At 37.6% G+C, this 72,089-nt stretch overlaps 1 pseudogene; it reads left to right on the forward strand.

The window, feature by feature from the left end:
• The first annotated feature begins 43,368 nt into the window (after positions 1 to 43,368).
• Positions 43,369 to 43,978, forward strand: LOC110217657 (josephin-1 pseudogene; annotated as a pseudogene).
• Positions 43,979 to 72,089: the final 28,111 nt, after the last annotated feature.

Genomic DNA, 72,089 nt, shown 5'->3' on the forward strand with positions numbered 1-72,089 from the left:
ATAGTTAGCAAACTAAGACCATCTTTGCTGCAAAGGAAGTGTTGCAAATCAACAATTGCCCTGGTTTCACTCACCACCCACGTGACATCCCTGATCAAAACTCCTCTCCTTGCCCCTACTTCCCTATCTTGTGTGTGTTATTTTTCTCAGTTAGAACATAAGGTACTAGAATGTAAAGTCCAATGTAAGACTTGACTTGATTTTTTGTATTTGTATAGCAAACATTTAGTATCATGCTTGGCACGTGGTAAGCATTCAATAAATTCTTTTTTATTCATTCTTCCTCCTCCCTAACCTCAGCAGAATGTAAGCTCCTGAGGACAAAGAATATTTTTCCTACTATTCACATCTCTTCCCTTCCCCTGAACACCTAGAAAAATTCCTTAAATACATTGTTGTTATTCAGTTGTTCCAGTCATATCCAATTCTTTGTGACCCCATTTGGGGTTTTTTTTTCTTTTTTGGGGGGATGAGGCAATCAGGGTCAAGTGACTTGCCCAAGGTTACACAGCTAATAAGTGTCAAGTGTCTGAGGCAAGATTTGAACTCAGGTCCTCCTGACTCCAAGGTGCCACCTAGCTGCCCCCATTTGGGGTTTTCTTGATAAAGATACTAGAGTGGTTTGCCATTTTCTTCTCCAGTTCATTTTACAGAAGAGGAACTGAGGCAAATAGGGTTGAGTGACTTGCCTTAGGGTCACACAGCTAGTAAGTATTTGAACCCAGATTTGAACTCAGGAAGATGAATCCTCCTGACTCCAGGTTTGACACTTTTCCACCGAGCCACCTCGCTGCCTAAGCTACCCTGAGTATTTAATAAATAAATAAAGCACTGGACCTGGTGTCAGAAAGAGACAGGTCCTACCGATAACTGTTAGGTATATCGTTTCAAAGTATCTATCAAATCAAAGTGAGAGATAGAGTGCCTAATGGCCAGAGCACTGGTCTTAGAGCCAGGAAGACCTAGATTCAAATCCTGCTTCAGACACTTATTAATTGCATGAACATGGGCAAGTCATTTAGTCTTGCAAGGCCTCAGTTTTCTTATCTATATAATGGAGATACTAGTATCACCTATCTCACAAAGTGGTTCTGAGAATAAAAAGAGATAATGTACACAGAATGTCCTGCAAACTTTAATGTGCTATATAAATAACATTGAGATAGTGATCCTATCATGGCAACTTGGCAGAAAGTTAATTGTCTAAGTGTGTAGAGACAATTATTATTTTACAGAATTATAAAATTTTCAGTTAGGAAAGGTACTGAGAGATCATCTTCTTATCCCAGGTAGAATTCTCCTTCATGAAATCCCTAACATGAAATCATCTAAACTCCTCTTGGGTACCTCTAGTGACAGGGAATTCACTAGTTTGTGAGACAACCCATTTCACTGAAGGCAAGCTTTATGACTAGAAATATCTTCCTTAAGTTGAGAGAACAGCCCTCTGGAACCACAAAGAATAAATTTCCTACTTCTTCCTCACATGTGACATTGCATCTCCCACATCCATGCCTTTTTATGGTCTGTCCCCCATGTCTGAAATACCCTTTCTTCTTACATCTGTCTTGCAGCTTCCTTCAAGGCTCAGTTTAAGCACCACTTCCTACGTGAGTACTATCCTGATCTTCCAATTAACTAGTGCCCTCTCCCTCAAAGGAATTGGTTTTTACTTACATTATTAATATTATGTATTTATTTAGCTGTGCATATGATCCCCTTCCCCATGAATATAAGCTCCTTGAGGGCAAGCTCAGATTAGTCTGATCAGCCAAAGTCAGACAGCCACTATGTTGACCCCAATGTAGTGATGCCATTTTGGTCCTCTTTAATTACAAAGAACAGTAACCAAGCCATGTTTGTTCTGCTTTTTCCCCAATCTCAAGATTAGTCTTGCTGGAAAAGTTGGCAGCAGTAGGAAGTAACTATAGAACCACCCAATTTTAGTTGGAAGGAACCTCAGAAGTCATCTAATCCAACCAATACCCTAACATGAATTCTGTCCATAACAAGCCTAACAAGCTGGCATCTAACAAAGGCTAAAAGACCTACAGCAATACAGAATTCATTAACACCTGGGGCAGCTACTTTTGAATAGCTTTAATTTTTATGTTTTCTTCCCATATGCCTAGCTAAAATCTAAATGTAACTTCAGTCTACTGATTCCATTTCTTTCCTCTATGGTGATTTACCTAAGGTCACATATGTAATAACTGACAGATGTGAGATTTGATCCCAAGTCCTTTGGCTACAGAAACAAAGTTCCTTCCACTGTCCTATCCAGCATTCATTTGATCTCCACACAGCCTTGGAGAATCTCATTGAACCTGCATTCCACTAAAACTCCCCAGATTTGTTTATAACAATCTAGCAGAAAATGAAACTGAGGTGATACTATGTAAGACAATACTATGTAAGAAAAATATCAATGAGTTGGTTAAAAAGGGGGGAGCTTATAATTATCTCTAAGGTTTTTCTACCATTAAGTCAATGACAATTATGATAATTAATTTTATTTTCAATGTTATTGCTTAGAAAAAGAAAAATAGTTTATAAGATTTCCATGGTATTTTATAATGTTTTGCTCCTGAGATTGTATCAAATATGACACATTTTAGTTTGAGATCATGTATACACAGAACGATTGTTTCCAATCAATCTGGACAAAAGAGTCAAATAACTAATTTTACTTTGTCTTAAAAACTAAACTTTAAAAGTTGTTTGAAACCAGGTAGAAAAATCATAAGAAAAACTGTAAAATATACCAACTTCAAAAGACCACTTTTCTTATTTTAGTGATCATATTTTCCAAACCATGTTCTATGTATCACCTGCACACATACTACTAAATATGTAGTTCCAATCATACAAAACATTTTGCAAATTTAAAATCATGTATTTTATGATTTGCCTTAAAGCCCGTGCCTTAAATGCAGGGAAGATTTCATTTTTGTCTTTGTCTTTGCATATCCTCAGTACATAACAATGCTTGGCACACAGTAGGTACCGAGTAGATGGTTGCTGAGTTGAATTGAATGGATCATGAAGTTTCTTCAAGCCTGAAATTTTTCACCTTTTTGGGGCTTTCACTTCATTTTAGTATATGTATTTTTTATTGTAATGTCTATTGACTTGATTCATTCAATTACTCTAAGATATTCAAGGGATTATTAGAACAATATGCATGAGTATTTGAATTATGGCTATTAAAAAAATCATTGTATACTAAAAAAAACTATGATATTTTCATTTTCTCCTTCAAACACAGTCATGTTGATTAATTACTTTTAAAAGATCTGGCAGTTTTAGTAGAATCCAGGCCCATTGTGAGTTAATATGATGATATGGCCATCAAAAAAAGGCTATGTGATTTTAAGTTGCACTAAGAGAGGTTCCTTCCACATTGTGGGGATTAGGGGCATGGCACCTAGATCCTCCCTTCATACAAGAGAATAAGTCTGAATTATTATGCTATTAAAATATACAATAATATACATATATTTTATGCATTTCTGAGTTTCTAAACTTTTTCTGTGTCTTCTGCAAACCTTTGCATGTTGTCTGCAGCATCCACAAAACTCTCCAAAAATTCATGTTTAATTGTTTATGCTGACCAGTGATTTATTGAAACCACAATGGGGAAATCATGATGTGGAAGGGATAACTGTATAATGTCCAGAATTAAGGAGGTGATAGTCTTACTGTATACTCTGCTCTAATCAGGTCACATCTGAAGAATTTTACTCAATCCTTGGTATCACATTTTAGGAAATACATAGGTAACCTAGAGAACATACAGAGGAAAGTGAATGCAAGTTCAATCAGATTCTACAGTGTTGCAAAGAGATCAAAAGAAAGCTATATAGGTGAAAGAGCTTAGACTTTATAGCCACAGGACCTGGGATCACATCATGCATCTGACAGTATCTACATATCTAACCTTGGGCGAGTCATTTAAACTAACCACACCTCATCTGTGCAATGATGAAGCTGATCCTGTGAAAATAATGTATCATTCATTGACACATAGTTTCCTCAAAGAGTAAAACTATACTGCTTCTATCCTCTGAACTATCCATGATACCCCTGGAATATTATATTCTGTTCTAGGTGCCACATTTAGGAAAGATTGGAGTATATGAAAAGCTCCAAGAAGATGAAGGAACTGGAAACCTTGTTGTACAAGAATTAATTGAAGTAACTAAGTATGTTTCACCTGGGAATGAGAAGACTTGAGCAGACATGATAGCTTAGTCTTCAAATATATGAAGGATGGTCCTGTGGAAGAGGGGTTGTTTAACCACAGAGGAAAGAAATAGAATCAGTGAACGGAAGTAATGAGTCATGTAGATTTCAGCTAGGCATACAGAAAAATGATACTTGAGGCAGTCACTTCTGAACAGCTATAATTGAAAGTCCCTGAGATCATTCTACATGAGGGTCAGCCAAAAGAACTGTGGGTGCTTAGCCTAGAGAAAAGAAGGCTTAAGAGAATATTACAGTTGTCTTCAAGTCAAGTCAAGCCAATAAGCCTTGATTAAGCGCTCACTATCTACAAAATATTATGCTAAGTGATGGCAATACAAAAAAAAAGACAAAAATATGGTCTGTACTTCCAAAGAGCTCACATTCTAATGGGGGATACAACAAGAAAATAATTATGCCCATCCACAGTCTATACAGGAAGTTTAGATCTTTAGAATGGGTAGTAATCTTGGAAGGAAGGAGCTAGCGATGACAGGCAACCCAGAGAAGATTGGGACTCAATCTGAACCTTGAGGAAATCAGGAAAGGCAGAAGGCAGAGGAGAAGAGAAAGAATACTCCAGGCATGGAGCAGCCAATGAAGAGGCGCAAAGTTGGAAGATGGAGTGCCACGTATGAAGAAGAACAAGAGTGCTAACGTTGCTTTTTGGTAGAATGTGTGGAGGGGAAAAAAGTGTAAGAAAACTGGAAAGGTAGAAAGGACCCAGGTTGTGAGGGGCTTTAAAAGCCAGAGAGATTTTACATTTGATTCTGAAGGTAACAGAAAGCCACTGTACCTTATTGAATGAGTGACATAGTCAGACCTGCACTTCAGGAAAATCACTTTGACATCTAAATGTCAAGTGTCTGATAGACTTGTTGACTCATTCTGCCTGGCAAAACAAGAAATAATGGTTGGAAGTTTCAGAGAGGCAGATTCAGGCTTTATGTGTTGAGAAATTTTCTAATTGGAATTATTCAACAGTTGCCTCCTGCTGCCTCAGGAGGTAATAAATTTCCCCTTGCTGGGGGTCTTCAGGGAAAGGATGGGTCCATTTATTGGGTGTATTGTAGAAGGGATTTCTTACAAGTTGTGCAACTCTAAAAAAGACATTTAATCTCTATCTGCCTCAGCCTCACCCACTGTGAAGAATTAGATTCTTTTGTTAATTTACTAAGTCATACTTGCACTCTTTATGTTAGAGAAATTTCCCATTTTGGGCTGGGAGTTCTCCATACTACTGAAATCACAGGTCCTTCATATATTGCTTGAAATTTTAATGAAACTACTATTTACATGATTATTTTCAGTATCACTCGATATTTTGAAGTATTTAATCAATATTGTAACTGTAATTCTGTGATTCTAGACATACTAAAAAGAATTTTTAAGGTGAGAAGAGCCCTTCAAAACAATGGCTGAAGGAAAATAAAGTTCAGACAATATTCAAACAATAGGTAGAACCTTTTCATTTTTTAGTAAGATCAACTGAGACAGTTTAAAGAATTTGTTTGGGGATTGGAGAGGACCTTCATTCATTCAATAAATATGTGCAGTGTTTACAATACATACAGCACAGTTCTAGGTTCTGTGCCAAGGACAAAAATGTATAGAAAACCTCAGGAAGCCATAATTGGTCGTCTCCAATAAGATCATAAAATCATAAATTAAAATATGACAACAATATCACTTTATGTCTAATTGGTTTAAATACTGGTAACCTAAGCTTATATATATAGGCAGAACCAACTTAGAAAAGTATGCTTAAGAATGTTCCTTACCAAATCTTAATCAGAAGCATGTGTCACACTAGACATTTACTTCCAAGAACATGTCATAGAACATCGAAGTGGTAAATTTTCATAGGCATTTTTATGTTGGGACTCTAAATTATCTTGAGATTTTGCAAGTCCCATCTGGCTTTAATCTCAAATTGTGTTTACAGTAACCATATTTTTTCACACCTAGATTTTTTTTTTAGGTAAATGAAGGTGAATCATAAATACTGATAGGCCTAAGTAAGACTTGTTTTCCTAATAGTACTCTGACAAATGTCCATAAATATTTACCCAGAAGTATTATGTCTATTCTTCTTACATTTCTACCTAATAGCTACCACAATGGCCATAGAGTTGTAAAGAGCCATTAATATCAGGATTAAGTACACAGTAGAAGTGATTGGACAATTTTGAGAAGAGTAATTAACATGTTCAGAGGTGAACATTAGCAACATTAATTTGGCATCTGTGAGTAGGATAGATGGTGAGAACAGTGGGATTGGGACTGGAGCTGTGACTTCATTGATATAAAAAACTTGAAGATTAGGAAACTCCCTCTGCCAATGAAGTTTAACACCTTCTCTGAGACTCATCATGTTAGGAAAGTCTCCTGGAGTTCTGGGTCACATGGCCAGGATGTGTCCAAGGGATGACTTGAACTCAGGCTTTGCTAGCCCCAAAGCCAACTTTCTATCTACCTTGCCACATCATCGTGAGTTGAACTTTAGAGGTGATTGCAACAGTCCAAATAAAAAAAAAATAAAGTCCTAAACTAGAGAGAAGGTTTTGTTGCTATGTCGTCATTTCATTTGCGTCTGACTCTTCGTGAGCTCATTTGAGGTTTCCTTGGCAAAAACACTGGAGTAGTTTGCCATATCCTTCTCCAACTCATTTTACAGATGAGGAACTTAGGCAAACAGGGTTAAGTGACTTGCCCAGGATCACGCAGCTAAGAAGTGTCTGAGGCCAGATTTTTACTCAGGATGAGTCTTCCTGACTCCAAGCCCAGCCCTCCAGCCACTGCATCCCCTAGCTGCCCAGGAAAGAAGCAATAGGAATGAAAAGAAGGTTATCATAGAACATTATAATTGGAAGGAATATTTGAAGTCATCCAGTCCAAGCCCTACATAAACCCTCTCCTCAGCATAGTATCCATCTAGCCTTTCTTTAAATACCGTCAATAATAGGAAACTCCCTATTAGCAGAAGGCAGCTAATTTCATTTTTCATCAACTCCAATTGTTAGGAAATTCTCATATTGAATAGGAGTTTTCCTCTCTTTAACTTCCACTCATTAGTACCATTTCTGCCTTCTAAAGCTACAAAAATAAATTCAGTGGATAAAAGATAGATTACAGATATTCATCTGACCATATCCCTAATTTTTCCCTGCACTGATTTTCTCATTATATTTACGTAGCCATCTTCCCTCCCTCCAGGAAGCCTCAAGTTACCATGGCTCAGCATAGCCTGAAGCTATGCCTTTACTGCCAACAACATATGTAGTTGATTCAGCTAAACAACTGGTCAATTCAGTGGGGGAGGAGGAGATAGGAATCAGTCATCCTGACTAACTAAAAAATCTAATTCTCCACACTGGGTGGGAATTCCCTAGGCTTCACTCACTCTCATATCAGAGGGAAGACAGATTTTTGTTGTTCTGATGCCATAACTATTGCTTGTGGATCATATGTAATAATATCTCCTCGCATTTGTAAAGCAATTTTAACTTTTCAAGGAGCATTCCCATTGATTACTTTACACGATACAAGCACCCTAACATATATGAAGGGTAGGTGGGACATGTATTATTGTCCCCATTTTTTCAGATAGATAAACAACAGCTGGAACTAGAATACAGGTTTCCTGATGCCAAGCTTGGCATTCTTTCCACTATACCATATGCCTCCCATTATTGAAGTATGGACATTTTAATAATGAGAAAATGCTGAAGGATCAAACACTGAGGTCTTTGCAACCTCAAAGGCTTCTTATGAAGTTAACTTGCAATTCATCAATGCCTAAAAATGTTTATTCATCATTCTAATTTAGACAACACCAATAAAAAAGATTATATAAATTATTATTTGATCTCTGACATCTTCATGGTATCTTTCTCTCTCCCCATGAAAGTCACATGAAGAACATAATATATTTGAATGTATATTATGTCCAACAAAAGATAAGAAAAGCAAAAATCACAATCCCAATTTATCACCCTGTGAATCCCATCCATTTATATGCTATTACTAGAAATGTTGTCTGGGGTATTGAACTTCAGAACTACTGGATTATAATAAGTTGCATGAAATGAAGAACTGTATCTCTTTCCAACACCTAGCTCAGAGCCTTGCATACAGTAGGCACTTAAATGATTGTTGGATTGAATCAGGATTCAGAATTCAGGATGTGAATTCTAAAGACACCAGTACTGCTTTCTGTCATAGCTGCAGGAGGTATCCTGGTTCTAGTCCAGATATCATCCACCAGGGTCAGAGGCAAAGTCTGAGTTCCTTTTGGAAGATTATGAAGAGGAGATTGTATGGTTTGGAAAGAGCCAAGTTATACTCTGAAGTATAGTGTCTTCTAGGTGAATAAGCACTTCATGGGAAATAGAAATTTCAATACTGTAAAAAAAAAATGTTTAAAGTACCCTGAAACACATAGCACAGAAAAGTTCATACTTTCCCTATGATAAGCAGGTGAATCTTTTGATGTCTGAATCATCCCTCTCCCAGTTAGACACATGGGACATATTACATAAGGTTATATTGGATTATGTGTCTCCTATTGTGTAAGAGTTCTCATGTGTGTGATTATAGACATTCTTTTTCTAATCCCATCTGAATCAAAGTCTGGACTGTGTCATCAGTGACATATCTCAGAATTAGGTCCAGATGGAAGCTGAAACATTTGCTCTCCTAGTTTAGGAAATGCCACAGGAGAAATATATTTAGTATGTGAAGGATGGGAGATTCCCTTCACACTAAACCAAGCTTAAAAATGCCTTCAAAATGTGTGCCATCTTTAGAGCTATTGTCAGATTCCCAGTTCTGCAGTTCAGAGTTCCTGTCGTGGCAGAGTTCTTTGAGCATCACCTTTTCTTCTACAGGCTTCATGGGAAATGGAAATAATACAGGAGGTGGATACTGCTCAGTGCTGCCTGACAAGGCTGACATTCAAATTTGAATATGAACACCAGACCACTGATAATTGGGCATCCACAAATCATGTAGGATAAAACTTTAGAAACATAAAAGAAACTTGAATTCTTATTGAATTTATGTCAACACTTTTTAAAAAACCAACTTCAGCAAAAAAAATCTTCTATTAGATTTGTTTTTTTTTCTTTTGTACAATTCTTCAATGAATTGGAAATTCACATGGATTTTAATTGGCAATCCAAAATATTGCAGTAATCCATAAAAAAAAAAGGCACCTGAGATACATAGGATGAAGGACACAGTAAAGTATAGCCAAGTACTCAACAAAGTTAATGAACTATATAAGTGAAGTTTAATTTCATTTTTCTTGAAACAGGAGATCTCTTCCAGCGTTTCAAAAATTGGCAACATAGTGTAACCAACATATACTGTTAGCTTCAGGATCTCATTCCCCTTGTGGCCACCCTCTATCACATCCTGGAGATTGCAAGTCTTACAGACTTGTATAATCCATATCACAGATGTAGAACTGGTGGGGCAACCAGTATACTTCATCAACAGCACTAGAAATTCCTCAGCGGCATAGAAACAACTGGACTAAAATCCAGTAAGCAAGAAGAAATAGCTAACATAGGAAGCTCCAGGAGCTTTTTCCCTACCATGGACATAACCTATTTATTCTAGGCCTAGCTACTTCCACTGGTTTTACCAAATAGTGTCCTTTCAGTGTCTGGGAGTTCCTCTACCTGGGAGTATGCTGATAAATGTTTAACAACTATCTCTTTGAGAGGAGTGACACAATATACTTTTAAGTTTAATCTGTATTATTTAACATTTTCATTATCATTTTCTCATGTCTAGGATAATCCACAAAAAAAAAAATCAGTCCTTGATTTATAGCACGAGGTATAAATGCTTACACTGGAAATTTAACAGCCAGCTCTCTCTCAAGGTAGTTTGAGCTGACTTTAGCATAACTTACCCCAGATTTCATCTTACTTGCCTTGGGAGCACAACATTACTTGTTCCAGCTCTGCATAGACACCAAGCAAAATTGAGACTTTTTTTTATTCTTGATAGCTCTGTCAAGCTACAATGGGAATCAAGCTTGCTATACGAAGGCCACCCAATTCTCCTCTTCTCCCAAGTCACATAGCACGTGGTATTCCTCAGCCTTACTTGTCTCAGCTGAACTGCTCAGGCATTGGTCTACCTTGGCCTGACCTGCCAAGTCCCATTTCCCCCTTTTCCTTAAAGACACCCTTTTGTTGTTGCTTAATCTCCTTATATAGTTATTAATATTCATCAGCCTTGCCCTTCTTATCTGCCAGAAGCTGAGCACTGCAGAAATGCTTATTGAACTTTTGAACAAAGAAATGCTCTAACTGTTACATTATGAATGAGGACTATAGAGGTCAAAAAAAGTTCCCAAAGCTATAAAATTAGTAAAAATGGGACTTTTCCCCTGCCTGCACTTACACCTGATCTTCTGTCTTCTACTAAATATTCTGTGCATTGGACCACATGGTCAGATATCTTCATGGCACCAGAAGTTAATACAAGTTAATTCGACCATTTGTTGAATTAGTTGGGCAGCTGGATGGCTCAGCACTGAGCCAGAGTCAGGAGGGCCTCAGTTCAAATCTGACCTCAGACACTTACCAGCTGTGTGACCTGGACAAGTCACTTAACCCTTGTTTGCCTCAGTTTCCTCATCTGTAAAATGGGGTAATAATAGCTCCTACCTCCCAGAATTGTGAGGATGAAATGAGATAAAAATTGTAGATCCCTTAGCACAGTGCCTGGCACACAATAAGTGTTAGCTATTATTATTACTATTAAGAATTTTATGAATCAGTCACTGTGCAAGGCTTGGGGATTTACAGACCAAAAAAAAAAAATAGTTGTTACCCTACAGGAACTTCCATTCAACTAGTTTAAAGAAATCAAGTAATGATTTTTCATAGAATATATTATATACATATGTACATATACATATGCATGTATATATGTATATGTATATACACAGAAATACATTGTTCAATACTTTTTCAGTCATCTGACTCTTCATGACCACATTTGGAGCTTTCCTGGCAAGAATACTGCAGGAGTTTGCTATTTGCTTCTCTAGTTCATTTTATAGATGGAAAAACTGATAGATACGGGGTAAAGTGACTTGCCGAAGGGCACACAGCCAGTAAGAGTCTGAAGCCAGATTTGAACTCAGGAAGATAAGCCTTCCTGACTCCAGGTCCAGCACTCTATCCACTGAGTCATCTAGTAGATAGATAGATAGATAGATAGATAGATAGATAGATAGATAGATAGATAGATAAATAGATAGATAGATAGATGTGTGCACATACCAATTAAACTATATATTTACATATGTATGCATGTAGTTTAATTAATATACACACACTCATTTGCAGTTTCTTACAGAAAAAAATGGAGCGCTCAATATTTAAGGGATTAATTTTCTTTGTGAAATGAAAATTATCTTACATCTTTGGGGCTCAAGCTTGCAACTTGAAAGGCAGCTTAAAGAAAAGATTTGAGGTTTAAGAGGGGACAAGGGGAGGGATTTCCAGAAGTTTTGAGTACTTTGGAAGAAAAAGACTTTATAAATCCAATAGTAAATGAATCTATAAATCAGGCCTGCAATGATGTCCTTCTTGTGGAATGCCAGATTAAGGAAAAAATATTTATTCAATAGACTTTGCTTAAGAGGTGGAAAATTGGGACACATGCTTATGGACTTGGGTTTTTACTTTTCTGTCCAGAAGTCCATGAGCACCAGAAACTGCTGTGACTGTATGATCACACTCAGTAATTCTTGCTCACCCATACTCATTCCCATCTAGAACTGGGCCAAGGGAGCTGTCATGTAAATGCTATCCCTTTCCTTTCAGAGAATGACTGGGGATTTTTTCATATCTGCATGATTTTCCTGTATTTCACATTAGATTAGGAATAAGGGCTGATCACTTTAGACCAGTGCAGACAATAACTTAAATTTAAGAAGCATGATCTCCAGTTTTAAGCTGTCAACAAGGAATCTGTAGGTCTACCTTCTAATTCACTTAAGTCAGTACATAAGATTGAGTCTGTCTTTTAACCTACCAGGTGCTGGGAGAAGTCTCAGAGTTACTGAGCCCAACCCCATCATTTCACAATTGAAGAAACTGAGGTCCAGAGAATTTAATTGAATTCTACAGAACCAGAAAGCTATGAAAGACCTAAGGCAGGATTCAAACCCAGGTCTTGCTGACTCCAAATCTAGCTCTTTTTCCACTGTACCTTGTTGCCTCTCAATTTTGAGGATATCAGTTCCTCAGGGGAAAAAATGGCATCAGGTCCTATCTGAAAGGAAATTTTTTTTTTGCTAGAAAAGGGTATTCATTTTAGTAAAGTCTTTTCAATTCTTTGAGGATCAGGTTTCAATGAAGGTACTGAAAAAAACCTATTTGGTAAAATATTTGCTTATGAGTTCATGGCTAATCAAAGGAAAATCAAGAAAACTAGCCTTACTTTAGAGTCCTCCCTGATTTCTCATGCCCCTTTCATCAAACTTTTCCATTGTCTCTATTATTTCTTTCTTACTCCATTTTCTTTCTTCTGTTCCTTCCTTATTATACTTCTTGCTTTCACCAAAAATGCTTGTCATAGCTTTCCTAATATTTAAAAAGGAAAGACCAGTGGGAGTAGCTGCTAACAGCAAATTCTCTTGAAGTTATTAGGGCATGTTTCTAATTATACATAAATACAGTAGGGGAAGGGGAAAAGGGTCTCCCTTTTCTAATCAAAGATACCATTCTTGGCAGCACTACTTCTGTGGGTATATGGCTAAAAAGTCCAATGTGTGACCAGCAGTCGTTCTCCCAAATTATCGGTCAGGCAGCACAGTCTGTTTTAAAACCCCCCAATAAATCCATTTAAAGCAGTTAGTATTTTATGATAATAAAAAATATGTTCTGAATCACAGGGTTGAGACTCAACTATGTGTGGCTTGGATTGTTTTTAAGTTAGCCTGTTTATTTAACACTCTTTTCTGGGGTTTAAAAAAATATTTTAATTAATGAAGTTTTGAGAAAAGAATATCTATTTTTTAAAATACACTTTGGTTCCCATAAGAGGGAGATATGGGAAGCCTGGTTCTATTTCTGCTGAAGAACCTCTCTGCACTGTAATGAGAGAGTGGAAGGAAACAGTAAGAGCCGAAGGACTTAGGTTGGTACCACAGTGCTGGCAATAAAAAGCAATGGTACTGAGACTGCTACTGTCTCTTCCAACAAAGGGTAGTGAAATGTGGCAATCATAGAAAGATTTGTTCTAATTACTCTCATGGTATAAATTTCAAAGAGACAGTAATAGATAATTCATAAGGTACAGGGGAGGTAAGTGCCTTAACACAAGGAGCATAGATTTAGAGCTGAAGGAGACATTCAAGGGAATTGGTCTGAGCCCTTCATTTTAGTTCACTCAAATACTAAGCAGCTAAATCAAAACTTAAACCCAGGGTCTCTGACTTCAAATCCTTTAATGTTTCCAAAGGGCAACTGTGCCATTTGCTTCTAATAGTTGGAAAAATACATGAAGGTATTTACCAAATGACATTAAATTCTTCTACACACAAAAAAAATCTATCTGTGATATAACAAGAAACTTTTAACTGGAAGAGAGTGTTTCATTACTTAAATAAATTTCATTCTTCCCAAAACCTGGCCAGAAATTGTTTTAGTTCTCAAAACATGCACACAATTCAGAAAGGATATATATAACACATATGTATGGATGCAGGCATAGGCATGCATGTGTATAATTAATGTTGTATGCATGATTATAACTATATATGATATTCCTGGGTATAGATGTGTAATATCTTTAAATGTGTATATAACATATGCATACGTGTTTATAAAAGAATGTATACAAACATTTGTGGAGGGGGGGAATTGTCTACTTGAGAAAATTGGAAAGTCCCAGGGCATCAGAAAATCAGAAGTAGGAATTCACTGCATATTTTCTTGCTCTAAACCCCAAATCTCATACTTGAGAACCAGGCATCTCGAATATACCCATGGATTTCTCATCCAACCTCAAAGTCTCATGTGTCTTTACCTCATTTAATCACACTGGGATAGTTTTTGTCACTCCCCAAAACTATGTTACCTCTATAACCTTGACCTCTGAATTTCTGCCAATGGGTTATAGTCCCTATCCTTCCATTTGTCTGTGTTTCACTCCTCTTAAAACTATTTTTTATTGTGACAATCAGTCCTTGTAACCCTACTTTTTCTCCCAATTTACCATCACATCTCTGGTCTCATTTTTCTCCCTTCTCAGTCCAGATCCTATTTTTGATCCTTAGAATATCATCTCCCCCATCAAATTTCTTATTCCCTTGTCCTATCAATGTCCACACTTGTCAAACCCCACCTGCTGGTTATTTCCACTATTTGCCTTCTCTAGTGTTACTTGGAAACTGCTTACTCTATTGGAAAAAGAAAAGCAATCATTTGAACTGGGGCCAATTTAAATTTGCATTATCTAATATCAACTACATTCTCAGTGGTTCATGGAATTTTTTTCTTCTTATTCTTCCTGGATTGACTGTCACTTTTCCCATGGCAGCTATTCCAAATTGTCTCCCCTGTAGTTTCCTACATCTTCTCTCCCTCTCCAAAGTTGAGATTATCGACCATGAGTCCCACTTCTCCCTTACTTCACATCTCCAAGCATCCCTCTCATTCTCTCTTCTTTTGTTCAAGTCTCTGATGATGAGATGGTCCTCCTCCTGGAGAAGACTGAATGTGCTAAATGTTTCTTTGATCCTAGTATTTCTGGTCACCCCCAAGAAGCCTTGGCCTTTTCTCATCTTCAAACTCTACAATATTCTAAGACCAGTGTTTCATGATGCCTCTGCTAAAGGATGGACAGGTTTTCTCCAACCAGGAAAAAAATGTCAGCAGATTTTCCAATAATAAAGAGATACATTAGGAAAAAATAAAGATATAACTTAAGAATAATCGGAAAAATTCAAAAAGCTTAAAAACTTAAACCAAATTGCATATTTATGAATGATAACAGTTTGGGAACAAAAGCCTAGAAAAAGGAAAATGACTGGAGGTAATTATTGATGGAGCAGAAGCTATATTTAGATAGATGGATAGAAACTTAAATACATAGACAGAGATTCATTAAGTGTTCACTATGTTCCGGGCACTGTGTTAAGTTAATTTTTTAAACAAAAATTAACACTATACCATGTGTATCTACTACTCATTGTATATTACTAATTGATGTGTATCACTAATTAATATTGCATAAGAATTTGTTCCTGTAAATTTATATCAAGTCATCATATGTTGGACCTAATCTATCAATTATCTACTAAATTACAAATGCAGTGTCAGTAGAAGAGTAAGAATTTTAATCAAGTATTCATTGAAATTACCAAAATCTGATATTCAGTTGGTTTTGACTCATTTATGAAGAACGTTATGAGCATTTAAAAAATATCCCAACCAATGCAAACTGGTTTAAAATTAAAATTTAAAAATTCATAGGGGAATTTCATATTTTAAAGGTTTGTTTCCAATATTATCTATGAGTTATAAAAAACTGAATAATACTTTAAGCCAGCACAGAAATATGACTTTTAATTTTATTTCATACAAATTTCATAAACTCATACTGATAATAGAAATAAGACTGATGAGTATAAGTTGACCATTAGAATGTTGTCTCAATACAAAGAAGAAATTCCTCACAATAAGAACTGTCCCAAATTGGAATGGTTGCTTTCTGAAATCATGAATTTCCTATTACTTAGGCATTTTCAACCTAAGTGTGGAATGACAATTTGCTGGGAATGTGAGAAGGAAGATTTATACATTCAGTAAGCGGTTGAATTAGATAATCTCTATGGTTCCTTCCAATTCTTTGATATTAAGAGTCTATGCTTATTTAATAAACAGAAGTCAGTAACATTTTGATTATCATTCCCAATGGTCACTATCTAAATAGATCCAGCTTTTGTAAACATATTTAGAGGAATGCAGATAAATTGAAACAGACTTGAGCAGTAAAGGCCAAGATGCTTCCTATCTCTACAAAGAACAAATCTACAGAGCACAGTGTTTCATTTTCATAGAAATGTAGCAAAGAGGTCATAATACCTTCATTTCCAGCTTTCTGCCCACTATTTCAACCTGATATCTGACCATCACATAAAGATTGATAGTGGATTCTATTTACAAAAACTTGATTCATGAATGTAGGACTTTTCAGGAGGCTCCTCTCACATTCATTTCCCAGCACATTGCATTCCTCTGGACTTTTTAATCAAGCATAACACTGGTACCTTGTTTCCCACCACCACCCCATCACCCAACCACCACCAACTTTTTAGTTTCCTTTTTTACATTATCTAATCCTTAGAATGTAAGTTCCTTATTGGCAAGGGCTTTTTGTTTAGTTTACATTTGTGTTCCCAGGGCTTAACTGTGCCTGTCACATACTAAGCCCCTAATAAATGTTTGTTAACTAATGAACTAACAGGTATTGCACATGCTTACTCATAGTTCATAGGATTTAAAACAAGCTCTGATAGAGCTAGGTTTGTACTTAAAACTGTAAGAACTTAGAAGCAGCTAGGTGGCACAGTGGATAGAGCGCAGGTCCTGGAGTCAAGAGGACCTAAGTTCAAATCCAGTCTCAGACACTTGACACTTAACTAGCTGTGTGACAGTGGGCAAGTCACTTAACCCCGATGCCTTACCAAAAAACAAACAAATAAATAAATAAGAACTTTGAGTTATTTCCTATTGAAATAGTGTAGATTCAAGTTAGATTAGTTCAGGCATCTTATTTATCAGATAAGTTATACTCATTCTATACCATATTCATTCAACACACTGCTGTTGCTGTTGTTTGCCCTTCATCGTCAAAGAGGACCATGACATCAGGAAAGTGATGCCATGACTTGCAAGTGAATTGGATGTAAGTGAGGGAGGGCTGTGCAAAGTCACCAGCCTTGCTTTCTCCTCCAGAGCCACCCGGGTCCAGTGGAAAGATATAGATCAGGATGACTGGGGATGGCCCAAGAAGCAATGGGAGACCTTGGCCTTTTTAAGCCAAGGTCTTTCCCAGGTTTCAGTTTGACTGACGCAATGCCCATTCAGTGATTAAGGCAAGGTAAGAATTGAGGTAAAAGATGGTCTACTTTGCCTTCACAAAAGAATTAGTCAGGAAAGGGAAGACCCTCATAGTTTCTAGTCAAAACAAATAATTGCTATTTACACTCATTCTGAGCAGTCAAAACCCAAACAGTGAGAAAGTGAGGCTTAAACTGGGACCTATTATGGCCAATCAGTGAGAGCCAGAGTGATTTGGGTTTAAAGGCATAGCTAAGTTACTCCATTTGAATCCCAGTTGGCTTTATCAAAGTCTAGTTTTCCAGAGCTATATTTCAAGAAATCATAAATGAATACTACATGAGACCAAAAAAAAGTTAATTGTGCCAGTTTTTTTTAAGTTGATAGAATAAATAAGTAAGGGATGAAAAAATCTAGCCCCTAAAACCCAAGATACCTTGTGAAATATAAACAATCAAAATTTATATTCCTTTGGACAGAGAGCCCACATGTAAGGGTGTGACTCTCCACATGGACAGAGGAAAGAGAAAGAGAAGGAGGAGGAGGAAAAAATGACAGCACTGCCTAAATGGAACTGACCTATTGGGTTCCTCAGGGGGGCAGCTACTACTACTCCCAAATTATTGTTCATTCTTCATTCTCAGAGAATATCAATGACATCAGGAGTCTTGACTTGCAAGTGAAGTGGATTTAAGTGAGGCAGAGCTTTACAAAGTCATCAACCTCACTCTCTCCTCCAGCATCATGGGAGTTCGGCGGCAAGGCATAGGTCAGGATAACTGGCGATGACCCAGGATGCAGCTGGCTTTTTTAAATCAAGGTCTTTCCCAGGTCTCAGTGTGCCTGAGGCAATGCCATTCAGTAGTTAAAGACTAGATGAGAACTGAGGTAAAAGATGGTCTACCTTGTCTTCACAAAAGAATCAGTCAGGGACAGGAGAAAGAGAAGGAAATATAAGGCATGAGAAGACTGGAAAGTAGAAGAGGGGCAGGTTATAAATGGATGAATGCCAAAGAAAATATTTTACACTTGATTCTGGAGGTAATAGGAAGCCACTATAGTTTATTGAGTAGGGGAGTGACATAGTCAGATCTGTGCATTAGGAAAATCATTCTCACAGCTGATGTTGCACATTATGTCATACCTATCCTGCCAATGGTTATAAAAGTTTTGTCCAGCCTGGATCGTGAGTGACATGCACCCCACATATACTTTTTCACTTTATTTCACATGATTGCCCTTCACATATTCCATTTCAGTCAAGCAGGCCTCTTCACAGGTCCCTATACATGACATTCTATCTCTTGCCTCCATACCTTTGCATGGAGGGTTCCTCCATGTCAAGAATCCATTTTTTCTACTTTCTTGCCTCTTAAAATCTCTAGATTCCTGTCAGCTAAGGTGCTACTTCCTACATACGACCTATCCCCGACATCTGCTCCCCAGCTAAGTGCTTTCTCCCTATTGAAATTACTTTGCATATACTTTGTATTTACTTAGGTACATGTCGTTTCTCTCCAGTAGGATATAAGCAACTTAACAGCAGTGACCTGACCGACTCACTCTGGACTTGGCCTACCCAATTTGCTACCTGGTGTTTTGCATATAGTAGACCTTTATTAGATGCTCATCAAAATGAACTGAATGACATAATCTGTCCCTGAAATGGAGCTGTGTAAGAGGTGATTCAAAATTTCTCCACTGAAACAGAGGTAACCTTGCTAAGTTACATGATCATTGGTGTGTAACCCAAACAATTTAGAAACTAGTTTGTACTTCCAAGAAAAATCTTTTAAGAATGATGTACTTGTGAAATGATAGAATAAATCATAGTAAATTGAATTACATTTAATTATGCAACATTGTATCACACTAAGTCATGATAAATGTGAGTAAAGATTTGTTGTTATTTTTTTAAATATGAGATGTGGTTTTCCTGGAAAACATTTTTTTTCCTAGTTTCTGGCCTGCATAAGTGGAAACATGACTTAGAAATATTTAAACTGCCTGCAGAAATATTTCATGCCTATAGGGTACAGGAGCAGCTCACATTAGGAAATTCAATGAGAAGACACTGAGCTCTAAATTTTTGTATAAGATGTAAAGAACAAGAGATTGATTTCTCTTTCTCTAGTGCTTAAAACAAGCTTTGTCCATAAGAGAGACAGATACAATGAAGTTCATTGTTTTCTAGTAGCTGAGATTCTATTTCATGAATGCTATAATGTAATATGGGGCAGCGAGGTGACTCAGTGGATGGAGCACCGGGCCTGGAGTCAGGAAGACTCATCTTCCTGAATTCAAATCCAGATACTTACTGGCTGTGTGACCCTAAACAAGTCACTTAACCCTATTTGCCTCAGTTTCTTCATCTGTAAAACAAGCTGAAGAAGGAAATGGCAAGCCACTCCAGTACTTTTTTTTTCAAGAAAATCCCAAATGGGGTCACGAAGAGTTGGACATAACTGAACAACAAGCGATTACAGAATGAAAGCATATATGGCATAGTATGGTGGTAAAAATGACAGATTTGAGATTAAAGGACCTGAGTTTGAATCCCAGTTTTTCCATTATTTAGCATATAATCATAGGGAAAATCACTTACACCCTCTGGACCTCAGTTCCTTCGTCTATAGCATTAGGGGAATGGACTATATGGTCTCTAAGATCAATCCTAACATTAAATCAATGGTCTTAATAGACAATGAACAGTGGCAAAGTTGAGTGAAAGTTATGAAGAATTAACTGTCATAACTATACCTGAGGATGCAATAATGAATTAGGAAAACCTGCCTGAAAGGGTTTAAAGGGATTTTTTAAAATTTAATTCAATTTCTTATTACATTTTAAGTTTCAAATTGTCTCCCTCCCTCCCCATCTCACACTAAAGAAAGCCACCATTTGATACAGGTGTATATACATACATGTGTGTATGCACACATATATCTGTATACATATGCATGCATGTATGTATATGTGTGTATGTGTATTTTTGAATGTATATATACATTATATATGTGTATATATACACACACACTATACACATATATCAGATATATATGTGTGTGTGTGTGTGTGTGTGTATACACACGTACACACATCTGTTCTTTCTCCAGAGGTAGACAGCATCTTCCTTCATAGGTTCTTTGTAGTTGCTTTGAATATTTATAATACTCACAACAGCTTAGTCGTTTGCAATTATTCTTTGAACGATATTGCTGTTATTGTATCCAACTTTCTCTGTTTCTTCTCATTTCAATCTTCATTATTTCATACAAGTCTTTCCATGTTTTTCTAAAATCAACCTGCTTGTTTCTTACAGCACAAGGGCTCAAAGGGATTCTGATGAGATTTTAAAATATCATCTTAGAAAAGAGACAGTTTGACAGTTTGGGCAATTGAACCAAGGATCCCAAAATAAACAGGGCTTTCTCTTTTCCCAGCCAGAACTAACAGTTTTGCTTCCTTTGACGGTGAGTGATAAATGACTAGAACAAATTGGTGACATTCACTAATGTGAACACCTCTCCTCTTTCCCTTCAGAGAAGACAGCAAAAGGAACAAAACACAAATTTCCAGCAAGGAAGGATGAAAAGTGTTGCCAGTCTTCAGTATCATGCTCCAGGGTCTTAATATTTCTGAATTATCATAGACTTTCAGAGTATGGCCAGCTATTTCCTAACACACCCACTTGACAATACCAAACTGCTGTCAAGTTTAATGTTCATAAATAAGAAAATTAAAAAAGCCAGAGATCATTCAAAAAGTACAAAAGCTACTTCTCTCCACAAAAGTAATCCAAATAATACCTAGTGATAGAAATAGTGAATTCATCTCTTTCCAGATACAGTGGCATAGTAGGTAGAATACTAGATTTGGAGTTAGGAAGACCCTATTTCAAAACCTGTTTCGGTTACTTACTAGTTGTGTGACACCGGGCAAGTCACTTCTGTTTGCTTTGGTTTCCTTTTCTAAAAAAAAGTAGGATAATAATAGCATCTATGACACAGAGTTATTATGAGCATCAAAGCAGATAATATATGTAAAACACTTTGTGGGACAGCTAGGTAGCGCAGTGGATAGAGCACTGGCCTTGAAGTCGGGGGGAACCTGAGTTCAAATGAGGCCTCAGACATTTAATACTTCCTAGCTGTGTGACTCTGGGCAAGCCACTTAACCCCAATTGCCTTAAGAAAAAAAAACTTTGTAAACCTTAAAGGACATATTGTTACTACTATTATTGTTATCACTTAGCTTGTTAGAACTAGGGCTAGCAGTGTAATGGCCCATGTAATGTAAGACTGGGAAATGGATACTAAAGAGACCTACAGGAGAGGGGATAGCTAACCCAAGCAAGTCTCAGCCACAGATATTTTTTGTTTTTAATAGAAGAGTAGTCACTATTAGAGAAGCGATAAAGAGGAGTCAGGAAGCAGACAATAGGACAATTTCCTGTCTACTTTGAGGGATAAAAAAAAGGTCCAAGGCCCAAAGGAAATGGAGAACTAGGCATAGAACCAAGGCAGGGATTCAAATATAGAGGGGCAAAACCAATACCCAATTTCTGGTCCAAGTTTGGAACACAATCAAGGAACAAGAAAAGAATCCAGTTGCATGTCAGAGAAGGACCAGGAACAAGACTGACATGATACTAAATCACTAACCTTTGCATACAGGAGTCCTGATACTTCTGAATGAAGAATAAATTTTAAAAGAATAAATAAAAGAATAAAGTGGGGTTGAGTCTACACATATAATAGGTCTGGGAACTGGATAAAAGTGGGAGCATAAATTCGGATCCATGATACAGCTAGTGAAAAGAATAGGTTCCAACATACAGAATTCATGGAACCACTTGGGAGTTTTTAAGTTACAAAATCAAATTGACTTTTTAAACAATTTTTTATGTCAATTGGAAGCAAGAACCCAGAGTTAAACCAAAATCCTCAATGACTATTGATGCAAAATTTTATACAGAATCCTAGCTAAAACACAAAAGAATTAAACATTAAAATTTTTCAAAATGACAAAGTTGAATCTATTCAAGAGAATCAAGGATGGTTCAAAATTAGAAAAACATTTACAGTAATTAACTTTATTAAAAATAAACAAAATTCCTCAAATTACATGATCTTACCAGTAGGTGCAGAACAAAAGAGCCTTTCACAAAGTATAACAGTTTTATGGTAAAATCTAAAAAGCATAAAAAGAAGAGATATTAATACGATTACACACTTACATGTATATAAAATCAGCATTTTTGCGACAAGAAGACAATAGAGGCTTTCTTCTGAAAAAAATACAATGGTAAAGTGAAGATATCATCTCCCACAAACACTTTTAGAATGTTAACAATAGAAACAAGAAAATAGAAAGATAAGATGTAGCAGCCATTTTCTGGGGACTCAATCTGTCAGTGCCAGTAGGGATTTGAATAATATACTCAAAGGATACGTTACACAACCTAGATTAATTTACAGACCTAATTATGCCAATCTAATTACAAATCAACATATATATGCATATATAAATAAACATATATATGATATCTGTAAATATATATACAGATAATTTACATGTACCCAGACACACAAGTGTATCTAGATAGAGCAGTAAATAACCTATATATTCATAGATGTCCACATGTAGAGTGACAGATCACATACATATATATGTATGTATGTATATATATATATATATATAACACACACACACACACACACACACATGCACAAGTATATTCTTACTTGTTCCAATACATTGATATATCTGCGATGTCATTCCCTCTAAATGATAAGGACACTTCCCTAATAGCCCAATCACACCATCTCATCTTGTACGATTTTAATCCATATCTTCCACAAATACTCCATATGACATCAACCACCCCCAGTTTCCTGAAGCCATCCCTATAAGCCTTTTGACAATTTATGGATATTAGTCTAGCCCTTGAACTATCCATCTATTATTTCTCACTCTTGCTATGCAATTACATCATTTTCTAATCATAAGTTTCTTAGATAGTATTTGTATGATACTTCTGTCAATCTGATGCAGCCTTAACATGCCCACCACACGTGTTTCCCCATTGCCCTTTGGAACATTAAAAGTCCTGATTGTTCAGAGATTGTGTCCTATAATTTGAGGCCATGTAACATCATTGGAAGAGTGGTGGTGGTAAAAACACAGTATTTTTTTGAGAGAACCAGAAAAGGCTGCAAGATGTGCAAAATACAATCTAGTCTACTCTCTTCCTCTTAGTCAGTTCTGGGCCCAGAACGTTGTTGATCTATAGTTTCTGTTGAAGATATATACACTGATGGCAGGCATATTAGAGTCTCCACAACAGGAACTGTTTATCAACTTGGTTTTTCCTGTATAGATTGTTAAGCTATGGACACATCATAGCTGAATTCATAAGATGAAAAGATAGAAACAGCAAACAAGGTTAAAAAAAAATAACTAATGCTCTAACTGAAGAATACTTAGATACTTAAGAGGTCCCATCTCCACTGCAACTAACTCTGCTCTACCAACATAGTGAGCACAAGCAAAACCATAGGCTTCTGATTCAGGTCAACTTTAGAGATAACCCCCATGGCAGTAACTCAGCCTGAAAGACCCAAGCCCATTTCTGATCTCATAAGAGATAGCAGACATTTAATATGCATAGCCACACACAAAAAAGCTAATGGTGAAATAGTTTGAGCAAAAGTCAGGAAGACCTGAGTTAAATCCCATCTCAAACACTTGCTAACTATGTGACCCTTGAAAACTCACTTAATCTCTGTCCACCTCAATTTCTTCATCTGTAAAATGAAGATAATAATAGAACCAACCTCCCAGTATTGTTGTGATGATCAAATGAGATAATACTTGTAAAGTATTTAGCACAGTGCATGGCACATAATAGGCACTTAACAAATACTTATTTCCTTCCTTCCACATGAACAAAAATGGTGAATAAAAGAGGTAGAGAATGGGGGGAAGGTTGAAGACTCAAGTAGAATGGAAGACATCCAGTATTCAGAATTATAAGATAGAGATCGAACAAACAAACCAGTAACCATGGAGATTACTTAGGGGAGGGACTCAGGCATGGCCAAAACCCATATCCCTCAACTCAAGGAATCTAAGTGTTGGGGATCTGTAAGGATGTAGAGGGCCACAAGCTATTTATGAGGTCTCACTAATGGGTGGAGGCCCCTCTCAGGTGCTGATCTCTGAGCAAAGGTCACCTGGTTCCGTGGCCCATTGTATGGATCTTTAACAATCTTTAACTCCCCTAGTTATTATATGGTCATTAGCAGTCTGTTCTGGGATTGGAGTCAGATAAGTGCACAGGACATGCATGCACTGTCCTTGAGCACAGCTATATGTCATTGTAACTTGAGAAAGAGTTCCTGTTATTTTACTATATAAGTAAGTGCTTTGCTAAAAATAAGCGGAGTTGCTTCCATCTTGTCTCCCGCCTCATTAATGTGCATTCAAGATAGAAGGTTAAGTTGGCCTTATCCCTTCAAAGTTAGTATAGGACCTTTGCTCTAGTGGTGAGCTGAATTAGTTGTGCACAACATCTAAGGAGAGGTAGTCTGTGCAGTAGTGGAAGAGAGAGAGGCCAAAACTTTAGAAGAATCCCAAAGGAAATTTGTAGGGAATACAAGAGAAAAGTTGAAAGACCAGAAGTCTAGGAAAGCCTAAATAAAGTCCTAACTCAGAAGGAGAAAAACAAACAGAAAGCATCATAAAACAAGAAACAGTATGAGCAAACATCAAAGAGAAACCAAAAGCCATTGAACAAGTATTATAATATAAAGAAAATGAACTGGTATTACATGATAAAAGACAAAATTCTAGGGACTCCCTAAATGTGGAAAGAACAGGAAAACAGCAACAACAACAACAACAACCCAGGATGGCTCAAAAAAGAAATAAAAAGATTAAACAGGAGAAATTGAGAATAAATTTAGGTAGAAAATGAGAGCTCTCAAATCAGATTTTAAAAACACAAATCCCATTAGTAAAGAAAATTGAATGAGTATAAAAGATCATATCATTAAAAATATTAACATATAAGTTCAAAGGGGTAGTTAGGTGGTGCAGTGGATAGAGCACCAGCCCTGGAGTCAGGAGGACCTGAGTTCAAAGCCGGCCTCAGACACATAATACTTCCTAGCTGTGTGACTCTGGGCAAGTCACTTAATTCCAAATGCCTCCTTTAAAAAAAAAATCATATAAGCTCAAGTATCTTTCATTACTTTGGCCAGAGCATGGGTTTTAAACCCCTTTTTCTACTCATAGATCCCTTTGGCAGTCTGGTGAAGCCTACAGAACCCATCTCAGAATGCAGTAAAACACAGAAACTAATGTATATAGGATAACAAAGAAAACTGATCTTACTGAAATATAGTTATATATTAATATGCATGTATGTGTTTAATATACATACATACATTTCTTGTACATTAGAAAAAACAAGTTGTCTAAGTGAGGTTTCTTGGTTATTCAATCTCACTTAAAACTGAATTACCTTTGTTAGATAAAAATTCTTGTTGATTGAATCAATCAATCAGAACCAAATCTGAGCAGAACCTATATGCCTCTGTGAGTCATCAAAGCCATTGCATGAAAGACTTGGCCTCACACTAAGGAATTTGTATAAAAAGGAGAAGATTGCTCAGAACAAGATAGAGATGAAATTGGATAATTAAACAAATTATGGCACATAAATGTAATGGAATATTAGTGTACTATAAGAAATAATTAATATGAAGAATTCAGGAAAGAATAAGAAGATTTCTATTTATTTATTTATTTATTCATTCATTCATTCATTTATTTATTTATTTGTTTTGTTTATTTATTTATATTCAATTACGTGCCTATGTCAATATACAGCTATGTCAGTAGTTTTAAGATTCTTTAGAAAAAAAAGTATAGGTGTAATACCATTTCTTTTCCAATCATACTGTATGTTTCCTTCTTTCAAATATCTTTACAAATGATCTCTTAATTTTTTTAAAAGCCGGTCACAACCAACATGCATTCCTAGTCTGGCCCAGCTTTCCCCACATGAAGACTGAAGTGTTGCAACCAAATATTCTGGCTCTACTGCCATTAATGGAGAAAATAGTTTGTTATAAAAATATTGCCAGATTTGCTCCATTTTTCATCTGTTAGGTGTCCTCTAACTTTTTTTTTTTGCTTTTAAATGCTTTGGGGATGATCTGACAATTAGTTTCATACCAAATCTTTTGCCAATTCAATCCTTGCCCCTCCCACACACACTTCTTGCTAAAAAGACACTCTCACAATCTCCCACTACCCTCCTGTATAAGGTTTTGCAAATGAATTTCTATTCTAAACTGGTGTTGCCCTTGGCTGCCATGTCTCTCTCATTCACCAGGATATCAAGTATTTGCTGGCTGAGGCAATTTCTAAGCTTTTTTTGGCCTCATTATTGTGGTTATTACTTTACAATACTTAAAAGTTCCATTGGAAATACTCATCTCCCAATGTCTTTTTTTTGTTGTTCCAATTCTCATTTTTCAGCACCAATAGCTTTACAAATAGGAGCGGCAATCATGTTCCATATCATTTTCTCACATTTATTGCTTCTTTTAATTCAGTGCTGATTTTGAACTTTGCTCTAAGGCATCCATGTTCCAAATTCACTGAGACAGCAGATTTGAAAAGGACTCCCACAGCAGCCCTCATTTTTAAAGTAATAATTATTAGGAAGTTTTTTCTTACATCAGACTTAAGTCTTTCTCTCTGCAACTGGTATGTCTGGGAGACAGAGGACTTGAGCAAACATAGTACAAGACAGACAATGGGGTGAAAGTGATATAAACTTGGCTTTACTGGAAGCTCAATAAGCTTTATTGAGTAAAGATACTCAAAAATGAGGGAGCAGCCAAGGAGAATGAACACAAGGCATTCTGATGGGGTCCTAGATGGAGTTGAATGCCTAACACAGGTGAAGTAGGGTGGATCGTTATAGGATTTTTATCTGGGTCAAACTGGACCAGTCATAGGGGGTAGGAAGTAGGGGATTGTCCCTGAGGTATAGGTCCAGTTTTGGGACTGGCGCTGACTGATACTAATGGAAATGTCTGGGGGCCTGGCAGCTAGATGGTGTTCAGACTCCCTAGCTGGAAAAGGGGACTTTGCCAGTTATTTCAGGTCTTAGCTCTGACAGGGTGATTTAGGAGTTTCTAAGCTTCTCTATTAAGCAAATTGGGAAAGATACTGTATTCCTTATAATCCACTTTGTGTCCCCAAACACTGAAGGAAATTGTCTGAGTAACCAGACACATTTGGGGAAGTCTACAACAGTGCCTGGGGCAACTAGGTTGTGTGGTGGATAGAGCACAGGCCCTGGAGTCAGGAGGACCTGAGTTCAAATGTGACCTCAGACACTTGACACTTCCTAGCTGTGTGACCCTGGGCAAGTCACTTAACCCCATTGCCTAGCCCAAAAAACAAAACAACACAAAAAATAATAATAAAATCTAAGTGCCCACTCTGCCAAGGAGCCAGCAACATAGAAGGGTTTTGAACCCAGTCTGATAAATCTGTCTTAGTCAGCCACCCTACTCATAAAGAAGACCCTGGAGAATAAATCTACAAATCGTTTCCTGATCAGAATGCTCCTGATCTCTGTGGTGATGCTTCTTGTGGTTAGTATTTTATCTTTAAGAAACCTATATCTGATTGTTTACTGTCTCAGGGAGGGGAGTGAACGGAAAGAGAATTTGAAACTCAAAATTTAAAAACAGCAACAACCAAATGTTAAAAAAAATTGCTTTTAACATATAATGGGGATACAATGTATTTTTTTAAAAAAAGAAGGCTATGTGTCTGTTAACTTTCCCTGTGGTGTTGATCCAAAAGCAGCATCCGAAAACTTTGCTGTGTTCACATTCTTTCACTTATGCTAGGTAGTTGAGGTCAACCAGGTGGCCAAACACCATGGCCACTTGGGATCTCAGGCCTTCCAGTAGCTTCTCAAGGGCCATAGTCTTGTCAATGAGCGCAAGACTAACCTCTGAAAAGGAAGTGAGGTCAATCCTACAACTGGGTCTGAGTGACTATGTTAATTCCTTCTATAAGGTCCCTTTCAGTTCTAAATCTATATCCTATGAACTGCTCAATAACTTTTTAGGAAGACTCTTTTTTTAGCTGCTAGCATTTTCAACTAGCTTCCTGAGGCAGCCTGGCACAGTGGCTAAAGAGCTGGTCATAAAGTCAGAAAGATCTCAATTTAAGTTCTGCTTCTGAACAGTAATGATTGTCCTTCCCTGGGCAAACATTTAATGCATATCTTACTCTGGGCAAATCACTTAGCACCTCAGTGCCCCCAGGGCAACTTTCTATTACTATAAATTGTAGAATAAATATTGGTAGAAGGAGTTTCTCCACCAAGAGTTTCTTACACCAATGAAATCATAAATCCAGCCCAGTTCTAGTAGCCTATTACTTTTTTATGATATTTTATAAAGATGGCCTTAGTCCTTGTCATCATGCCACATCCCCAAAGTAGCCAACAGACTAAAATCAAGAAAAATCTAATTCAACTGAGAATAAGATTTATGTTTTTAGATCTTACTGTTCTTTTTCGCTATTTTTAATTATCATTGGAGGGACCACTTTTAAAACTAAAACTGTACTTGTAAGAATTATAGCATTGGCAGCTAGGTGGTGCAGTGAATAGAGCTCTGGCCTTGGAGTCAGGAGGACCTGAGTTCAAATCCAGCCTCAGAAATTTAACACTTACTAGCTGTGTGACCCTGGGCAAGTCATTTAACCCCAATTGCCTAAAAAGAAATTATAGCACTAGCATTTTGGAAAACATTAACTCTCTTATGTCGATGGACCTAATGTATCCTAGGAGATCTTCGTGCTAATGCAATCAATGTGTCTTCCACATGTTTGTTAATCAAACCTTCATAACTAATGCAATTTCCCAGGCATTCTGAATGTAAATGTCTGCAAGCAAAAGCTATATGCACAGTTGTTGACTGACAATGTTAGCCCAGTAAAGAAATTATAATAAAAAGTTTATTCATTTGAAACATGAAAAACTAGGTGTGGAATGGAGAGAAGAATAATTATTCTTTGCATTAAATAAAGTTGGAGCAACTGATACATTGATTAAAGAACAACAGAGAATATAACTGGCTTAACACTATTGCTTCTAATCACAAGCCTTTTTAAAGAATTTTATATTGACTTGATGAGGTTTGATACTATTCTTGTTGCATAATAAGGAACTATGTAAATACTAGTGACTCCTTCAAATGAACAATGTTACTGTATAGATGATGCCACCAAATCCAAAGTTTTACTCATGAATTTTGCTTTGGGGGCACGCATCCACAGACAGTAGCAATGCTTTTTCAGGGTTAAATAGGCAGCATTACCCTGTAGTGAAAGGAAGTGCCTGAAATGAGGTCAGGAGACAACATGGAAAGAGCATATCTGAAGTCAGAGGACCAGAACTCAAATCTCAACACTGCTATTTGCTAAAATAAGTGCTAAAATAGGGCAGCTGGGTGGCACAGTGAATAGAGCACCAGCCCTGAAGTCAGGAGGACCTGAGTTCAAATCTGACCTCAGATCAAACATTTGACACTTACTAGCTGTGTGACCCTGGGCAAGTCACTTAACCCCAATTGTCTAAAACTAATAAAAAATAAAATGAGTGGGTTGGATCAGATCAAAGGCATCCAAGGTTTTTCAGTCGTGGGCCATATGATCAGAAATCTAGATCCACATGAACAATGTGATTTTGTTTTACAATTATTCATTAGTACATCTGACTTTGCTAATGTATGATACCTGTCAGTAGTCAGTTACGGGATAGGAGTAGTTAGTAGAGAGTTATTACTTAGGCTGCTAGTTCCTAGCAACATAATTGGATAAAATATAAGAGGTCCTTTTGTCTCGGGTGGTTTTGTTTTGGGGGGGAGGGTAGTAATAATATGGTATTCTCAACGAGTTTAAGCACAAAAAAAGGAGAAATATGGAAGGATAGCTGATCAAATCATAGTTTTTTGAAGATGGAGGAGAGATGAATGTGTATATAGGCAGTAGGGAAGCAGCCAGGAAACAAAAGATATTGAAGATAAATGATAGAATGGGAATGATTTTTTTTAAAAAATGCAATCTGCTAGAGACACAGGGTAGAATGTGATCACCTATGCAGACAGAGAGGTTTGATTCATGAAGGAGAAGGGCCACCTCATTATTTGACATGGAGTGAAGGAGAAAGTGATAGAAGGAATCTAGCTTGTATGAGATGAGGAGAAAAAGAAGCTCTTCATAAATAATCTTAGTTTTTTCAGTAAAATATGAAGCATAGATCTCAGTTTAAGGATCCATTCGAATTTACACAATGATCTCAAAGATTCTTTGATATAATTTTGAAGTTAGTAGTCCCACTTCCCTTTGTGTTGAATAAATTATAGAACCTTGAAGTTGTTTTATCTTTAAAGGCTCAGTCTAACCAAGTTGTGTAGGTACACAGTCCATGACAAAAAATAAAAAATAAAAATAAAAAAGTGTCAGAGTTTGAATAGGCTTTCTGATTTGCTTTGGAAATAAAAAAGTCAATTTCTCTTAGATGGTTAACCAGACAGGTCAAATCCAAATCTCTATTTTCAATGAAAACATTTCAATAAAAACCAAATCAAATCATTTTCTATTTTGTTCTCCCTTTTAAAAATATTTTTTTAAAGTTGTGTGCTTTCACATAGTCAGAGCCAAAGGACAGATGATGGGAGATAGGGCATGTTTCATTTGTATGGATTTTTACGATTATCTTCCTAGTTGTAGCCCAGAGGCGTGAGAACACAAATGTAATAGTATCAACAAACTACAGAAATTAGCTTTTCATTTTTGGGACTGAGCTGAAATGACATCAGGAGACAGGGAAATTCCACTAGGTTCTGCATCAGGGAAAGACTTACATCAAATACAAACAGCTCCCTCACTGCCAAAAAATCATAACATATACATCAAAGAAACTGAAACTAAAGATAAGTGTTTCAGTCCAGTTTCCTAAGCCTCTATCTAAACATTACCTATTTTACCATCCGCTTTCATTGTCACTGCAAAGTAATGTTCACCCATGGGAAATGATGTGGGAACTGACTGAAAATTTCAAGAGAAATGATACATGGAAAGTTTTATCCATGTGGCAAATGCAAACTGTCCATAATGATCATAATACAATGAACCCTTATTGTATGTTTTTTCAGAGAACTGAAGGAGAAAACACTCTACCAGGGGAGATATTGGATGAAACAAAAATTGATTTATAGACCTTTGGCTAGAACTTAGAAATTGAACATTACATGTGGGTAAATAATGGGGAATGAGGTAATGATATTTCACTATCCAGGACTTTTTTTTTCCAAATTCAGCGCAACCTTTCATCAGAACATCCCCAAATCTTATAGAATCATTAGCTAAAATAATCATTCCCTCTAAACGCAAAAGATTACTTTCATAGAGTTACATAAAAAATATATCTGGTGCCGTCACCCTCATTTTAAAGATGGAAAAATTACAAAACCCCAGAACAATGAAGCTACTTTCTCAAAATACATAGCGAACTTCCAATAGCACAAGGAACTTTATGTTGATATTTAATCTTAGACACAAAGTATCTCCTTTCCGGAATATGAACAGAAGTTCATACGCCACACAAAACATTTCCTTATATTCATGAGAAAAAAGTAGGCACAGAAAGCACAGTGGTAAGTGATTTTTTAAAAAATAGCATTGTGTTTAAAGAGTAAAAATAGAAAAGGTGCTAGGGCAATGAGAAGAAGCACAGCAAAAATGTGTATTATACGCCCTCTCCCTCTCTCAATCTACTTTATGTTTAAATAGATTTTTTTCTCTGTCTTGACAGAGCAATATTGCACTGATGTGTGAAGTGATCATGCTAAGTAGTACTGTCTCTCTATTGAGAAAGATCACAGAGGACTTCTGAGCTAGGAAGATAATAACAACAGCAATAATGTTTTATATTTGTAGGATGCTCATTTAATTATCTTGCTTACTCCTTGCAGCAACACATTGAGGTAGGCAAGAAGTGTCATTTCCATTTTTACAGAGGAGGAAACTGACACTCAGAGGAGTTAAATGATTTGTCTAAAATCATACATCTAGTAAGTGACAAAGACAGAATTCAAACCCAAGTCTTCTGACTCCAAGATCAGAGAGCGCTTTCTATATTTCTCCCCCTCTCTGATACAACCTTTGCTCACTTTCCAAAGTAATTTCCCTAACTTATAGATTTTAATATATCTATTTCTATTGTTCAGTTGTGTCTCTTTGTGACCCCATTTGGAATTTTCTTGGCAAAGATACTGGAGTGGTTTGCCATTTCCTTCTCTAGGTCATTTTACAGAAGAGGAAGCTGAGGCAAAGAAGATTGAATGACTTGCCAGGGTCACACAGCTAATAAGTGTCTGGGGCCAGATTTGAATTCAGTAAGATGAGTCTTCCTGACTCCAGGCCTGGCACTCTACTGTGCCATCTAACTGCCCACTTACCCCCACCCCTAACTCAATAAATTCCAGCGGGTCCCTATTACCTCGAGGATTAAATCTAACATCTTCTCTTTGGTATTTAAAGCCCTTCTCAGCATGGTATCTTCCTACCTTTCCAGTCTTTACTCCCCTTCACATATTCTAAGACCCTAAGATACTGACCTATTTGCTGGCTTTTGCATATTCCATGTACTGACTCTTTTATTTGGGCGTCATTTCCCTTCCCCACCCCCACCACATCTGGGATACTCTCCTTCACTTCCAATTCCTAGATTTTTTGACTTCCTTCAAGTGTAAACTCAATTCCCACCAACTGCCAGAGGCCTTTCCTTGTTCCCTTTCCACTGACCCCTTCCCAATACCAGTGCCTTCACTTTGAGATTACTTTCAATTCATATACATTGAATGAAAATAATATATTAGTAACTAATTATTAATTTGTGATCCATTGTTTTCTCCCTGTTTCTGTTAAGAACAAAATTCCTAAAAATGTCAGTCTTTGACAGGTATGGCTGAGTGATGAGATTACTCCTAGCCTCCAAGGCACATGCTTGCTAACTAGGTTGGGTAGGACCCCACCCAACTGAGAAACTCAATTTCTGTTTAGAGTATAAACAGAATCCAATCTGGGTAGAGCCTTTGCCTGGGGGAGGAACCCCCTGTCCTAGGTCCCCTCCATTAGACTTTAGGGCAAACCAGCTCGTGAAGGAAACAATTAGCCAGAGTGATCCAGAAAGAAATGGCTTCCTCTGCCCAGATGCCTTCAGGCTGCTGAGTCTCATGATCAATCCACATGGAGGAGGTGAAGACTTTTAGCCCATCTGCTCATTAAATATCCACCAATCAGAGTTTAGTTTCACTTGTCTGGGGAGTACACTTCAGAAGGCACACATTTGATTAAGGCATTTTTGAGTCTCCTTTGGCATCTTTGTTTACCAAGAGAAACCACTGACCATCAATTTCTTGGTTACAGGCTAGCCTAATTAATAAACTGATCATTAATTGTTGGGATCTCTCTTTCAGAGGTTTTCATTCACTAAAACATATAACTACATATGTTTGTATATGGGCATACATACATATGTATTTATGTATGTATATATCTGAATGCTCATAGCTGTTTGCATGTTGTCTCCCCATTAGAATGTGAGCTCCTTAATGTCAAGGCCTGTGTTTTTGCCTTTCTTTACAAAGCCAGTACTTAGCACCATGTCTGTCACATAATAAGTGCTTCGTTGATTAAGCATTCTCTCTAAAGGGAGAAAGTAAACTTCAATCTAAGGACTTCAATTCCACATATCTAGAATAAAGTTTGACAGAAGGAATAAATCTCCTAGAAGACAAGAGACATTAGGTAAGCCTTGAAGACAGCTAGAAATTCCTGCTGCTGAAACATAGAGATAAAGAAAGAAAGCATCCCAAACATAATGTCAGTTTGTATAAAGTTGCTGAAGCAAGAGAAGAAAGGCTATGTATAGAAAATAATAAATGCACTAGTTTGGCTCATGAGGGAGGATAATGTGAAATAAGCTTAGAAAGACATATTGGAATCAAATTGTGAAGGGCTTTAAATGTTAAAATAGGAGCTTTTTCCTAGACATAATAGGAGCCACTGAAGTTTGTTTTGTTTTTTTGGTTTGGGGTGGGGGTGGGGTTTCCTGAGCAGAGGAGAGACATGGTTACACTTATACTTAAAGAATGTCAATTTGGTGGCTGTGTGGAGGATGGATGAGAGGGAGAGACAATCAGGAGGCTATGGTAATAGTCTAGGAGAGAAACGATGGGGTACTTAACCAGGGAAATGGCTATGTGAGTGGAAAGGAAATGGATGACAGATATGGTGGGAGCAGAATTGACAAAACTGGGCCAGCTCTGAATCTATGATCCTAAGCTCCTGTTTGATTTCAGTGAATGAAATAGAGTAGATGACTCCTATCACTTGTCTGCCATCTCACAGCAGAAGATTTATAGGCATACCTCAGAGATAGTGCAGATTTGGCTCCAGACCACCACAATAAAGTGAAAATCACAATAAAGCAAGTCACAAATGTTTTGGTTTTGCAGAGCTTATAAAAGTTATATTTATATTACACTATAACCAATTAAGAGTTCAATAGCATCATGTCTCAAAAGCACAACAATGCTAATCATCCTGTGAGCTTTCAGCTAGTCATATTCTTTTCCTAGTGGAGGGTCTTGTTTCTGTGTTGATAACTGCTGGCTGGTCAGGGTGGTGATTGCTGAAGGTTGAGGTGGCCATGGTGATTTCTTAAAATAAGACAACAATGAAGTTTGCCCCTTCAATTGACCTTCCTTTCACTTACACATTTAGAGGTTATTTAGGGTCATTAACTGGCTGAATTTCAACATTGTTGTGACTCAGGGAATAGGGAGACCCTTGAGGAGAAGGAAAGGGGATAACAGCTGGTTAATGAAGCAGTCAGAACTCACACAACACTTATCAATTAAGTTCACAGGCTTAGATGAGCTTGGTTCATGGCACTGCAAAACAATTACAATAGTAATACCAAAGATCGCTGATCACAGAGCACCATAAAAGATATAATAATAATAAAAAGTTGGAAATATTGTAAGAATTACCAAAATGTGACACAGGTATGATGCAAACATGTGCTGTTGGAAAAATGGCACTGATAGACTTGCTCAGTATAGGGTTGCCACAAACCTACAATTTGTAAAAAACACAATATCTGCAAAGCACATAAAGTAAAGCACAATAGAGCAAATTATGCCTGTAGTTCAACCAACATATATTAGACACTTCTATGTATCAGGCACTGACTTTAGCACTGAGGAATAGCAAAACAAAAATTAAACAATCCCTGTCTTCAAGGAGCCTCCATTTTATTGAAGGGAAGCAAAATAAGTAAGTATAAAGTAATTTCAGGAGAGAGTGGAGGGAGGGAGAGGAAAAAAGAAAGGGGGGAAAGAGAGAAGGAGAGGGGGAGACAGAGACAGAGACAGAAAGACAGAGACAGAGAGAGACTGATAAGTGGAGGAATCAGAAAATATATATAGGGAAGGGAAAGGAGAAAGGGGATGGGAAGAGAGAAAGAGGAAGGAGAAAGGAAAATTGGAACCAGACTGCAGTCCGGGACAGGAATCTGAGCAAACATTTTAGCTGACAATAGAAAAGCCAGCAGCAAGGAAAGAAACTCAGAGTACCAAATTCAAGAAAGCTGGAAGAAATAAAACTTGATAAAAGAGACAAGATAATCAGAAAAAGTAGCCAAAACTTTTGGGACTGACAGTAGGAGGACCAAAATGTAGAGGAGGGCTCAGAAAACAGGAAATAACTTTAAATGCACAAAGTTTAGTGGGACATGATGTTACATGACAAGGAGTATCTGGTCATGGCCCTCTGCTGATGAAGAACTAAGGCATAACACCCATGCCTACCCCACTCCTTCATCTCAAAGATGATGTAAGACTTGAAACCAGTATCTGAGAAGCTCCTAATCTTAAAACCAGAATTTTTAGCTTAAGATTTTATTATTTGAATCAACAAGGATAAATTCTAAATTTCTGGGCTTTGTTCATGGATTTAGGCAAAAAAATAACTCTGACTCAAAGAATCGGGTAATAAATTGGAATCATATTCATATAAAATATTTCTTTTACATATTGGCTTGGTTGTTGTCCTTCACTCTCGAAGAAGACCAAAATGACATCACTATGTTAGAGTCAAGTTTGTCAGAGGACGTAGTTTGAAACCTGACTCTGCATTTATTAACTTTGTGACCTTAGGCAAAACACTTCATTTCAATGAGCCTCAGCTTCCTTAACTGTAAAATGAGGTTGTTGTCATAGATGGATCTTTAAGATCCTTTCTAGCTCCAAATCTATAATCTTGTGACCCTATGATCCTAAAGCATATCCTTTCTTTGAATATTTTATGTAGTGTGTTAGGAATCATTTCTTCTCCTAAAATAATTTGAAATATTTCTTTCACATCTTAGGATCATTATTGGAAGGGAGCTTATAAATCATGTAGTTGAATACTCTAATTTATAGATAAAGAAATAAGCTCAAAGGGATTAAGTGACTGGTCCAAGGTCACACAGGTATCCTCTCACTCTAATTTCAACATTCTTTCCATTGAAAGCCATATGATATAACACTGTCTTCAGATTCACTTGAGTGCTGTATAATATACAATTAAACATCTGGAACATATAATTTACCTTTCTTTCAGAGGATAGCTGATGTATTTATTTCCATTGCTTTATATGTATAGCTCTGCTGATTGAAACTACACATTGAAAACTTCATGGCTTAAATCAAGAAAATGAGCATTTATTTGGGGGGTTTATGCTTTCATAGATCTGTAATGACTGTTCAATTTTGGAAATTAGCATAGCAAGGCATACTAGAAGTTTGAACTTTCCATTTGGCAAAGAAAGGATAAAAGAATGCCATATACTCCTTCTATGATAAAACTCTTTTTCTGTGTGCTGGTGAACAGTTCTCTATATTTCCAAAAATATAGTGAGCTAATCTCTATTAAGTTTGCTTGTTTGTTTTTTTTCTGATTTGTTTTTGGTCTGATCCTCTAATTTCATTAATGCACAAAAAAATGTCAAGGAGAAAAGCTATTATATCAGATCTCCGCTCCACCCCAGCTAAGGTCCTGAGAAGACTCCACCCCAAGGTCAAACCCCGAGTTCTGTTTATAAACCACTTGAATTCATTTGTAAATAATTAACAAACTCCCACTTTGTCATATACTCTCCATCACAACGTCTCTGAATCCCCAGTTGTCAATATTCAAATCCCATTTTGCATCTCCCATTGACAACTCCTATTTGCATCTCCCATTCTTATTGCCATCCCTCTCATTTCAAACCTCCCAATGCCCCACTCTAAAGATACCTACCCCTTACATTGTGTTCTCTGGATACTTACTTCATAGGCAATAAACTTGTTTTCATCTTAAGACTTTTACTTTCTCAGCCCTTCCATCTTTTGGCAGATGCCTCCCTGACCACCCTTGCCAGCACTGGTTGCACTTTAATTCATTCTTCCTCCCTCACTGGTGGGGGGAGGGGGAGAAGTTGGAATACTCCTCACTTCCCATTGTGACTTCCAAGCTCACCCTCTACCACAATAACTCAGTAATCTCTTCTCATGTGAGGTTCATTCAATCCGTATCTGCCGCCTAATCCAAACTCTAGCAGCTGATGTCTACTAACTTTCATCTTCTTTCCTCCATTAGTTTGGTGCCTACCTTACAGTCTTTCCCCCACAACTCCTGCCCTTTTCTCAGTTCATCCTTTACTTAATTGTCAAAGTGATCATCTTAGAGCACAAGTCTGATCATGTCACCCCACACACCCCACATTCAATAAACTCCAATGGCTCCATATGGTCTCTAAAATCTGATACAAAATCCTCTCTTTGGCATTCAAAACCCTTCATAACATTTCCTACCTTTCTAGTTTTCTTACATCTTACATAAACGTACCTTCACATACTCCATTACCTATAATCACTGGACTCCTTATTGTTCCTTGCATGACACCCTCCATCTCTTCACTCCAGGCATCTTCACTGGCTCTATCCCATGCCTGGAATTCTCTCCTTCCTCATCTCTGCTTCCTGGCTTTCCTGGCTTTCTTCAGGTCTCCACCAATACCCCACCTTCTACAAGAAACCTTTCCCAGCCCTCTTTAATGTTAGTGCCTTCACTCTCTTGATTATCTGCAATTTATCCTGTATATATCTTGTATATACAAAGTTGTTTTACAAGCATGTTTGTACATGTTACTTCCTCATTAGACTGAGTCCCTTGACAGCAGGGACTATTTCTTGTCTTTCTTTGTATTCCCAACACTTAGAATTATCCCTGGCACATTGTCAGTGCTAAATAAATGTTCATTGGCTGACTGACTGATTTAAACTCCCTTTACCAATGTATATTAGCAACTGGTTTATAACTTATGTTCTTGGAGGTATAACAGGAGCACTGAGAAGTTAAGTGATTTCTCTAGGGAAATAAAGACTGTTGTGTCACAGTGGGGGACTTGAATTTAGATCATCTTGAATCCAAGTCCAAGGGTTAATTTTTTTCCCTCCTGGCTTACAAAATGCATTCTATACATTTCTTTGAGACTTAATGGCACTTTTTCTTACAACATTCAGTTCAGATTTTTATCATTGGTGAGTTTTGGATCCCAAATTTTCTTCTTTCAAGTTTGCCTCATATATCTGTGGACATAGTGCATAGAAAGTTGGCATTGAAGCCAAGAGGGTATGAGTTCAAGTCTAGTCTCTACCACAACCTAGCTGTGTGACCCTGGACATGTTATCTAACCTCTTATAGCTCTAGACAACTGCCTCAGACTATAAGTTGCAGACAAGAAGTTGCTGATTTGAATTGGTGGAGAGGGTATGTTCATCCTGGGGCTCTCCATATCAACCAAGTCACAGGTTCAACCAGTCCTTAACCCCAGTTTCACTAAAGAGCCCATATTCCTTTCTAAATGTTTGTTCTTCTTAGTGTTGGCTTTTTTCCTCAAATATTTTGAAATAGCAATGGCTGAATATCCTAAAAATTGTGTACTTATTATTCCTTTAATCTCTATTTTCTTTATGTTCTCTGTTTAATTTTAGCACAGTGCTTGAAATATGGGAAGCATTTAATAAATGCTTGTTGCTTGCTTTTTTTCTTAGACTCCTTAGTCTATGTGTTTCTGGAAAGCAGACATCTCAAAGTGATCACAACATTCCAGGTGTTCATAGGAGTGGCAGATGATCCCATGATTGTTTCATGAAATATTGCTGTAGCCTGTGGACATATTCAGTCCACTAGTTGTGATTTCCTTAGAGTGCATTTAACAATCTTGCTTCCTTGGCCTCCTCACCATCACACATGATCTTTGAAAGTTATTCTACCATAGCTAGAGGACTTAAATGAGCAATTGGAGAAAGAAGGGGAAATCAGGCTAAGACTCAGATCTAATGCATTTCTTTATTGTTGTAGGGAGAAGGAGCCTTCCTGGAGCTCCAGAGGACATCCATTGCTAAAGATCACATGAATAATGATCTTCAATGAGTTTCACTCTGTGGTCCAGCCTTGAGAAACATTCACAAATCTACTTTTGAGAAATTCAGTAAAGATAATTACTTAATTCAAAATCTTTCCTTCTCTATTTTCTGGATAACATCTGGGTACATTTGGTGCAAATAAAGAGTGATTTTTTCAGGACCCTAATGCACTTTCAGGTAGAGTTGAAGCTTTCAGTCTCTGAAAGAGGTCCAAGCAAAAGTCAATGATGCCAGTGTGTGTTTACAAAGAGATTTAGGTTTCAATGACCATAGGGATGAGAAATATAATGAGTTTAGCATTGTTAGAAATTTTATATACATTTGGGAGCTGGAATCTCAGAACAAAGATTCATGGTTCAAACAGCTACAATATGACACTAAGGTTATAGTCACCAGTTATCTCACTTTGACAGTGAGGACCCTCCATCCTTTCTATTTCTACAGAGTTGGGAAGGACATTTCAACACTGCAGAAAATCCTTGATGTCAGAAGTGCAGGTACTCCCTCTATCACAATTGTTTGTACCTCCTCCTTAGAAGTCGTATTACTGTTACTATGGCAAAGAGGGAAAAAATCACCAGTTTTTTGTTTTTTGGCTAAACTTTTAGTAACGTGCTTTTCTGAACTCAACTGTGCTGGCCTTTCAGAATCACAGAATCATATAACAAGGAGAACTGAAAAGAATACCAAAAGCCATTTGTTCCAGCCTAAGTAGCAATTCCTTCAACAATATCGGTAATAAATGATCAATCAGTCACTGCTTAAAGACCTCCAATGAAAGAGAATTCACAACTTATTCAGGTAAGTGTAGTGTAAATATAGAGCAGAGAGTACAGTTATTCCTTTTACTTTGTGACTTTCCCCATTGCAATATATTCGCTGCTTGGCATAAGAATTTAAATGGGAATTTGGTGTGAGTTTTGCAGAAAATGAAGATGACATATGAAGGTCAGCAGATAGCACAGAGCCTATGATCAGGCATTCAGCATTTCCCCCAGAAATGATGGAAGAAGGACTAGATGGTAGAATTCTTAGCAGACTTCCTTGAATATATCTCTTATTTCCAGGGGTCCATTGGGTCCTAAACAATAAAGATGAAGTGGAGAGGACTTGTAGGACACAATTCTCACATTCTGAGCCATCTCTTACTCTTTGCTGCTCAGGTCTTCACGACCCTCGGGAGGCTTAGGTGGAAGAGTGCCATCAGTGTCCTCATAACCGACTCACTGACTCATTCCCCAAGCAGCATTTGGCAAGGCATCTTCTAGGGAGGCAAGCCTGAAAGAAATGTCAGCCATGAGCTCTTCGCCCTGGGAGTTACAGGATCCAAGATGAACAGCACATACCTGTAATACTCACATTTTGGGAGTTAGTACTAACTATTCTGCACACTAGTTAAAGTCTCCTACTTGGTAAAACCCATCAGAACATTGTCTCTATTGGCAAAAACTTTGAAACCTGCAGTCAATTCCATACCAGGATAAGACAACAGAAAAGGATCTCTCTCTGTCTCTGTCTCTCTCTGTCTCTGTCTCTGTCTCTCTCTCTCTCTCTCTCTCTCTCTCTCTCTTTCTCTCTCTCTCTCTCTCTCTCTCTCTCTCTCTCTCTCTCTCTCTCTTCTCTCTCTCTCTCTCCCCCTCCCTCCCTTTCTCCCTCCCTCCTTCTCTCTCCTCCATTTCTTTCTGTCTTATCCTAACCCTGGTCTCTCTCTCCCCTCCCACCCACCCAATTTAAAAAAAAAAACTCTACTAACAAAATAGCATAATCAAGCAAAAAAAAAAGAAAGAAAAGATTCCCACATTGATCATGCATAAAAACGGATGCTTCATTCTATGTTTTGAGTCCATCACCTCTGTGTGTGGAGGTATAACCCCCTCACTTTACAAATGTGGAAATTGAGGTCCAGAGAGGTGAAGTAACTTGCCCAGGAACATATAGCTATTAAATATCTGAGGTAGGATTCAAATATCAGGTCTTAACTCCAAGTCTAGTGACTATCCATTGCAATATGCTACATCTCTACTTTGTGGTTTGTCTTTCATTCTCAAAGAGGACCATGACATCAAGGAGATGGTGACATGACTTGCATTGAATTGGATTTGAGGGAGGGAGGGCTGTACAAAGTCACCAGCCTCTCTTTCTCCTCCAGAGCCATCTGGGTCCAATGGCCAGATATAGATCAGGACAACTGGAGATGGTTCAGGATCCAGTGGGAGACCTTGGCCTTTTTAAGCTAAGATCTTTCCAAGGCTTCACTTTGAGTGAAGCAAGGCCCATTAAGTGAATAGTACTGTTCAAGAAGTGAGTCAAGGAACCATTTAATGGTTATTTTTCGGGGCTCTCCTGGCTCAGAGTGAATGTAAATAGTAATTGTTTCCCTTTTTGGCCAGCAACCCTAAGGGTCTTCCCTTCCCAGTTTGACCTCTCTACTAGAGCTTTGGTGGAATGGTAGAATAAAACATTGTGATGTCGACCTTCTATGTCCTGAAGAGCCTAATTCAGTCAAACTAAAAGGGATCCATTGGGCTAAGGCAGCTTACTCTAATTTATATCGAAGAGGTAGGTTCCACAAGTTATGATATAGGTGTGTTCTAGTCAATTATTACATATGATAGGCATCTTAAGATGCTAGTTGAAGTGTTGTTTGTTTTTTGTTGTTGTTGTTGTTTTTTAGGTCAGGCCCATCCTTCCTAAGTATTTTCTAGGAAGATCTATTCCTCATTACAGTAGACCCAGAAGATTGAGACTAAACCCTAAGAACTTCTCTGGGTTGGGACAGGGTCAGTGGTAGAAGGCCCTATGGCAGGGATGGGGAACCATGTGGCCTTCTAGGTCCTTGGGCTCGGCCTTTTGACTGAATCCAAAATTCACACAACAAATCCTTTTATTAAGGGGATTTGTTCTGTGAAGTCTGGATTCCATCAGAGGGCTGCACTTGTGGATCTAAAGCCTTGGGCTACCACCTATTAGCCTGACCTTGCTCCATTTCTGATCCACTGTTGGGGTGAAGGAGATGGAAGAAAAAGAGAGATGTGATCAAGCCCCTTTGGCCATCATTAATAGAAGTTCACTTGTTCTCAGAGGCGAGGAAGAAGGGGACAATGGTCCTGGGTTTTGTACATTTTTTTGTTTTGGTATCCAGTACTTTAGAGATAATGGCAAAATAAACTGAAGCATAAAGAGCTATTTTTCTACCAAAAAACAGGATTTGGTGGTGTTTTGTTATTGCTGCTATTTCCAGCCTTTTTTCTGAGGTAAATCATGGCCCCTAGAGACTGAGGTGAATCCTGCCAATCCCAGAAAGACCCAGGAAGCTACATTCTTCCTCAGAAGGAAAGGGGTAGGGAGGGGGCAGCTTCAGAGGCCATCTCTCTCTGGAAAACAAAAACATGAGTTGCATGCCATTGAGAGGTGAGAGGACCAAATCAGAATCATTGGAATTGCCCCAACTACCACCACCCTCACCACCCCCACCAGATTAGCAGTGTCAAGAGTTGTGTGCTCTCTACTCATTCAATTAACATTTTCCAAGACAGCAATACCTTTACATAGGAAACACAACAGGAGATATTCTAGAGGCTGTCTCCAAACACCAAGGTGACATCCCACAAGAAGAGCATGCTGGGAAATGGGAACTGTGATGTGAATGTTATCATGGCAGTCCTCCAGACCAAAGGCTATGAAGAAGTTTTATGGGACAAGTGAAGGGATGACAGTGTCATTCCTCTCTAACATCATGGGCTTCATCATGAATCTCCCCTCTAGCCTCTGCTGGGGTCAGTTGGAGCTTCCACTCAAAAGGCAGCACTGGATTTGTGTCTGAGAGGTGGGAGGTACTTAGTACAACTTTGACTCCAAGCTCAAGATGCCTGAGTGAATTGGAAGTGAGAATGAGCTCAGAAATTTTTGAAACATCAGCTCTGAGGAAAGACCTGTGAACTGTTGCTGGTCATACCAGAAGAGGTGGAGGTCTACCAACATGGGAAGGCCAATGTGTAATCCAGCTCTGCCTTTCTTTCCCTCTCTTCCTACAGAAGCTCCTTCCCCTCTCCTCCATCCCCAGAGACTTCATTGTGTTGTGGCCTGTGTCACCACAGGTCTCTCTCTGTCCTGCCCCTACATCTTGTTTGTATACTTGATAGTGCAATAGGTCAGGTGGGGGAAAGCCACTTGTTCTTAGAAAAAGAAGAAAGTGAGAATATGGTCCAAGTTCTCCTGGGCTTTCTTTCAGAGCAGAAAGTGTAGCCCTAGCATTGACTTTCTCCTTCCTTGTAGAGGCCATACAAGGGACTTGGCACAACCTTTGCTGAAGTTAACCACCCACTGCCCTTGATTTGGAGATGCTGCCTCCACTTTCCCTTTCCTGTCAAACTAAAAGATCTGAAGATACTCATAAAGGCCAGGTGATTGGCTTGGAAGGCCAATAGCATAGGGACCTCTCAGGAAATCATTTCCATAACCCTGCTCAGCAGTGTAAGCATGCTGAATGACTCTAACCCTCAGCCGCACCTTAACTGAAGGAAAGATGATTAGGGAAAAAGGAAAAGAATCTATATGTTCCAAAATATTTAAAGCAGCTCTCTTTGTGATGGCAAAGAACTGGAAATTGCAGGGATGCCCATAAAGTGGGGAATGACTGAACAAGTTGTGGTATATGAATATAATGCAATTCTACTGTGCTATAAAAAATGATGAGTTCAATGATTTTAGAAAAAGTGGAAAGACTTGCACAAAATAATGAAGAGCAAAATGAGCAGAACCAAGAAAACATCAATAGTAACAGCGATATTGTTTTAAGAAGGACTTTAAACAAACAAGTCATTTTGACTATTACAAATACCCCAATTAACAATAAAGGACATATGAAGAAAGATGCTATCTGCAACCAGAGAAAGAACTGATAAATAGAAGTATATTTAAATAATTTTACACAAATATCCTATTTGTATCTAATAGTAGCCATACTGGGGGGGGGGATAAATTTGCATGATAACTTTATTATATATTTAAAAGAAGAAAAAGGAATTCATGATATAGGAGAAAGAATAAAGCACGAAAGTAGATGGCACAATATATGAGAGGATATAAGAGCAACAATGGTCTTAATTAATTCTACTATCATACTTAATTCTACCATCAAAGTGACTGAAGTTATAACATCCTAACTCGGTTAAGAGTTAGAAAAACAAAACAAAAGGTGGTTGTTGGTTTCAGGTAACTATAACAATTAATTGGTTGATTTGATTTTTTTTAACTTTTCACATTTGGAAATAAATAGACATGAAGTAAATAAATAAACAAACGACTGAATGGATGAATGAATAAGTAAAGGAAAAGGGCCATCCTGAGTGTTTTTCTAAAAGAAAATTTATTTAAATTGGACAGTAATAGAATTCTACCATGTTCAGGAGGGACAAGCGTGAAGAAATTAAACATACACTAAGTGAAGGTGTGCCCTGCCTTGGCTGGCTTGTTTTATGAAGTCCTTACCATTTCACTACATTATGTGGAAGTTTCAGGGGGAGGAGGTTGTAGTAGGAAAGGAAGCGGACCCTTCAACTTTATCCCAAGTGTCTCAAGAGAATGAGTTGAAAACATTCTTTTACAGAGGAACTCTAGTAGTTGAGGACTGGAACAGTGAGGAAATTGTTGGGAGCCAGCAGAAGGACCAGGAAAGGAGGCAGCTCCAAGAGCCAGAGCCCTCAAATGGGGCAACACGAGCTTTGTGGAACATAACTTTTGACTAGTTAGCTCAGGAATGACTTTTATCCATCAATAGACAACCTTTTTCAGGTAGCCACTTTTCTTTCATAATTCTGAGATAAAAGAGCAGAAGGCAAGTAATGATAATTTGGCTCTCCCAACCCTGGTCAACTGAGCACAGCTTGGCTACCTCAGAAATGAATGCATGGGAATGGCCTGTTTGGCTGCAACTGATGTTGATGCTGGCAGATTTCTCTCCAGCAGCAGAACTAAGACCATAGGGCAAGCTTGAGAAGGGTAACAATCCAACAAGGCCATTTTTTATGCTAAATAATGGTGGCCAGAAAGCAGTTACTGCATCATATCCTCCCGGCACCTGGCCACAATGTTTCCTGTGGCATTTGCCACAATAGATGTGCTTCTTGGACTCTTGGGGACCTATTTAACCCTGAATGATGACCTTCCGATCACCCACAACAACCAGAAGATCCAGTCAATTTTGGTGGGCCTATAGGAGCTCTATTCATGACAGCAAGCCATTTCATGGGAAGGAACCTGTTTAGACCCAGGTAAACGGCATATCAGACCTCACGAACCTTGGAAACCACTAGCCAATTGAATATGCAAAGATGCTTTACAAACATTTCAGGGCTGTTCGTATCCAACTCTGGTGCTCATCAGAGACCCTCTTATTCCCTTCATGGTCATAGAGCATGACCAAAATAATAATGGAGTTAAAACCATGGGCCTTTGTTTTAGGGAGAAGTTTGAGGTCATCGAACACATTGTTCAGTTTTCCATATGTGATCCATATTGCCCCATGGTCATCTTTATGCCATACCACCTTGTTTCAGCCTCTGCCTTCTACCTATTTGGTGAGAGTTCATCATAGCATACTCAATCCTGATCTACTACATTTCTCTCCAGTAACCTTTGTGCCATTCTATCTTGTCCTCCACTTTGGCCTCCAATCTGATGTTCCAGCTCCTTTCCTGGGCCCTGTGTACCTGATTTTGGGAGAGTTAACCTAACCTAGACCCATTGAGCTGTTCACCTTTATGCCACAGTCATCATGTGCATACCCCACTTCCCCTCAATTTCCACCATCTGCAGTTGTGGGAACTCACATCAACGTTATCATTCTCAGAAAGAATATTTAAACCATTTCCTCAATGAATCTAGTTGCTATCCCTGTGACTTCCCAAATTAAAACATCTCTCCCTCCCCACTATTCCCCTATAAATATTTCTTTCTCCTTTTAGAAAGGAAACTTATTGAGATCAGAGACACTTATGCTTTTGATATTTATATCTTCAATATTTAGTATAGTTCCTAGCATTCAGTAAACACTTAATAAATGCTTTTTCTTTCATTCAGTCATATGTCTACTCACTCATTAAAGTATCTTTCCTGCCCCAGGGCATTAATATAAGGCTGAAAAGTGATTATATGCTGAGGCCTAAAAAAAGGAAGGGGATCCCCTGACCCTATTGCCCATCAGTGGGCAACTCTAGGCTATTTATTTTTCTAGCTTCCCTTCCTCCCTTTTGTTAATCTTATGTTAGGTTTGTTTACAGAAGATGTATTTTGTTTAACCAAATTTTTTAAAATGGAAAACTCTCCCTATATAAACCCTATTATTCATCTCTCTGCCTGAGTTTCGTAATTAACTATGTAAAAGGAAAAAAAAACTTTACCAACAAAGAAAAAATACCATTGTCCTACCTATACACACATACCACTGGCCCTGCTTACTGCCAGTATCAAAGGGAACAACTCTTACTGAGAAAGGTCTGCTCCAGCATCACTAAAACCAAACCATTAATCAACTGCCACCTGTAGTTAAACCCAACATCCTCAGGAACAAGACCTTCCCCTCTCCCCCATCAACAGTCTTGCTTCCGGACTGTTAAATTGTTCAGCATCACAAATCAGTGTGGTTTCATTAATGGAAATGACAACAAAGAGGATACATTATCATCTGTTTGGCTGTGGTAACTAAAGATTCCCAAGACTTTCCATATGATTTGCAGCTGAAATCTCCTATATGTGTCCTCTCACTCTATTAAAATTATGAGCTGTTTGAAAGCAGGGACTGCCTTACTTTTCTGTTTATATCCCTAGGATTTAGCACAGGGGTTGGCCCATAGTAAGCACTCAGTAAATGCTTTGAGGTTTATTCCTATATCACAGTAGAGAAGGACATAGTAGCCTCATTAACTCAAATTCTAGTTTATTCAAGACCTGCTATCAGAAGGATTGAATGTAATCACCTTTCAGCCTTATAGTAGTGCCCTGGGGCAGGAAGGACACTTGAATAAATGAGTAGACATATGACTGAATGAAAGAAAAGGCATTTATTAAGTGTTTACTGAATGCTAGGAACTATACTAAATATTGAAGATATAAATATCAAAAACATAACTGTCTCTGAACTCAATAAGTTTCCTTTCTAAAAGGAGAAAAAAATATTTATAGGAGAATAGTGAGGAGGGAGAGATGTTTTAGTTTGGGAAGTCACAGGGATGGCAACTAGATTCACTGAGGAATTGACTTAAATACTCTTTCCAAGAATGATAACATTGATGTGAGTTCCCACAACTACAGATGGTGGAAATTGGGGGGGGGGGGGAAGGTATACACATGATGACTGTGGCATGACAGTGAATAGCCCAGTGGGTTTAGGTCAGGTTAACTCTCCCAAAATCAGGTACACAGGGCCCAGGAAAGGAGCTGGAACATCAGATTGGAGGCCAAAGTGGGGGACAAGATAGAATGGCACAAAGGTTACTGGAGAGAAGTGTAGTGGATCAGGATTGAGTATGATATGATAAACTCTCACAAAATAGGTAGAAGGCAGAGGCTGAAACAAGGTGGTATGGCATAAAGATGGCCATGGGGCAATATGGATCACATATGGAAAACTGAACAATGTGTTCGATGACCTCAAACTTCTCCCTAAAACAAAGACCCATGGTGTTAACTCCATTGTTATTTTGTCAAGCTCTATGACCATGAAGGGAATAGGAGGACCTCTGATGAATTAAAACTTCAGATCAAATAGAAGGGCATATTCTGGGTATAAAACCATTGTACATTATCAATAAAGAATTAGATGTAAAAAAAAGTGATGTCAAAATATTATCCAAGAGATTTATGATGAGAACAGGAGGTAGGCTAGTAAAGGATAACAAATAAATGACCCAAGTGTTCCTGTGGTACCTTCATCATTTTATATGATCCAGAAGAAAGCCAATGGCATGTTGGGTGTATACCCATTGGTGAAGGATTTATCAGAGGGCAAAGGCATAAAGCCTTTTGAGCACTTTAGATTCTTCCAGAGCTTCTGCTCACTTGGCACAGACTTCAAGATCCTAGGGATACATGTAGATCACAATAAAGCATGAGAGCATGAGTTTCTGGTAAGCCCTGGCTATCAGGAGCATGGGGGCTTTTTTCTTCTCTTCATTATTCACCTTTCTTGGAGAAGGGCAAAATGGAGCCAAGTGGAGACAGCTGCCAGCAACTGCCTAGAATGGTGGTGGAGGACAGGGCTGACCACTGGGGCTGTGAGAGGGGAAAAGGCTGTGATCATAACAGGCCATCCCAAGTCTTTTCATTCTCTAAGAAAATAAACTTTCCCACAACTGAAATCCTCAATGGAATCAAGATTTAATTTCCCATTGCAAACAGAATAAGTGAAAACATAGAAAGGAATCTCATTATGTCACATTGTAGCTACATAAAAACTGACCATGTGGTCTCAGATACTATTTGCATTACTCTCAATTCCTTAAGTAACCACATGTTATAACTTTGCATACCCAAAATTCAAATCAGACTAATTCAGGTGCATCTGGCTTCTATAGCACCACTCTAAGAGTAAGATCCTCAGTCTAGTGAACTCTGAAAATTCCCAGGGTTATTCAAAACTGATCACTGATTATGCAGGTGTACAATACCCTCGTTTCCATGGCAACTCACAGTTTTTCAACATATTATATTCGGTTTTGACAAAATAGCCCTTAGGAATAAACCATTTTTTTAAAGCAACATCCTATAATAAAATACATCATCACATTTCTGTGTTTGGATTCTGTGTTCTGTTTACACATCCAGCTTTTAAAGGCAGAATGCAACTCTGATGCATGTCATATGGGACTGAAATTAGCTCTTGTCCCAAGTACCACAGAGACTAAACAAATAATGAGCAATTCTCCCTTTCTCCCAAAAAGGGGGAGGGAAGAAAACGCACAGTCTCATAAACTAATGGGGAAGAAATCTTCCTTCTATGTCCCCTCCCAGAGGCTTGCTGGAAAGCGGCCTTGTTATTAGAAATTCTCACATCATTTTAGTGCTATAGTTACATGTTAAATATCTCCAGTGCACAGATTACATTAATTACACAAAAATGAATTTGTCAGACATTTCTTTGAATGAGAATTACAGTATTGGATTATAAAATTGTTCCCTCAAGGGAGGCCAATTTAGCATTTGGCTACTTAAGTGGGTTATTTAAGCATACTCATACTACTTTATCATCCTGCCCTCTTCATAGTCTTAAGAACAATTAAGTTACATCAGCACTGTGTACTTCTTTCCATTCTTCTGCACTCAATAATTATTGGAAATTAATATTATCCACTATAATTGAAAATAAAGCATGATAAGGGCACGTGAAGAAAAAGCTCCAAGTGAAAACATATCAAAAAAGAGATTACATACTTCATCCCCCCACACAAAGAGGACCTGCTAGGCTGTGAGCAGAAAGTCAAGTATTGATAGGCAGCACTCATGATAGGACAAATGCTCTCTTAACCTCTCCTAGAAGTGGTTTCACCAAGAAGGTTGCACTGTGAAATATTCAGAGGTACAACTGAAAAAAAGTAGAAGGAAAGAATAGCTTCCTGAGGGGAAGAAAAAATGAAAAAACAAATTCAAATTCTGATAAATTTCACTAGTATCTGGTCACAGATGGATTCATTTTATTAGCTACAACATAATAATAATAATAATAATAATAATAAAAGAAGATGAAAAAAGCAGAAGGAAGAAGAGGAAGAGGCAGCGGAGGAGTAATAATAACAATGATAAGTACATAGTACTTTAAAGTTTGCAAAGGTTTTACAAATATTATGTCTTTTGATTCTCACAGCAACCCTGGGAGGTTTTGTTATTCAATCATTCAGTCGTGTCCAATTCTTTGTGACCCAGCGGACCATGCATGGGGTTTTCTTGGCAAAGATACTAGCGTGGTTTGCCATTTCCTTCTTCAAGGGATTAAGGCAAAGAGAGGTTAAGTAATTTGCCCAGGATCACTAAGCTAGTATGTGTCTGAGGTGGGATTTGAACCCAGTCTTCCTCACGTCAGGCCCAGCACGCTATCCACTGCTCTACCTAGTAACTAGGATGTATCCTCCAAATGACTCTACCTCTAATGATATATCATTCACTTAAAAGTTACTGGAAAACTCACATTGTTCAAATATAGTATGATTTAGCTTATTTTTTGCTGTTACTAAAAATAACTTTTAGTACTCTGATAAGGAAAAATTAGCAACCACTTCGTAATGCTGAAAAAAAATATTTTAAACCAGTTAAGAGTTGAGGAAGAGAAGAAAAATGTGCTATTTTCTAAGTTGTCTTTAGAGTTCATGGGTTGAGAAGTCTGCAAACCACCACTGCTGCCCGCGATTCAGTCCTCTGAGGCCTGCTCGAGGTTTGCTGTGGCCTGCGTGCTGAACTGTGCTTGTCTACCAGCCCGGCGCGATATACCTTTCTGATCAACCATCCAAGTTGTCTTGGGCTGGAAATTTGTTTCACTCTGTCTTTTTGTGGGTTCTGCTGCTTTAGAATTTGTTGAGAGCCATTTTTTTTAATTTTATTAATTTATTTTGATTTATCAATAATCACTTCCATATGCTTTTGAGTTGAAAATTTTTCTCCCCGTTCCTGCCCCCCACCCTCCCCAAGACAGCACACAATCTGATATAGGCTTTACATTTACATTCCTATTAAATGTATTTTCACATTAGTGAAGTTGTAAGTAAAAATTAAAACCAATAGGAGGAACCATCAGAAAGATGAAACAAAACTCAACAGAAGGTAAAAATAAGTGATAGCGATTTGACTTCCATAGTTCTTTCTTTGGATGTGGACAGCATTTTCTATCCTGAGGCCTCTGGAGATGTCTTAGAGCCTTGTAATGCTGAGAAGGATTCAGTTTAATGATATTAGTCATCGCATAACATGGCTGTTATTGTCTAAAAAGTCCTCTTGGTTCTGCTCACTTCGCTCAGCATCAGACCATATAAGTCTTTCCATGTTTTTCTGAAGTCAGCCTGTTCATTATTTCTTATAGCACAATAGTATTCCATTACATTCATATACCACAACTTGCTTAGCCGTTCCCCAATTGATGGGCATCCTCTCAATTTCTAATTCTTTGCCACCACAAAAAGAGCTGCTATAAATATTTTTGTACATGTGGGTCCTTTTCCCATTTGTTTGATCTCTTTGGGATATAGCCCTAGAAGTGCTATTGCTGGATCAAAGGGTATGCACATTTTTGTAGCCCTTGGGGCATAGTTCCAAATTGTTCTCCAAAATGGTTGGATCATTTCACAACTCCACCAACAATGTATTAGTGTTCCAATTTTCCCACATCTTCTCCAACATTTATCATTTTCCTGTTTTGTCATGTTGGCCAATCTGATAGGTGTGATATGGTACCTCAGAGTTGTTTTGATTTGCATTTCTCTAATAAATAATGATTTACAGTATTTTTTCATATGACTATAGGTGGCTTTAATTTCATCTGAGAACTGTCTGCTCATATCCTTTTAACATTTATCAATTGGGGAGTGGCTTGTATTCTTATAAATTTGTCTTAATTCTCTATATATTTTAGAAATGAGGCCTTTATCAGAGAGACTGGCTGTAAAAATTCTTTCCCAATTTTCTACCTTCCTTCTAATCTTAGTTGCATTGGCTTTGTTTGTGCAAAAACTGTTCAATTTAATGTAATCAAAATTATCCATTTTGCTTTTCATAATGTTCTCTATCTCCTGTTTGGTCATGAATTCTTCTGTTCTCCATAGATCTGATAGGTAAACTATTCCTTGTTCTCCCAGTTTACTTATGGTATCAGCCTTTATATCTAAGTCATGAACCCATTTTGACTTTATTTTGGTATATGGTGTGAGATCTGGGTCTATGCCTAGTTTATGCCATATTCTTTTCCAGTTTTCCCAGCAGTTTTTTTTTTCCAAAGAATGGGTTCTTATCCCAGAAGCTGGGGTCTTTGAGTTTATCAAATAGTAGATTACTATAGTCATTGACTACTGTGTCTTGCATATTTAACCTATTCCACTGATCCACCTCCCTATTTCTTAGCCAGTACCAAGCAGTTTTGATGATTGCTGCTTTAGAGAGCCATTTTTTATAGGTATTTGGAGGGGTTTGGGGGAGAGCTCAAGTAAGGCACTGCTTTTACTCCACCATCTCAGCTCCGCCCCCTCGAGGGGAAGATCAAAAATGTGCTATTTTATAGCTCATAATGGTTAAGCTATTTCTATACCTTTTCAGCCAACTGTTTACATAAAGATTAGTTTGCTATGGAAAATGGACTGAGAAAATCTCCCTGCTCCCTTTTCATTATTTTATTGAGGAGAGTATTTATGTATGCATAGGGCATGTTCATAAAAATTTTATAAAGATGAGGAAGTATTTAGGCTAGTAGCTACTGATGTCTTCTCAGTCTCTTCTTTTTAGTAAAAGCACTTTCCATTACATTTTCCATGCTTTTACAGTTTTCTTCAATTTGAGATAACTTGAGAATTGATCGTGGGTTTCTTTAAAATTGTATAATGTCACATAGGTTTCTTCTAGGTATTTATTTGTGTATTTGGGCCATGTAGTTGGTCAAATCAAATCACTTTTCTGAATTACATATTGTGAGGTAAATACTCAGATTCTAGGAAGATGGCAGATTTAGAATTTACAAGGGAGTCCAATTCTTCAATTTCTCTTTCTCAAACAGGAAAAGAAAATGCTAAAGAGAAGTAAAAACTACCAGAAATCCCCAAAAGAAAATGGAGGAAATAGCATTCAAGTAAGTAAGGTAGACAATAAAGAAGTCTGACATAATGAAATAATATTCTGTATTAAAAGAAATTAAAACAAAAAATGATTTTAAAAAATAGACTGAAATAATACCAACAATAACATTAGAAATAAAGGCTAGAATGATCCCCAAACTCAATAATATATATAAAAACATCCTGAAGGAAGAGAAAGAAGAAATAAAATTAGCAAAAAATACACTGACATGAAACAAAGAAGGAACTAAGAATAAGTATTACATGGCTCAAATCCATGTACTCATTGATGAAGATTGAGTATGTGATGCTGCATGACTGTGTGAAGGGTGGAGTAAGCAAGAGCTTGGGGGAGTTCTTCCAGCTTCAAGAATTGCACAGAATTCCAGGTTCCCTTAAGAGAAAGACACTGGGAAGAAGTTGACATGTAGAAGAGTCTGTGCCTTAATCATTCCCTAACCCCTAACACACTGTTCCTGACTCTGTCCCTGTGTCCTGTGTCTGTCTGTCTTTCTCTGTGTCTTTGTCTGACTCTGTCTCTATCTCTCCTCTCTTCCTCTTCCTCCTTCTTATCTGTGTCTGTCTGTCTCTGTCTCTCTCTGTCTCTGTCTCTGTCTCTCTGTCTCTCTCTCTTCTCTCTCTTTGTGTCCCTCTGTGTCTGTCTCTTTCTGACTCTGTCTCTGTCTTTATCTCTCTGTCTCTCCATCCTTTTCTCTCTCAGAATCTACCTCCTTAATAATCTGTTGAGTTTAAATATCATGCTCCTAGTAGGAGAACTCATTTGCTCAGTGTATTGTCTTGTATATTCTAATCTGTGTAACTTTCCAAGTTTCTTGGACAAATGAGTTTATTTGCTATTCACTACATGTGATAGTCTTTGTATAACAGGAATTTGGTGAGTTAAACTTTTGAATATAAATTGAGGCACTTTTCCCCATAAAGGACAAAAATTGGGAGGCTGGTTTGAACCTAAAAATTGTTACCCTTAAACTAATAATATTTAGGAGGGAGATAGATATAATTTAGCCTGGTAACCACTATCTGAGGAAAGCAGAGTAGCCAGGCTCATGGCCCCATTCTTCTGCTCCCCTTCTGTCAGGACTCAAAGTCTCTCTTAGAAAGGGGCAAGTGAAGGAGGCTCTCAATTTATCTATTCATCCTCCCTGTAAGCCACATTAACACAAACCCATGTGAACACATATAACTTACATAGGCAATACATTTGCTCTATAAAATAAATCAAAAAGTATTTTTAACCCCTTATTCCATGCCAGGAATTGTGCTAGGCTCTTGGAATACAAAAACAAGTGTCTGCCCTTAAGAAGCTTACATATGCATAACAAATAGCTGAAAATATATGCAAGTTGATTTTTTTTTTAAAGAGAGCACTAGCAGGACACCAAGAAAGGCCATATATAGAAGACAGAACTTGTTCCAAATGTGGAGTGTGAGGAGTCAAACATAAAACTGAAGTCAGGAACCTCAGTGACTGGGAGGATGATAGTACCTTGAAAGAAAAAGGGAAGTATGGAAGAAGAGAGGGTTTTGGAGGAAAGATAATTGGTTTTACTTTGAATACATTGCGTTTTAGATATCTATAGGACATATAGTTTTACATCTCAGAAGTAAATATCCCATTGTAAAGGCCACCCAGCATTGTGATGAAATGGAATTGAGGTGATAGTCACTAACTTCTAACAAATTGAGGTAACATAGCCGGTGAACACTCAAGCCAATAGAAGAGAAAAGCTATACATCTGTGCCTTAGAGTACCCTATAATCTTGAGGGAGAGATAGAGTCTGACTGGACCTGAGAACATACACATCACCACAACAATAAAGGAACTCATTAAGATTTGGAGACATAATAATTGTTCATGGTTGGGCTTTGCTAACATAATAACAATGGTGATACTACCTAAATAAATTTACAGATTAATGTCAATGTTATTTGTTTATGCCAATCAAACTACTAAGGGTTTTTTTATGTAACTAGAAGAAAATAATAACAATTATCTAAAGAACAAAAAGCCAAGGTTCTGAAGGAAAATAATGAGGAAAAAAAAGAATAGGAATGACAGGGAAATAGCAATACTAGATCTCATATTATACTAGAAAGCAGCAATCACCAAAACTATCTGGTACTAGTTAAAAAATAGAAAAGATGATGAATGAAACAGATTGAGTAACCAAGACCTAGGTACAAATATAGTAGCATAAACCCAAAGACACCAGCTTCTGGGACAAAGACTCAATATTTGACAAGGACTACTCAGAAAACCAGAAATCAGTCTGGCAGAAATGTGGCTTAGATAAATATATTGCACAATATAGCCCAATAAACTCCACACATAACCAAAGTATAAAAGGCAAATAGAAATAAGGCTATATGTGTGTGTGTGTGTGTGTGTGTGTGTGTGTATTTAATTAGAGGAAAAGGGAAATGAGAAATATTTTATAACCATGAATATGCGGAGAATTCTTGATCAAATAAGATAGATTGTAGTCCTGGTCTAGGACCCCCATACATACCCCTAATACCAGACTCTAGGGGCAGCTAGGTGGCATAGTGGATAGAGCACCAGTCCTGGAGTCAGGAGGACCTGAGTTCAAATATGGCCTCAGACACTTGACACTTACTAGCTGTGTGACCTTAGGCAAGTCACTTAACCCCATTGCCTAACCAAAAAAAAAAAGATTGCAGACTCTGCAAACTGCCACAATCTACAGATATCTCCTAGAGTATTCCCCACCCATGGTCACCCACCATCTTCATAAGTTTCTTTGTTCAATCAATAACAAAAGACTGAAGCCTACAAGCCCTTAAGTGGTCTTTGCTTCAAATTCCATCTCCTTGTGCTATCATTTATGCAGTGAAGGAGTACACTCATGTTTTTCTTTGGTTCTGTTGTGTCATATAAGAGTCTTCCTTATTGTTAGTAGATGTTCCACAGGGGAGCTGGGTTTTTCTAGAAGCACTATCTGAAATGAAAATTCTTTGGCTATTTTTCCACAACTCCCTCAGCATCACTATGGAAACAGAAGAGGATTGTATGGAAAAGGAAGAGGGGAAGGAAAAGGAATAAGCATTTATATAGTGCCTACTACATACTAAGCACGTAGAGGCAGCTAGATGGCTCACTGGGTAGAGTTCTGGGCCTGGAGTCAGGAAGACATGAGTTCAAATCCAGCATCAGATGCTTACTAGCTATATGATCCTGGGCAAATCACTTGAACTCTGTTTGCCTTAATCAACTGGATAAGAAAGTGGCAAACCTCTCCAGTATCTTTGACAAGAAAATCCCATGGAAAGTATTGGCATGCTATGGTCCATGGGTCATAAAGAGTCACACATGACTGAGTAAAAAATGTGCCAGGCACTGTGCTAAGAGTATTTTTTTTTCCATTTGATCCTTACAACAACCCTTCAAGGTAGGACATTACTGAAGGCCATCTTTAATTTCTGTTTCATGAATTGCCACAGCCAAAGAATCATCCCCTTTGTTACCAACCCACTAGTAATGAGTCAATCCATTCACGTCTAGGCTGTTTCTTGGATATCAGCCTCTGTTGAACAGTACTCAAAGGCTTTCCAACATGGTAGAACCAGCCCAAGTTTATATTCTAATGCTATAGCCTGTGGAAATCCAAGGTCATCTCCATATTAGAACAAAGCATCTGAATGCAACACTATGGGTAATCAGAAAAATAACATAATTATAGTATTTGATGTAGTAAAAAGCCTTTGATAAAATACAAAATAGTTTTAAATTTTAAAAGAAGACTGAGAAGGATATGAATGAAAGGATTTATTTGGAACTAGGAGGGGAGGCTTGCACTACAATATTGTTTGTCCTTCCTTTCAAAGAGTATCAGTGACATAATGGGATGATGTATTGACTCACTCCTGAAATGGAGTTAAGTGAGGCAGAATTGCACAAAGTCGGTGGCCTCATTCTGCCTTTTACTGGCATCAAAGTCTAGTGGCAAGACGAATGTCAAGACAGCTGGCAATGGCTCAGTATACAGTGGATGACTTTGGTGTCTTCAATACCTGACCAAGCTCTAAGCTTTCCACAGCACCTGCTTCAGCCACCTTGATGACCACTGGAGCAAATTGTTCTCATCCTCCCATTTCGCCAGATGAAGTCTTCACGTATTTGGGGTAGACATTCCCCTAACTCACCAAAGGGCTTGAGGCCTATCAATTCCTGTCAGCCTGGTTTAACCCATCTGCCAAGACAATTTCACCGAGGTGAGGTCACTGCACATGCCACAGTTTCAAATTGTTATTGTTCAAATTATGCCATAAAGCAAAAATTATGAAAATGGTCTACTAAGAAAAAGTAGAAACATAAGAAATAGAAAAGCCAAACAGTATAATGGCATAGATGCTCCAGAATTAGAACCCAAAACTAGTGTTTGGTAAAAAAAAAAATCAAGATTGCAAAACACTGGGTAAAGGAATTTTTATTCAATAAAATTTGAGAGGAAAACTCCCAGGGTCACACAACTAGTAAGTATCTGAGGCCAGATTTGAATTCAGGTCTTGCTGACTCCAAGTTCATCCCTCTTACTCACTGTGGCACCTGTCTCTAGTAGAATCCTCAGAATTCATCTTGCCTAGCCCACTAATTTTGCAAACAAGGAAACTGAGGTCTAATCCAGAGAGATTAAGAGACTTGCCCAAAGTCACATAGGTAAGTAAGCAGCATAATTGCAATCATAATGTAGGTCCTCTAATTCCAAATCCAGCCCTTTTTCTATCATGCCAGGAAGCTTGTGGTAGCTAAGGGTTTGATGCAGCCAATCCTATATTAGTGTATGATATGATGAGATTGATGTTCTAAGAAGATTAAACTTACAGCTGCGTACAGATAGAATAGAAAGAAGAAAACTAGGGCAAAGGAGACAGTTAGGAGGCTATTATAATAAGCAAGGTAACAGTTAATGAAAGATTGCACTAGGGGCTCAGGGGAAACCTAAAAATGCAGTGGGAAGAAAAAGGAAGAATATTAGGCTCCTGTCTTCTTACCTAGCTTTGGAAAAATCACAATCATTAATTGACATTTACTTAGCTATTATTTGAAATGAGAGTGAGGAGTGGAAATAGAAATGTACCTCTCTCTTCCAAACTTAGCTCTCACCAGAAAAGGCCACAGAATCTCACAGAAAGAACTCCAGAGGCCATCTTATCCAGTTCATGCCAGAAGAAGAATCCTTTAACTAATTAATTCACTAATTATAGTGCTTAAAGTTTTGCAAAGTGCCATGCATGATTGATCCTTACAACAACCTCGCTGGGTGATATTATTACCTCATTCTGCATATGATGACTTCTTGGAAAACTTCATTTTTATAGAATCGTATCAATAAAATTAACATTTTAATGAAATCAAAGACACTGTGCACATATAAAGAAATATAAACGAATTTCAGCACTGCAGACAGATGGATGCACACAAAATTTTTTTCAACTTTTAACTTTTAACCTATCATTTAATCATTTTGTTTAAAAATCTTCATATTTGGAGAAATTTTCTATTAATTACCTCTTTTGAAAATCTGGTTAATACTGCAGGCATGGTGGGTAGCCAATGCAAAGACAGAAATAAGAGATAGAATATGTGAGAAGCAGTAAAAAGATCAGTTTGACTGGACCATAGAGTATATGAAAAGGAGTAATATATAAATGAGGGCAACTAGGGGGCGCAGTGGATAAAACATAGGGCCTGGAGTCAGGAAGACCTGAGTTCAGATCTGGCCACTGTGGTGATTAAAAAGTTCAAGAGACATAGGTTCTGGGTTATTTAATCATTTTATTAATAAGACTGGCAGGATATTAATGAAAGGATGGTCATTTAGCCATCTATCTTAGATCAAAGACCCCTAATGGTGGCGGAGTCACAGTTTATATGCCCTTTGAAGGGGAAGTGTTCCTGAGGGGTAGCAATCAACTTGAATTTGTTAACACAAAGACAGGTATGGGCTATATTAAAATGAAAGTCTTGGGGTATGTGACTTAGGTCACTCAAATATTGGCCAAAGAGACATATCACCTGTCTATATAATAAGAAGAATCAACCTTTCCTTAGGTCATTCAAATATTGGCCAAAGAGACATATCACCTGTCTATATAATAAGAAGAATCAACCTTTCCCCAAGCCTGTCTGAGCAAACATAATGAGCAGGAATATACCCATCAGCTCTTACTTAAAATTTCTTTTACTGTCTGATTTGATCTTTGTCTGGGTAGAGAGATTTCCTTAACTGGTTGGTTTCTGGATGAGGAAGTAGAAATGGGAAAAAAAAAAACCTTGGTCCTAATTCAGTAATTAGTTATTAAATATAAGAGAGAAATATTCATTTCTCACACCTCAGACACTAGCTGTGCGACCCTGGGCAAGTCATTTAACCCTATTTGCCTCAGTTTCATAATCTGTAAAATGAACTGGAGAAAGAAAGGGAAAACCACTCCATTATCTTTCCCAAGAAAACCCCAAACGGGATCATGAAGAGTTGGACATGACTAAAACAGCTAAACAATAACAAAGATGTGTAATAAGCTTGAAAAAGTACATTGGCGCCAGGTAGCAAGATTTTTTAAACATTTTAATGCCATCCAATGTTTTTAGCTATCTTTTTTAGCTTTGTGTCATCTAAAAATTTGAAAATAAAAAGCTGAAATAGCTTATGTGGCCAGATGTAAGAGGTTTTATATTTCTAAGAGTGCAAGAGTTTTTGGTTCAAAAATGACACAACATTTTTAAAGAGGTAGCAACCTCTATGGTTCTCAGATCTGACAGCGAATATAGAAAATAGATGGTATATGATTGCTCTTCCATCCCTCAAAGGGGCTGTAGAAAAGCTTAATTGCTTTGATACTTAGAATATCACCCCTCCACTATAAAAAAAATAAAGCAATTTTAAGGTTTCAATGAGGGAAAATGCAAAAAAGGGATAGAAGCCAGATTATACAAGGGGAGTTGGCAGTGAAAGGAAAAAGAGCTAACATAATAGCTTAAAAGAATAATAAAGTTAGAAGAGTGATATTTTATATTTTAGGGAAATAAGGAAGAATGCTTATAGCAGAGGAGAAGGATGGGAAAGAAAGAGAGAAAGAGGTAGACAGAGACAGAGAGAAAGCCTGGACATGTGATTTTATTGGTATAGGGAACTCCCACATGAGGAAACTCCCTCTACCAATATAGGTTGACATGTTCCCTATAATCTATACTTTTAGAGAGTTGCCTAGAGCACTGAGAAGTTAAGTAATTTGCCTAGGGTCACAGAGCCAGTATCAGAGACAGGACTTGAACCCAGGTCTTGCTGGCCTTGAAGTAAGTTCTCTATCCACTATGCTATGCTGTAAGAAGGCATAAAGGTCCTTTAAAAAAAAAAAGATCTGAAGAAAAATTCTTGTAGGAGTCAGGATGGGACAGACTCAACTTCACAAGTGGCCAAAGGGTAGGAGAATGCCTATAATTACAGTGTCATAGAAACCAAGTGAGGTAAGGTATGAGGTTCAGGTAAGAACAGATGTTGCAACAACAGATGATACAGAGAAGTAAAGTACAAAAACCGAGAAAAAGATCTTATATTTAGCAATGTGGATGTCATTAGTAACCCCTGTTCTCAGGAAGTAATTTACTCACATCTACTCCTTGATTTACACACATTTTCCTGAAGCTATTAAAAGCCATTAAAGCTATTAAAATGATTTTCCATTTTAAAAAAATCTCTTATTTCAGGTGCAAGTCACACGTACAATATGCTACTCAACATGCTTTTTTTTTTTGAGTGGGTTGACTTGAATTTCACTTTGAAATTGGGGCCCTATTTCAATGTTCTACTTGGATTGGACTGGGGGGAGGGGGAAGTTTAAATGAATACTATTGAGAACAGAGAATTTTACCCTGGGGTTGGGGTGAGTGAAAGGGCCCATGAACTTGGATGGGAAAAGCTGACATCTTTCTTTCACTAACATTTGGTTTCCTTTGTGCTCCTATGTACTTTATTTTATGCATTTTAGAATGTTACTCTGAGAAAGGATATATGACACACACAAAAAAATCAAGAATCCCTGATCTAGAGGCTTGGTGAAGTAACTAACCAAACCAAACAAAGCAAAGAGACCTTTGCAGGCCCTCTGTGAAATATCCTCATTTTACAGAAATACAGACTTGTATTCTAGGAAACCCAGATCTTCTTTCCTATAAATCTTCACCATAGTGAAAACAAGAGGAGAGAGCACAAAAGAGGATTGGGAAAAATTAGATCACAGATAACTATTTGCAGCTGGGTACTACAGGGGTGTCAAACTCACGGCTGCCTCATATATGCCATCCCCACTGCAATGCCAGATTAATATGCAGTTAAGAAATGTTAACAAAATAAATTAAAGTGAAATAAAATATAGACGATGTTCATTTGTGAGTCTCTATGTCACTATGTAGCCATCAGAGATCAATTTCTATTTGAGTCTGACACCACTAGAATACTAGATGTAGCCTACATTTTTGGAAGACCAGATGAAAGACTTTCTACTGAGTATAACTCTTTGCTACTAAGAGAATTCAGAGCAGGGCACTAAGTAAAACCTACCATTCCTAGGAGTGTGATTATTATTGTGTAGTCATTTTCAATTGTGTCTGACTCTTCATGACCCATTTTGGGGTTTTCTTTGGCAAAGATGCTGAGTGGTTTGCTAATTCCTTCTCTGGTTCTTTGTGCAGATGAGGAAACTGAGGCAGAAAATGGTTAAAAGACATGAGCAGGGTCAGACAGCTAGTATGTGTCTGAGGCCAATTTGAATTCAGTCTTCCTGACTCCAGGCCCAGTGCTCAATCCAATCTGCCAACTAGCTACCCCTATATAGGGATACAAAGAAAGGCAAAAAGCAGTCCCTGACCATGAGAAGTTTACATTTCAATGGAGGAGACAATATATAAATATTAGTTACAAGCAAGATGCATACAGAATAGATATAAGGTAATCTCAGATGGGGAGGCTCTAGTACATGGGGAACAGGGGACAGGAAAGTCCTCCTATGAAAGGTGGTGTTTGAGCTGAATGTGGAAAGAAACCAAGGATTCTAAGAGGCAAAGATGAGGAGGGGGAGCATTCCAGAAATGAGATATAACCAGAGCCACAGAAAGGAGATCAGAGATGGAGTGCCGTGTGTAAGGAACAGCAAGAAGGCCTGTGAGTCGGGATTGCTGAATACGTGAAAGAGAATAAAATGGAATAAGACCGCAAAGGTAGGAAGAGGCAAGGTTGTGCAGATTGTAAATGTCAAACAAAAGAGTTTATATTTGATCCTGGAAGTTAAAAAGGGGTTACTGAAGTTCATTTAAGAGAAGTGTGGCCGCACAGACCTTCTTCCTCCTCCTCCTCCTCTTCTTGTTCTCTTCTTTTCTTCTTTCCCTTCCTCAGTCAGTCAATAAAACATTTATTAAGCACTTGTCATGTGCCAAGCACTGTGATACAAAGAAAGGAAAAAATCAGTACCCATTCTGAGAATCTCTTTCCTCCCTCCTTCCTCCTAGTAGCTAGCATGTGTATAACTCTTTAAGTTTTAAAAAGAATTTTGTCAGTATTCTCTATTTGAGCCTCTCAGTGACTCTGGGAGGTAGGTGCTAGTACTGTTCCCATTTTGCAGCTGAGGCAGGCCTCAGATAGACAACATGGCCACAGTTTGGAGGGTGTCCAAGGCTGGATCTGAGCTCAGGTCATTCTGGCTCCCAGTGCAGCACTCTATCTACTGTGCTACCTTGTACCTCAGAAGAAAGAGAAGCAAATCAGAGGAGCCCATCTTTCCCCACTTTCTTTTCTGTCTCCTTCTCTTCCCCCCTTTCTGCTTTCCTTCTCTCCTCTTTCCCCATCTTCACCTTTTTCTTCTCCTCTTTCCTCTGCTTCTTTCTGCAACATCCTCCCATCAGATTCCACATTTCAGAATCCCTCCTTCAGGCTGTGATGTATGCATATATGTATGTATGTATGTATATGTATGTACATATAATATGTGTATATGTATGTATGTGTGCGTAAGAGGATTTCTTCTGGCAAGTAGGCCTGGTTACAGGCCCACCCTTGCCTCTGAGTCTCCCTCTGAGGGACTGAGGAAGCTTCAGTGAGATGTATTTTCAAGCCTTATTGTATCATCATCTGCTGTTGTTTTGGGCTGAACCTTTGCCTTAGAAGAGGAGGAGAGTCAGACAGACACTGGTGGTCTTTGGCCCCCCTTCAGGAGCTTTTATGTTTTCAGTCTATCTAAGGGAACAAAGCTGTGACCCTTTTCTGTCATCCTGGGAGTAAGGAGTGTGTGGATTCTCACAGGCTCCCTGGTGCATGGGTCTTCCTTTTGAAAGCTTTGCCCTTCCACAAGAAGGGAGGAAGGAAGGGAAAGGAATGATCACTATGATTGTAATACCATGTGCCAAGAATCAGTGACATTCAAAGACGTGATCGTAGACTTCACCCAAGAAGAATGAGGACAATTAGACTCTGCCCAGAAGAACTTGTACAGGGATCTGATGCTGGAGAACTATGAGAACCTGGTCTCCTTGGATCAAAGTTCCCCTACTAAAGCACTAAAACAGAAAATTAGAGACATGAAAGATTCTCATCTTCCTATGAAGGATTAGGTCTTTGAGGACAAATTCATGTGAACCACCTTTATTTACTTCCTAGGGCTTCCAGTTTCCAAACCAGAGGTGATCTCCCATTTGGAGAGAGGAGACATAATATGGATGTTGGAAAGAAAAATCCCAAGAGATACTTGTCCAGACATTTCCTGATATGCACTTCCCCAAACATCACGAAGAAATATGATTAAAAAAAAAAAACAACCAGCTGGCATAATGACCACTTCTGAAGTTGTATGCAATATTCAATGTCTATAGTGCTTTCCTTTTCCACCAAAAGGTATTCTTCCACAGATGTTACATGGCTATGAATCATGGAACACCATAATCTTTGAAAAACTGTGGTAGAAGATGCAAAAACTAAATATTGGAGTCCATTAGTCAGAAGACTGAGTGTGAAACAATGGAGTCACCTTCAACACATGGCATTTCTGTGGGAGAGTCCTCTGAGGAAGGACTCAAAAAGAATGGTTCCTGGATTTCCAAGCTAGGAGAAGTCTGGGAATGTGATTTCAAAATAAAGCAACAGAAGGCTAATAAGGAAAGGCAATTTTGTCAAGTGACAGTCACCCATGTAATATATTTGGAACAAACTTCAGTCTGGGGTTCAACCTTGTACAACACAGAGTTCATACAGAGGAAGTCTGAATAAATGTGATAAGCCTGGAGAAAACTTTAAACAATATTCAAACCAAATTAAACCTAATAGAATCTTTGAGAAGATATAAAGATATAATTAATACAGGAAATCATTCTGTTATCATTCAGATCTTAATCAACATTATGGAAAATATATTGAGGAAAAAACATCTAAAGGTAATGAATATTAGAAAGTCTTTAGAAATGCCTCATCCTTGAAAAACAATAATAAAATTCCTATGCAGAGAAATTCTTTCCATGCAATGAATGTGGGAAAACATTCAGTCAGAGAGGAAACCTTACTAAGCATAAGAGAACTCATAGTGGAGAACAAGCTTTTGAACATAACTAATATGGAAAATAGCTTAGCAACAACTAGTGTATTTGCATGTCATGAAAGTGGGAAATACTGTAGCTGGAGTGAATACCTTATTATCATAAAAGAATTCATACAGAAGAGAAACTATGAGTGCAACAAATGTAGAAAATCCTTTAGCCACAGTGGATACCTTACTGAACATAAAAGAATTCATACTGGAGAGAGACCTATTAATTGTGACAAATGCTAGAAATCCTTTCTCTGGAGCAGAGAACTTACTGAACATGAAAGATATACTGGAGAAAAATCCTCTCAGTGTCATGAATGTGGAAAAATCTCTAGTCACATCTCTTGCCTCACTCTACATTAAAAAAAAAAACTCATACAAGAGAAAAAACCTTTGAGTATAATAAATATGGGAAATCCTTCAGCCAAAGGGGAAACCTCATGGAGAAAATTCATGCTGCGGTGAAGTCCTTCGAATATAATGAGTGTGGGAAAGTCAACAGTAGGAAACGATTCAACCACAACACACACATGCCATTAATGATAAATAAAATTCATTAAATACTTGAGAATTAAGTTATTTAGAAACATATATAACCCATGTTAGGACAAATATAAAACTAAAATGACTGAAATAAAGAAAGAAATAATTGGAGGGGCTATTGTAATGAGTTCCAGAAAATAATTCTCTATAGAAGAAAGAAATTGAAATAAGGTACTTGTCTTAGTTGTGAGGATGAGAGAATTTTTTTTCATTCCACAAATAGAACAAAAATAAGAAAAACTAGGAAGACTGATAAATACGATAGGTAAAAAATTGACATCTACAATGTACAGATAACACAATGAATAGAGTCAAAGAATGAGAAGAGTCATTTTTTGAAAGGGGAAACAGATTGTTAACCTCTCTAAAGAATTCAAAACAATATTGATACTACTTTATCACCACCAAGATGACAAAAAAAAAAAGAATGAAAGCAATGCTACTCAATGCTGACAGGGTTGTGGAGCAACAGGCATATAAGAGAACATTTACATGGAGCGCCATCTGATAGCATGCAGTAAAAGTTATAAAAAATAATCATACTATTTGACCCAGTAATTTCATTGCTAGGAACATGCCCTGAAAGTGGTATCATAAATTTCAAAATATGTAACTATTTGAAGATTTTCATAGCAGTATTGTTTATAACTGCCCCAAACCAGAAGCAATGTAAATGTTCAACAGTAGGGTGATAATTAAATAAACTGTATACTTAATGTTATACAATCATTCAAATAAGGCTGACAAAGTGTTAGAAGTAAAATGAAAACTGTAAATAATACAAAGCAAAAAAAGCAGAACCAGAACAGATTACACTGTAACTTCAACAATACAAAAGGAAAAGCAAATGTGAAAGAACAAAAAAACACATGATATAGGCCATGACCGAAAGGATACTTGGTGCATTGAAAAGACTTTAAATATGCATAGTTGTAATTATAGTTTTCATTGTATTGATGTTTAATGCTAAATTCACAATAAATCATTTAAGAATAAAATTAATTGAAAAAAGAAGACAAGTGATATTCTAAGCTTCAGGAAAATCACTGTGGCTCAGTTTTCTCATCTGTGAAATTAAACATTGGACTATATGATCTCTAAGTAGCTTTATAGCTATAATTCTATGACCATATGTTAAAGAACAGTAAAAGTCACCTATTCACACAATTTAAAATAAATCCCTTCACATTGATATATTCATTTTGACAAGATGGAAGAAACTAAGATTATGTGTTACCTCACCTTCATTTGGCCCCATCTTTCAAGATGTATTGGACTAGAAGAGGCATCAGAGGATTCAACAGAAATGTTCTTCATATGGCTGATAGATCTCAAAATGTGTGTTCTATTTTAATGATCTAAACAGGAGAGCAGTAAAAACTGGTAAAACAGTTCTCTGTTGTGGACATTTCCAAAAACATCCCAAAGAGATTCACCCAAAACATACTTTTTTTTTTCATTCCTCTACTAGAAAATGCTTCCATTTAGTCTCCAAATGTAAAACATGAGATTCAGTTACCTCAGGACAGGTTTTCATAAAGTTCTGAGCCAAAGTACAACTATTACAAAAGCCTACCTACTGTATATATCTCTGTAAAAGTCTTTTTATTAGCAAAATTGAATTATATAACCCCACATTGAAATGCAAATAAAATCTGTCATAGATAGTCATATTATTGATGCGATTATTTTCTCACTTAAACTGTTATGTTCTTGTTACTGTTGTTTAGTCAATTTCAATCGTACCCAACTCCCCATGAGCCCATTTGGGGCTTTCTTGGCAAAGATACTGGAGTGATTTGCCATTTCCTTCTCCAATACATTTTACAGATGAGAAAACTGAGGCAAACCGAGTTAAGTGACTTGCCCAGGGTCACACAGCTAGTAAGTGTCTGAGGCCAGATCTGAACTCAGAAAGATTAGTCTTCCTGACTTCAGGCCTGGCACTCTATCTACTGTGCCACCTAGCTGCCCATTGGAAGAGCTTAGGACTATGCAAAGAAAAGCATAATTTATAGCTAGCTGAAAAGTACCTGGAAGTTCATCTGCTCTAGGGATTCTCAACCTTTTCTGTGTCATGGATCTCCTTGGCATTCTGTTGAAGCATACAGACCCCTTCTCACAGTAATGTTTTAAAATAAGGAAAATAAAATCCACAAGATGATGAAGGAAAACAATCATCCTGAAATGCAGATATCAAAATATTTTTCAAAACAAGTTCATTGGCCCCAGGTTAAGAGCCCAACTGCCTTTTCATATTATTGATGAGGCCTAATTGTTAAGTGACTAGCACTAGATCATAAAATACCAAATATCAAAGCAAGATTTGAACCCACATCCTCTGACTTCAGAGCCAATTTTCATGTCAATGAATGATGCTAGATTCCTGTTTGCTCCCTAATTGATCAGTTTGTTGAATATTCAATAGGATACAATGTAAATCTTATTTGACCTATCCCTAAGATTATATTTGCTAATTGGAATGGAATAGTTACCAGATAACAAAAAATCATAAATGAAAGTCTGAACAAATTTTGAGAATGTGTGTTTTCATATAGAAGAATTTAGAGTTAAAAAGAAAGACTAATAATGCTTCCAGTAAAAGAATAGCTCCTTCTCTTATAGTCCCCCAAGAAAACATTCGGTTGTACCACATCAAACATTTATTAAGTGCCTAATATGTGCAACACACTGTACTATGAGCAGAAGATAGTATGAATGAATGAAGTGTTTCAGTGTTTACCATGTGCCCGGCACTGTGCCCAGTTCTGAGGATATAATAAAAAAAAAAAAAAAGCAAAACAGTGAACTCATGGAGCTTGCATTTCAATAGAAAGATAAACACATAATAAAGTAGTGGCCAGGAAAGAGGTTTTTATCAGGTAAATCACAAGGATTGTGTGAAAGGAACAATAAAGAAGTCAATTGGTTATTCTAGAAGCAACGGTAGTATTGATTTGATTAGTTTTCAGAACAAGAGATGGAAGGAGTGAGCAGGGAAGAGAGGCATTCGAAGCAACAGGTTGGAAAATGAGCAGAATGAAAGTACCTGGTTGGGTCCATGACGAGCTAGATATATAGGTCTATAGAAGGAGCTCATCTGGAACTCAGAGCAGGAATTCTGCAGCTCCTCCAGAATACAGCAACAACAGTGGCAGCTGTGGAAGAATGGAAAAAGTTAAAAACAAAAATGAAAAATAGATCCTGCCTTCAAAGAGCTTGCATTCCACCATTCTACTGGGAGTACAACATAGAAATACAGTACTAAATACACGTAATTTGAGGAGACCAAGAACATTAATAACAAGGAGGATCAAGAAGTGCTTTGTATATATGACAGTATTTAAGTTGAACATTGAAGAACGATGAAAGTAAGAGATAGATAACTGGAGATTATTATTCTGTCCTTCATTCCTCTAACGTAGTCCATTGGCTCTAGCCTAGCACCATGATTATGATACTGTTGGACCCAGACTCACTGAGTTTTCTGTCAATTCCTATGGGACCTCAGTCTTCAGAAACCTATCTAGTCGTAGCTAATACTATAATTGTCACTAAATTAAGAGGCGCTCTTTAATGTGAACCAGAGCATCCCACATGCCTAGGCTTCAGAACAAGAGGACAAGTCTCAATCCTATTTTTAGAGTAGATCCCCTGGAATATGTTGACTCCTTTAAAAAATGTGGCAAGACTACAGAAAAAAAAAGGGGGCACCAAGGTTTTTCAAAGAAAAACCACCTCTTTTGTGATGAGCAGGATAATTTCAGAAAAACCTGGAGAAACTTAAATGAACTGATGCAGAGTGAAGTGAGGAGAAACAGAACACTTTACACAGTAATAGCAATATTGTACAATGAAAGTGAATGACTTAGCTGATCTCAGCATTACAGTGATCCAAGACAATCCCAAAGACTCATGATGAAAAATGTTATCAGCCACCAGAGAAAGAACTGATGGTGTCTGAATGCAGTCCAAAGCATACTATATTTCATTTTCTTTCTTTTCTTTTTTTTTTTTTTGGTTCGAGTTTTCTTCTACAAAATGACTACTATGGAAATACATTTTAGGCAATTGCATACGTTTAACCTGTATCAGATTGCTTATCATCTCAGGGAAGAGGGTGGGGAGGGAAGGAATAATAGAATTTGCAATTCAAAACTTTAAAAAAAAAACCCAAATGTTAAAAATTTTTTTATCTGTAATTGGGGAAAAAAATAAAATATTATTTTTAAAAAAGAAAAAAAACACCTATTTTAGATGCAACTAGAAATGTACTTATATGTTTGCCACAAAGTAAGCTTGGCATAGTGGCTAAAGCACTGGATATGGAATCAGGATAACCTAGATTCTGGACTCTGACCCTTTCTTTCTGTGTGACCATGGGCCGGTTATAAGTTCTTGTAGCCTTGGTTTACTTATCTATAAAATAGAGATAATAATACCTGCGGTATTGTTAGCAGCCTGATCATGGTGGTGAGCAGAGCTTGTGGTGAGAGTGAGTAAGCAAGATGAGTGGAGGCTAGAAGCAACAATGCAACCATAATACTTCTGGTGGCCATGATTAGGTGATAAACAGGAATGTTCATGGATGTCATTACCTATCTAAAGTTGTAAATTCTGCTGCTTTATAGCCTATATTCAGTGAGTAGCAGCATTAAAGAAATCAATGAAACTGGTTCAGGGAAGTCTAGAGCTACCAATCAGAATTGTATTAGCTGATCTTGCTTCTTCAGAGTAAGAATTACTTCATTCTTTGTATCCCCAGACCCTAGGATGGTGACAGGAATATAGAAGGTGCTTAATAAATGTTTGTTGGTTGACTGATTGATTGAGTTTATTCCTTATCTTTGGGGAAGAATACTCTATAATGGGCATAAGATCTCTATCAGGGAAGGAGATATAATCAGTATACTTTACCCCAAAAATTTTCAGTACCCTCTAAATAAGTCCAAAAGGCTCTGGAGTAAACCATGCCTTCTTGGAATCCTCCTAAAGTAGATCAGAATCTCAAAGCTAGGAGAGAGGAAGTGTCCCAGTGTCAACCTAATCTTCTGGGGTTCATGGGGCTGAAAGGTAATGTGAACCCAGGAAATTGGCAATGAATTTGTTAAGCCTATCTTTGTCCCAACCCAAAACTCTAAAGTAGTCCCATTATAGCTAAGGATTACTGAAATTGATCAGTACTGTACTAAACAGTAAACTTATCACTTGGGAGGGAGACATTCTATCTCAAGCCAAAACAGCTGCCATTTTGAGTTGAAATCCCCCAGCTCTCATGGGTTTATGCTACCTCTCATCTCAGTTATTAGGCTGATTGTATATAAATCTAATAATTATTAGAATCCAGGTGGGGTGTCTTAGTCTCCAAAAATAATCAGTCAGATGAGTTTCCATAAACACTTTCTCACTCATTCATCACATCCCCCATAGACGCAGCACAGCATGTCACAGGGTTTACCTCTCTTATGTAATGTTCATACCACCATACTCCAATAACCCCATGCCCTGCCACAAACAACACCCTTGCCAATATTTTTCTATACCCTTAAGTCAATCCCTCCTCCATTTCTTAAATCATAACTCCTCTTCTTTTGATAGTTACAATCAATGGTAGGGTTTCTGTTTACAACAGGAAGATTATGTGATCTGGCCAGCAGCCATCAGTAAGAAATGCTCCCTCTGGGAAACCAGGACTCATTTTCTTGTAGTTCACTATGTATCTCCTCTGTTAGGAGAAACTCTTAATTTTTGCTTTGACACTAGGTATTTTTTTCCATCTGTAATATGATTTTAACCCACTGCTGGTTCATCAGTGCACACCTCTGCAACACTCAGCATAGACCAAATACAATTTCATTGTACCATTTGAACACTTTATGTTTTTATAGAATGCCAAAATTATATTCAACCATCTACAAAAAAATGAGGAAATAAATGAGAAATCCCCAATTGCCAATATAGATTCATAGGCCATATAAAATATACATTATCAGAACAGATCATTTGCTAGAGTTTTTTCTTCTTTGGACACTACCTTACTTGTAGGAAATGTGTTTTCTTGAACAAAATCCTGTCTCAAAAGCCTGTGGGGTTTTTTTTCCCCTTCCAGCTTCTGCAGAAGGTTCATCTTTCCTGCAAACAAGTGGTTTTGACA

This window comes from Phascolarctos cinereus, unplaced genomic scaffold (assembly GCF_003287225.1).
Source record: "Phascolarctos cinereus isolate Bilbo 61053 unplaced genomic scaffold, phaCin_HiC Scaffold_5;HRSCAF=322, whole genome shotgun sequence".
In the NCBI taxonomy this organism is placed as follows: domain Eukaryota; kingdom Metazoa; phylum Chordata; class Mammalia; order Diprotodontia; family Phascolarctidae; genus Phascolarctos; species Phascolarctos cinereus.